At 39.7% G+C, this 72,089-nt stretch overlaps 1 protein-coding gene across 1 annotated transcript; it reads right to left on the bottom strand.

Moving 5' to 3' along the window:
* Window positions 1-23,803: 23,803 nt before the first annotated feature.
* LOC131069377 (pentatricopeptide repeat-containing protein At5g27270) lies at window positions 23,804-65,695 on the bottom strand (the record flags this gene model as incomplete). Its single annotated transcript, XM_058004759.2, has 7 exons — window positions 23,804-25,536; window positions 52,425-52,489; window positions 55,942-56,063; window positions 56,399-56,486; window positions 56,642-56,746; window positions 63,820-64,134; window positions 64,276-65,695. Coding segments are annotated over 7 exons (2,640 nt in total), but the record flags the coding sequence as incomplete, so codon positions are not given.
* Window positions 65,696-72,089: the final 6,394 nt, after the last annotated feature.

Genomic DNA, 72,089 nt, shown 5'->3' with positions numbered 1-72,089 from the left:
ATGAAGGCAATTAAATGTGACCAAGACTGGTTGACTAAAAATGATGAAGCCCTATAGGAAATGCCTCAAAAGATCTTTAAATCTTAAAACTTAAGCCCGTTTTCTCTTTTTAAATTTAGCAAAATGTTGTTCTGAAATGGAAACACGAAACTATCCTACAAAGAAGTGTTTTTTGATCACAGACGCAGTTTCAACTATTAAACTGACAATGTTTTCCTTTTTGACAAAAACATGGTTCTACTCTATGAAGACACAATTACTGGATGTAGACATGGTTTCAAGGAACAAAGATGCGGTTTCTGATCTGTTGAATTGTCTGTTTTGTTTTCTGACAAAGACAAGATTTTTCTTTGTGCAGACACGATTTCTGAACAAGGATGTGGTTTAATCTGTCATAGACGTGATTGATAAAATATCTGATTCTGTTCAAATGTGAAGTTGTTAAATGTGACCAAATATAATTGTTTTGACTTTTAGTGACAAGAAAACACAATAAACAATGAAGACACAATGTCTGAAGGTGTTTGTCTCATGCAAGCACAAACCCTAAGGCTGACCGAGCAATAATTGTAGGATCTCACTTGGTTTCCCAACTACGCTTATTCAAAGCGGATACTTAGATGATTGACCCCACTGGCTCCACTCCACGACACTCACTTCTTTGGGGCAGCCAAGCACCATTCCCCATGAAAACTCCCCATGGCGAACTTTGTATCTCTACTAAGAATCATAAGAATGTGAAATGACATCAGAGGTCCAACCTCCTGTACCAACAACTAGAAGGTTTTTGGCTTCTAAAACAAGGGGTTTTAAGTAATGACATCCGTTCGAGTGACCATAATCAAAAACTTGTCACGCTCTGTTAAGGAAGGCCTCCCAGTCTTGTAGAGGTTACACTCCACAAGGTTTTACGTGTCATGTGGGCATTGAGGGAGTCATAATGTTGTTATGGCATCATGTAATACTCATTGCTTGCAACTTTCATCACAAACAATTTTATTTATAATGGTTCGCAAGAGCTTGGATTTAGCCTGTTACCACTTGGGTCATTCTCTCTGACTTGGTCTTATGGGCTACTTGGGAGGCAGGCCCTCCTACCTAAATAGAAGAAGATAACAATTTATCTTACACCCAAGGTCCAATGGAAGGCGAGGGGAGATGATACTTTTTTTTATCAACTCTAGGGTTATAAACATAAAATGTGCAAAGAGCACCAAGCACTTCAAACTAGTTTTTTCCCCAAATGAAAAAGAGATGTGACTCTAATTATACTAATAATCCAAAGACACACACCTATATTACCCCTACAAAAAATGATTAGTAGTTTTGATAATTACCCCCACCTGCAAGCACACTAATTAGGTAAATTTTAAAAATCCGAATGTGAGCCTTCGACAATACGATATTTGCTCTTTTTAATAGCTGCCCCACTTCGTTAGTCCAATGCAAGGGGTTAGGCCATAACAAAATTGAAAAACCCTACAAATGAAAAAGACGCCAAAAACTGAAAAACAAAGACACGATTATACCAAACTAAGACCTGATTTCTAAACACAGACACAAAAATGTGAGATGCAGACGCGAAATCAAAGATCTGAAACCTACAAAAACAGACGAACAACAAAAATGTGAAAACTGTTAGGATAACCGGTTAACAATTGATAGGGGGGGTGAATCAGTTGTTAAAAGATTATGAAACTTTAAGCACAAAAAACCTTTTACTGGAATGCATAAACCAAATACCGGAATAGAAGATATATCAATTAAGCACAAACATAAATCATAAACCAAATACCATACATCCACAACACATAACATGAAGATTTGTATGTGGAAAACCTGGTAAAGGGAAAAACCACGGTGGAAAGCCCACCCACAATCAGATGATACTTCTACAGTAAGTATGTGATTACAATAAGGGGCCTGCACATGCAGAAAGGCCAATAGCCTAGAGTGCATTGCTCATTACAAAGGAGCCTCACTGAATACAAAAGATATCCAGACTACAATTCAGAAATAAGAATGAACTGCAAGAATAACATCTCCTATGCCTGAGTATAGTTTCGGTTAAGCTCAATGCCATAGGTCTTAAACTTCTTACACAAACCCATTCGATCACCTATGATCGACCAAAACCTCTGCATATGATTACAACTTTATTCGCACACAGATAATCCCATAACCACGACCGATGATCTACAAAGAGATCTTACATCATATTTATATCAACCTGGGACCTAAATAATTAGGTCGGCCACCTAAAAGATTATACAATAAATCCATTACATAAACCCTCAAACCAATGATAATCCAAATCGGCCTAAGATTGAAACAACATTAACCAAACAATAAATCCAACTGGTAATGCATTGGGAACATCCACCAACACGTTACACAAACCGGTCCATAACCTAACAGAATAAGACCGAACCAAAAATAGGTCGCCATAAGCCAAATGAAATACCACCAATCAACTAGAACACGAACACGATAACCATCAGCATCCCGAAAACCTTCTATAAGCCGCACCAACACCACTTAGCGAATCCATCAAAAGATCTTCAATAAAGCTATTCCGCTAGAACCCTTATTGGCAACCAAAAGGCTTACTAGAACATATGATAGCTTCCGGATCACCAAATCTCAGACCAAATGAATGTGACACGCATTTGAATAACATGAATGACTGAACCAAAACAATTCCACTAATCGGAATATACCGGATACAAATCTCCTGATCATCATCAAAGTCCACCCACTCTACCGGAACCCAATAGATAACCAAAGAAGCTAGTGTTGACATCAATGACAAACATCAACACAACACATAATCAATTCCTCCAAATTCCCAACAATCTCCCCCTTTGGCATTGATAACAACACACTATGTGAAAAACATCCAAGTGCTGAGAATTGCCGAACAAGTCTCCTCTAATGGAAGACATCCAACAAATGATATAACAATGAAGTTCTGAAGCAAATAACCAAGCCATAGACCAAGCTCCCCCTGTGACTGATATCTCTGTTAATCTCTGTTTTTCACATGTATACCTCTCCCCCTTTGACATCAATGCCAAAAATATTACATAAACATCAAAGAAAAATCATAGAACCTTTGAACCACACAGTTGACTACTCCCTCTAAGTAGTAGCACCAACTCATCAATCCAGAATGAATAATAGTTCTGATAATGCATATCCGACAACATCACTCAAGTCTCAACTGGAGGGGCGAAGACCCCCAATCTATCTCTAAAGTACTCAAATGATTCCTTGGCAAAGGTTTAGTGAAGATATCTGCAATTTGCTCTTTAGTGTTCACATAAACCAATATGACTTCATTTGCTTCCACCTTTTCCTTCAGAAAGTTATACTTGATTGATATGTGCTTTGTCTTAGAATGAAATGCTGAATTATTTGATATGTCAATAGCAATAGAGTTATCATAGTGAATAACTATCGGTTCATTACAATCTACCCTTATATCCTTTAGCATTTGCTTCATCCATAGAACTTGTGTACAACTAGTAGCAGCAACAACATACTCATCTTCAGCAGTAGGTAAAGATGTACATGACTATTTCTTGCTGATCCATGAAACAAGTTTCTTTCCAAGAAAGAAAGCTCCATTGGATGTGCTTTCCTGCTCATCTATATCGCCAGCCCAATCTGCATCTGTATATGCACATAATGTAAAGTCATCATCTTTAGGATACCACAAACCATATTCAGTTGTTCCTTGTAAATATCTAAAAAATCATTTTCACTGCATTCTCATGATTCTCTCTAGGATCACTCTTATATCTTGATACAATACAAAATGCATTCATTATATCCGGTCTAGTCTGAGTTAAATATAATAGACCTCCAATCATAGATTTATACCTTGTAGGATTTATCGGAGCTGATACATCTTTCTTTGTCAATTTCTCACTTGTAACCATAGGAGTACCAACTGGTTTAGAATTTTCCATACCAAATTTCTTCAACAACTCTCTAGCATACTTAGTTTGACAAATGAAAATACCTTTATCAGTTTGATTAATCTGCAAACCTAAGAAAAATCTCATTTCTCCAATCATAGACATCTCAAATTCATTCTTCATATTATGAGAGAATTTCATACATAACTTTTGTGTGCAGGGCACCTAACACTCCAAGTATGACATTTTTGTTTTCTTTTAATTTTGTGAGTTATCTTTGTGATGTAATAATGGACCAACCATTTAGGACTCAATAGAGCCATGGTTGAGGTGTCCAATTTTTGGTTTGAGTCAATTGTGTTCAGGATGCTGACAACCTGAGAAGTGAGATGCTTAGGTAGTTCACAGGTAAAGTACTCCAGATGAATGTATTAATGTATTAGGGATCGATTGTGTTGTGTTTAGGTCTTCTAGGGTGTTTGAGGACCTTCAAGAGTCTTAAAATGCATTAGAATGCAAAATTGCATCTTGGAGCCAAAAGATGTAAAAAGTTGCTGAGCAACATTTTGCAATTTCTTGCAAAAGTTGCATTTTTGGTTGAAGGCATTAAAAGTTGGTTGAACCAACTGAAACAAGAGCATAAAATCCAAAATTCACTTCATTGTATGGGTTAGAGGATTGGAAATACAAGAGCAAGTTTTTGGATTGTGAAACAAATTAGTGTTCACCGATTTTTGACAATTTTTCACTTGTTTTCATTGTGTGTACGGTCCATTACGGACTATATGGTGTAAAATCATTGCAGTTCATGAGTGTTCATTGTATTTATCTTCATTAAGTTTGAATTGCAGGTTTGATTGATCCAGGTTGTAGAGATTTCCTCCATTCTTTGCAACTAGGTGCAAAACCCTTGCAAGTAGGGTTTAAGAGCAAGAAAATGGCTCTAACCTAGGCATTCTTTGATAGCACTTGTTGAAATCATTAAGAATGTTGGGTTAGGGTCTGTACATAGCTTTAGGATAGGATTTGTGGTTTTTTAGGTCCTTGAGGAGGAGAAACAATGAAGCCCTAGGCTCACCGCTAGGAGTAGGTGAGTTAGGACAACAAGGAAAGTGTGATTTATGAGCACATGGGGATTGGTGCAGGAACAAGTGACACATGAATGGAAAGCCCTCTGAGTGCCCTTGAAGATTCCCAAATTTTTTTGAGAAGGAGTCTTGACTGGTGAATATTTTTAGACCCATCTAGCCAAGTCACCTGGTGAGGCCTAAACCCTTCAAAATAGTGCAGCATTGGAAACCCCACTTGTACGGATAACCCAAATGCACTTTTCTAGTACTATCTGTAACTTCCAAAAGGGTACTCGAATTCATGATTTATTTCTAGTCTTGTTTGAGAAACTAAGACCCTAAAACCACTAAGGGAGGGCTAATACAATTAGGCCTATTTTGGAACCGATAGAGACCTAGGAAGGGTAGGAAGCCCAAGCGATGGGTTTGATGACCCAAAATACTCAAAATTATTTAAAGACACCTGGTAGGAGCATTAGGAACCCATTGGAAGTGGTAGTGTGTTGAGATCCTTGCAGGAGTGGTTGGAGCCCTGGAGTGAAGTGTGTGAGATTGAGGTGGCAACCTCAGGGGGGTGGAGTTGATTGTCCAAAAACCATTGGCTATACCTAGGAGGCAAGCCAAAGAGGTTTAAACCTTGGAGGTCTCATTAGCATAACCTTTAATAAGTGCCAATGGATGGCCTTGAGTAGTTGAAGGGTTAGGTAGGACAAGTCAATCAAGAAGGTGTGTTGAACCAAGCTCCAAGACTCTCTACATCAGAGTGGTATCAGAGCCATTCTTTGAAAGATTTGGTGTATGTCAAATTGTAAAGAATCGGAAGCAATTTCAATGCCTCCAAAGGAAATGACTCCAGAAGCTATCCGACAGTTGGTGGTAGAGATGATAGAAGGATTGAATGATGCAGAAGGAAGTAGAGGAACTAGAGAGGTTAAGAAGGAGAAGGGGAATGTTAAGACAAAATGGGGTGATGAGACTGATGAAGAAGTGGAAGATGGAGAGGAACCAATAGTAGTAGCCATGCCTCAAGACCAAAAACTATTCTTGGATGCAGTCAAATACATTTCCAAAGACAACTTGGATGGATTACCCACCTATGGAGGAAACCTCAATGGAGAAGAATTGCTAGATTGGATAGAGGCTCTCAATAATCATTTTGATTACAAAGAAGTAGCAGAAGAGAAAAGAGTAAATGTGTCCAAATCAAGATTGAGAGGATCAACATTAGTTTGGTGGAATACGATGCAAGAAGAAAGGATACAAGAAGGCAAGAAGAAGATAACCTCATGGGAGCATATGAAGATCAAACTTAAGGCACAATTCCTTCCAAGGGATTTTGAGGTTCAAATCCATAAGATATTGCAAAATTTGAAACAAAGGGAGTTAGATGTCAATGCATACACTAAGGAATTCCACAAACTTAGTTTGAGGGATAGGAAGCATGAGAATGAAGTGGAGAAGTTGGCCAGGTACATGAATGGCCTTAGACAGAACATACAACATGAGATAAGTATCCTCACACCAAACACTGTCCATAAGTGTTTTCAGTTGGCCCTAAGGGCAAAAGAAAAGATCAAAAGGAGGAGTGAACAAAATTAGAGACATAGCGGAGGTAAGAATTTCAGAGGCAGAGGAAGTTTTGGTAGAGGGCAACAATCACCAAGAAATGAAGAGCAGCAAGGCCAAGAAGGCAGTGGGGACTCTCAGAGAGGAGCATTTAGAGGATCCTATAGAGGAAGGAGCAATTTTAGGGGTAGGTTTGGAAACTTAGGAAGGAGAAACACAGTCTTCAACGGTAGGTGTTATCATTGCAATCAAGTTGGGCATACCACGAGTAAGTGTTCGGGAAAAGCCTCAAGCTCAACAAGCTCATATATGGGGGAAAGAAGAACTCAATTGTTGCAAGAGGAGGATACTCAAAGTGTAACTTGTTCAATCAACAATGCAGGGCTAGTGACAGATGGAGAAAACTTGATGATGAGGAGAACAATGCTCAAGATACCCCAAGCTCAAGAGCCACCACAGAGGAAAAGTTTGTTTAGGACCACTTTTAGGTCACACGGGAAGATTTGTACGGTGATTGTAGATTCTGATTCCACTAAGAATATTGTCTTAGTTGAAATGGTGGACAAACTCAAATTGAAAAGATTACCTCATCTCACTCCTTACAAGGTATCATGGCTCAACCAGGGTCAACATGCCTTGGTTGATGAACAAACATGAGTGGATTTTGAAATTAGTGAGTATAAAGACAGATTACTATGTGACATATTGCCTATGGATGCTTGCCATTTATTGTTGGGCCATCCATGGCAATATGATGTGAGAGCTACTCATCATGGAGAAAACAACAACTATCTTATCACCAAGAATGGGAAGAAGTACCAAATGGATCCACTACCTGATCCAAAGGAAGAAAAGAAAATAGGCTCAAGTGTGATGTCGATGAGAGGTAAAGAGTTTCTCAAAGTGTTGAAACAAGAAGGTCATCAAGGCCATGCTATAGTGTTGAATCCTAGAGATGAAGCTAAGGCAGATCCAATGAGTGAAGTGCCTCAAGAGGTGCAAGGTCTACTCAAAAAATATGCAGAAGTGATAGGGGATGACATGCATGATTCTTTGCCTCCCATGAGAGATGTGAATAATCAAATAATAGCAGGGGCCAATCTGCCAAACAAAGCTGCCTATAAAATGGCACCTAGTCAAAATGAAGAGATTGCCAAACAAGTGCAAGAACTCTTGGACAAAGGGTTTATCAAGAAGAGTTTGAGTCCATGTGTTGTTCCTTCTATGTTAGTGCCTAAAAAGGGAGGCAAATGGAGAATGTGCACGGACTCTATAGAAATCAATAAGATTACTATAAGGTATCAGTTTCCCATGCCAAGGATTGAGGACCTATTGGACAATCTAGGAGGTGCAAGCTACTTTACAAAGGTGGACTTGAAGTCTGGTTATCATCAAATCAGAATCAGACCTAGAGATGAATGGAAGACAACCTTTAGAACCAATGCAGGCCTATATGAGTGGTTGGTGATGCCATTTGGCCTCACCAATGCACCTAGTACCTTCCAAAGACATGAATGAAGTCTTAGTTGAGTTTATTGGTAGATTTGTTATTGTGTATCTTGATGACATTTTGATCTTCAATGGGTCCAAGGAGGAACACCTCAAGCATATGGAGATGGTCTTGAAGAAGTTGAAGGAGGCTCAACTCAAGATTAACCTTGAAAAATGTGAGTTTTTGAAAACAGAGCTTGTATACCTTGGTTTTGTTATTTCTCATGGATGTTTAAAGATGGATCCAAGTAAGGTAGAAGAAATGCTTAATTGGCCTATCCCTAGGGGCATAAGTGAAGTTAGAAGCTTTCATGGAATGACATCTTTTTATAGAAAGTTTGTGAGAAACTTTAGCCATGTTTGTGCTCCTATTCTCAATACCATTAAAGGAGGGATTAAGTGTCACTTTAAGTGGAAAAAGGAAGCCAATAAGGGGTTTGAAATGTTGAAAACCAAGATAGCAGAGCTTCCAACCCTTAGATTGCCTAATTTCAATCAGTTGTTTACAATAGAATGTGATGCAAGCCAAAGGGCAATAGGGGCATTTTTGAGCCAAGAGGGAAATCCTATAACTTTCTTCTCAGAAAAGTTAAATGAAGCTAAGAAAAGGTATTCCACCTATGACTTGGAGTTGTATGCAATGGTTCAAGCATTGAAAAAATGATGTCATTACCTGCTGCCCAAAGAATTTGTAGTCTTCACTGACAATCATGCCCTTAGTTTCCTCAATGGGCAAGAGAAGTTGAACCAAAGACACCTAAAGTGGGTTGAGTACTTACAATCCTATACATTCACTATCAAACACAAGAAAGGGACAACCAACAAAGTGGTTGATGCACTAAGTAGGAGAGTCATGACTATGCAGGAGATACAATTGCAAAGAGCTCTACAAGGATGATAAGGAATTTGCAGAAATATATAATGTTTGTTCTGATTTCTCTAACACCTCACATATCTCTTATTTAGAATACATGATACAAGAGGGTTTGTTGTTCAAAGGACATCTTCTTTGCATACCTCAATGTTTTATGAGGCAAAATATTATCCAAGAGAAACATCAAGGAGGTATAGGAGGTCATTTTGCCATTGATAAGACTTTGGAGCAGGTTGGTAGGTTTTATTATTGGCCCAAGTTGCAATCAGAAGTGAGAAGGTTTGTAGAGCAATGTACCATCTACCAAAGAGAAAAGGGAACATCAAGTAGTGCAGGCTTATATCAACCCTTGGTCATACCTCAGAGGCCTTGGGAATGTTTGAGCATGGATAGTGTATATGTGGTTGTAGATAGGTTCAGCAAAATGGCACATTTCATACCTTGCAAGAGCACCAATGATGCCACCTATATTGCAGGCCTCTTCTTCAAGGAGATAGTCAAAATTCATGGTCTTCCAATCAACATTGTTAGTGATAGAGATGTGAAGTTTTTGAGCAACTTTTGGAGGACACTTTGGAGGAACTTGGGCACCAAGTTATCTTTTTCATCTGCCTATCATCCTCAATTAGATGGTCAAACAAAGGTAGTCAACCAGTCATTGGGTAACTTGCTAAGATGTCTTACAAAACAACATGGGTAGACTTGGGATCTAGTACTCAAACAGGTAGAATATGTATATAATGACTCAGTAAATCATAGCACAGGTAAAAGTCCTTTTGAGATAGTGTATGGATTCCATCCTAAGGGAATATTAGAGCTCAAAGATCTTAGTTCAATGGCACCCAAGAGTGCACAAGGGGAGAACTTTGCAGAAGGTATTAAAGAAGTGCATGATAAGGTAAGGCGGTCCTTACAATAAAAATCCAAGCAGTACAAGGTTCAAGCTAATAAAACAAGGAGGAAAGTACAATTTAAAGTGGGAGACTTAGTGCTAGCATACCTTAGGAAGGAGAGACTTCCAAAAGGGCAACCTATCAAGCTCATGATGAAGAAAATTGGGCCTCTCAAGGTGGTGCACAAGTATGGACATAATGCATATGAGGTTGAACTTCCTCCTACGTTGGGGATATCTCCTATTTTTAATGTATGTGATCTCTATCCATACAAGAGAGAGTCACCAACAAATCAGATAGACATGCCAACACCGGTTCATGAAGATTGGATAAAGGATTTGCCACCTAGTCAGTCGGTTATGATGGAGAGTATCTTGGCTACCAAGATAGTAAAGAAGACAAGGAAAGGAGTCTACAAGAACTATCTTGTAAAGTGGGAAGGGTTACCTTATTCAGATGCCATGTAGATGTCAGAGGCAGATATACTTCAACATGGAGTGGAGATTGCAGACCTTATAACTCAAGAGACTTGAGTTCTTTGTCCCATGGGAGTATGGTGCAGGGCACCTAACACTCCAAGTATGAAATTTTTGTTTTCTTTCAAGTTTGTGAATTATTTTTGTGATGTAATAATGGACCAACCATTTAGGACTCAGTAGAGCCATGGTTGAGGTGTCCAATTTTTGGTTTGAGTCAATTGCGTTTAGGATGTTGACAGCTTGAGAAATGAGATGCTTAGGTAGTTCACAGGTAAAGTACTCCAGATGAATGTATTCATGTATTAGGGGTCAATTGTGTTGTGTTTAGGTCTTCTAGGGTGTTTTAGGACCTTCAGGAGTCTTAAAATGCATTAGAATGCAAAATTGCATCTTGGAGCCAAAAGATGTTAAAGGTTGTTGAGCAACATTTTGCAATTTCTTGCAAAAGTTGCATTTTTTGGTTGAAGGTGTTAAAAGTTGGTTGAACCAACTGAAATAAGAGCATAAAAGCCAAAATTAACTTCATTGTACGGGTTGGAGGATTGGAAATGCAAGAGAAAGTTTTTGGATTGTGAAGCAAACTAGTGTTCACCAGTTTTTGACAATTTTTCACTTGTTTTCATTGCTTGTACGGTCTAGTACGGACTAGACGGTGTAAACTCATTGCAGTTCATGAGTGTTCATTGTATTTTTCTTCATTAAGTTTGAATTGCAGGTTTGACTGTTCTAGGTTGCAAAGATTTCCTCCATTCTTTGCAACTAGGTGCAAAACCCTTGCAAGTAGGGTTTAAGAGCAAGAAAATGGCTCTAACCTAGACATTCTTTGATGAAACCCATTGAAATAATTAAAAATGATGGGTTAGAGTCTATACATAGCTTTAGGATAATATTTGTGGTTTTGTAGGTCCTTGAGGAGGAGAAACAATGAAGCCCTAGGCTCACTGCTAGGAGTAGGTGAGTTAGGACAGCAAGGAAAGTGTGATTTATGAGCACATGGGGATTGGTGTAGGAACAAGTGACACATGAATGGAAAGCCCTCTGAGTGCCCTTAAGATTCCCAAATTGTTTTGAGTAGGAGTCTTGACCGGTGAAGAGTTTTAGACCCATCTTGCCAAGTCACCCGGTGAGGCCTAAACCCTTCAAAATAGTGCGGCATTGGAAACCCCACTTGTACGGATATCCCAGATGCACTTTTCCAGTATTGTCTGTAACTTCCAAAAGGGTACTTGAATTCATGATTATTTCTAGCCTTGTTTGATAATTTTACAAACTAAGACCCTAAAACCGCTAAGGGAGGGCTAATGCAATTAGGCCTATTTTGGAACCGATAGAGACCTAGGAAGGGTAGGAAGCCCAAGTGATGGGTTTGATGACCCAAAAGACTCAAAATGATTTAAAGACACCTGGTAGAAGCATTGGGAACCCATTGGAAGTGGTAGTGTGTTGAGATCCTTGCAGGAGTGGTTGGAGCCCTAGAGTGAAGTGTGTGAGATTGAGGTGGCAACCTCAGGGGGTGGAGTTGATTGTCCAAAAACCATTGGCTATACCTAGGAGGAAAGCCAAAGAGGTTCAGACCTTGGAGGTCTCATTAGAATAACCCCTACTAAGTGCCAATGGATGACCTTGAGTAGTTGAAGGGTTGAGTAGGACAAGTCACTCAAGAAGGTGTATTGAACCAAGCTCCAAGACTCTCTACATCAGTACTTTTCCTCACCTCCAAAAATGATATCATCCATAAAGACTTCAACAATCAATATGTCATCATTACTAATCTTATAATACAAGTTGATGTCAGTATTACCTTTAGTGAAACTAAGCTTTAAAAGATGTTTGTCCAATCTAGCATACCAAGCTCTAGGTGCTTGCTTCAATCCATATAAAGCTTTCCTCAATCTACAAACCATGTTATTGTCATCTGAAAGTGAAAATCCATTAGGTTTCTCAATGTAGACTTCCTCTTCAAGATATCCATTTAGAAATGCACACTTAACATCCATCTGATAAACCTTGTATTTCTTATGGGCAGCATAAGCAAGAATTAATCTCACATCTTCAATCTTAGCTACCAGAGAAAAAATTTCATCATGATCAATTCCTTCCTTCTGAGAAAATCCTTTACATACCAATCTAGCCTTGTTCCTCACAACTTGTCCATCTTCATTCAATTTATTCCTAAAAACCCATTTAGTTCTAATAACATTCTTATTTTTAGATCGGGGAACTAAAGTCCGTGTGTTGTTATTTTCTATCTGATCCAATTCCTCTTCTATAGCTTTCATCCAACATTCATCCTTACATGCTTCATCTACTGATGCCAGTTCAATTTGAGAAATTAAACATACCTCTTCAGCTGCCAACCTTCTCCTTGTCATCACTCCTTTGCTTTTGTCTCCAATGATCTAATTTTCTGAATGATTCAACCTTACATACCTAGGAGTCTCTTGACTTTCTTTTTCTCTGCTCTGATCTTCAGTTACTGCTGATTTTTCTGATACTACCGGGGTAACTGGTTCAACATTCTATTCTAGTACCGGTGTTACCAGTTCTCTCTCATAAGTTCTAATTTGACCTCTGTATTGCTCATCCAACTTGACATTAGCTCTTTCCACAATTCTCTGCAATCTCTTGTTATAACATCTATATGCTTTGCTTTCATTTGAATAACCAAGAAATATTCCTTCATCACATCTAGGATCAAACTTTCCAATGGAATAATCTCTTTTGATATAGCATTTACTACCAAAGATTTTGAAATACTTAACTGTAGGTGTATGACCAAACCATAACTCATAAGATGTCTTACCGATGTCTCCTTTGATATGAACTCTGTTGAATGTGTACATCATTGTGTTGACAACTTCTCTCCAATAGATATGTGGCAAATTAGCTTCCATCATCATAGATTTAGCTGCATCCAGGATAGTTATGTTCTTTCTTTCCACAACACCATTATGTTGAGGTGTCTGGGGTGCAGACAACTGTCTCTTTATCTCATGTTTCTCACAATAATTGTCAAATTCACCAGATGTGAATTCACCACCCTGATCGGATCTTAAGCATTTTATCTTCAATCCTGTCTCTGTCTCAACCATAGCTTTAAAGTTCTTGAATTTTTCAAAGGCTTCAAATTTCTCCCTTAGAAATATCTATCACATCATTCTAGCAAGACCACATAAATCAGTATGAACAAGATCAAGAACATCATTGCATTTGTCTTGTATACTCTTAAAAGAAGTTCTGACTTGCTTTCCCATTTGACATTCCTTACATACCGGATTATGAGGCTTCACACTCTTAGGTATATCTCTAACTGCCTTAGTTGAACTGATCTTTATAGTGCAATCAAAATTCACATGACACAACCTCTTATGTCATAGCCAACTTTCATCAATATGTGCAATCAAACATATCTTTTCACTGGAGTTCAAATGAAATATGTTACCTCTAGTCTGAGTATCGGTTGCAATCTCCAATCCAGATCTGTTGATGATTTTGTATTTTCAATCCTTGAACTATAATTGAACTCCCTTATCCACCAATTGACCTACACTTAAAAGATTATGCCTTAAACCTTCAACATAGTAAACATTATCAATGTTATACTTACCATCCGATGATATAGTTCATCTTCCTCTAATCATGCATGCTTTGTCATCTTCAAATCTGACCAGACCACCATCAAATTCTTGCAAAGATAAAAACTTCCTTTTATCTCCAGTCATACGATGTGAAAATCCACTATCTATTACCCATTCATCCTTCTCTTCAACTTTAGCAGCAAGAGCCTTCTCTTCATTTTGAATGACAGGTTCTGAAGCATCTTCCTTGATAGCTAAGTGATGCTCTGCAAAATGAACAACGTTAGACTAAAACTTGTGGTCATATAACACACAAAAACACAAGAAACAAAGATAGATGTTAGTGTCAATCAACCAAAAACTAGTCTAAGAAGGCATATCAAAAGAGACACTAAAAACATGATGAAATATTTAACTATGGAAGCAAATACAACAAGGCATCTCCAAATGCCTTCTAACACGCTCTTAGCTCCTTCTCCCTTGTTCCTCTCCTCTCCAAGTTCCAAATTAGTGTAGCTCTCAACATCTTTTTGCACTATGGATGCCTTATGAAGATTCAAGATTGAAATGATGATTAATCTAAAAATGTTATGCAAATGTGAACAAGAGCTAAAACAAGAGATTATCTAATTAGCTAGTGTTGATTTTAAAACAAAAGAGTGAATATGATTGATTATCTAATGCTCTCTAAAAATGGCTATAATGTAAATGCATACAAGTTTTCAAGATCTAGATTATGAAGAAATAGGTTCTATTTATAGGAAAAATGGAGCAATGGATGGTTGAGATTGAGTAATCTCAACAAGGGTCAGGATTGAATGATATTCAATCCATGTGAGGGCTTTCAACCCAATCCTAGGATGACAAGTGTCAATATGAGATAGGTTGAGAGGAGAGGGAAGAAACATTAAATGTTTGACATGACCTGTGAGTTAACTTGGGAGTTAAGGTCAAGGTTGGGTTGAGTGAATAAATTCATTATTCAAAGAATAATACTTTTATCCAATGGATAAACTCTTGTGCAAAGGTTAAAGGGATAACCATGGTCAAAACAATAAATATTTGAGAAGACACATGGGTCACATGAGGGTTGAGTTAGGGGTTAACCATAAATGGTCATGTAAGAGCCATTAGTGGTTTGGAAGACTTTAGAGGTTAGCTTGTTGAACACATAAAACATTAAATGTTTTTCAAAGACTTTAGAGTCTTTGAGAAGTGACTTCAAGTTGCTTAGGAATGTGACAATAATTAGGGGATGGATTAGGCTAATTAGGAAGGGGTTAGAAGAATCTAGAAGGGGGTTTAGGAGTGCAAGTGGATTTGGTGGGTGAGGGAAAATAGGATTTTTATTAAAATAAAATTCATTTATTTCAACAAATAGGTGCAAGTTGCATTTTTAAGAGAATGCAAGTGGGGGGGATTTAATGATTTAAATAAATGTTTTATTTAATGATTTAAATAAATGTTTTATTTAATTTACTTAAAAGAAGAAAAGGATATTTAATGAAATAAATAAGATTTATTCATTTAATTAATTGTGAATTTAGTTTAATGAATTAATTAAAATAAATTGAATAATTTATTTGATTAATGGGAGAATGTTTGAAGATGAATTAATTAAATGTTAGTTTAATTAACTGATGGCTAGTGGGTTTTTAATCAAATAAATAGCAAATATTTATTTAATTAAATGGACAGATTTATGTGACTACACTAAGAATAACCATTCATTTCCATTGTCGGATCCACTAGCTAAATCTTTTGCCGGTTCATTATCAGAATCATCAGTTACACCTTCCTCATCAACATAGTAGCATGATTTGTCTTTGTTTCTCCTATACTTATGCTTGTTCTGATATTCATGGTTAGGCTTAAAAGATCTTCTAGCTTTCTCTTCAAATCTTGAATTCCTCTCAAGACATCTAGATGCAAAATGACCTATCTTATTACATGCAAAACATTTGAAAGGTGATTTCCTTTCATACTTACTTCCTGTCGAACCTTTAAGTACTCTTATAGCAAATAGGGCTTCAAGTTTCTCAAGCTCTTTATTTTGTTTCCTCATATCCTCCAGTTCCTTCGCATATAATGCTTTCCAATCACTCTTGCCGGTTGATGATGTAGATGTCTTGAATGCAGAATCTGTCTTTGCAGCTCCTTGAGGACCAAATTCTTCAAGCTCAAAAGGAGATAACTTTCCAACCAAAGTATCCTATTAACAAAAGTGTTAGACATTGTTCTCAGCTCATTAATTGCAGTACCCTTCATCTTGTAAGCCGATGGAAAAGCTCTCAATACTTTAGAAACAATCTCATCTTCGCTCAGAGATCCACCACAATATTGAATTCCCAAGACAATTTCATTGACTTTTTCCATAAAAACAATAATTCTTTCATTTTCCTCCATTCTTAGGTTTTCATACCTTACCTGGTAACCATCAAGTTTAGCAATTTTAACAGTAGGGTCACCTTTATCCAGAGTCTCCAACTTATCCCATATAACTTTTGCAGATGATTTGTCTGTTAATCTCATTACTTGTTGATCTAAAAAGGCGCTCAAAAGGGCTTCTCTCGCTCTACAGTCATTTTTAATGTTCTTATCCAAGTTTGCCGGAGGAGGGTTGCCAAATGTCGGATCATAAGGGGTATAGCCTTTCTCAGTGATCTCCCAAATCTCCTTGATAAGACATCTCAAATGAGTCTCCATCCAAAGCTTCCATACTCTATAATTTATTCCTTCAAGCCTAAAGATGTCCTTCTAGTAAGCAATTGAAGTTGAATGATTACTCGCCATAGGATCTTCCTCAAGCAGTTAAGCTTCTGCATAAGGACCAAGCTCTGATACCAATTGCTAGGATAACCGGTGAACAATTGAGAGGAGGAGGGGTGAATAAGTTGTTAACAGATTATGAAACTTTAAGCCCACAAAACCTTTTACCGGAATAGCAGATATATCAATTAAGCACAAACATAAAACATAAACCAAATACCATGCATCCACAACACATAACACCAAGATTTGTACGTGGAAAACACGGTAAAGGGAAAAACCACGATGGGAAGCCTATCCACAGTCAGATGATACTTCTGCAGTAAGTATGTGATTACAATAAGGGGCCTGCACATGCAGGAAGACCAACAGCCTAGAGCGCACTGCTCATTACAAAGGAGCCTCACTGAATACAAAAGATATCTAGACTACAATCCCAAAATAAGAATGAACTGCAAGAATAACATCTCCTATGCCTGAGTACAGTTTTGGTTAAGTTCAATGTCGAAGGTCTTAAATCTCTTACACAAACCCAATTCGATCACCTATGATCGACCAAAACCTCTGCATATGATTACAACTTTATTCACACACAGATAATCCCATAACCATGACCAGTGATCTATAAAGAGATCTTACATCATATTTATATCAACACGAGACCTAAACAATTAGGTCGACCACCTAAAAGATAATACAATAAATCCATTACATAAACCCGCAAACCAATGATAATCCAAGTCGGCCTAAGACCGAAACAACATTAACCAAACAATAAATCCAACCGGTAACACAATGGGAGCATCCACCAACACGTTACATAAACCAGTCCATAACCTAACAAAATAAGACTAGACCTAAAATAGGTCGCCATAAGCCAAATGAAATACCACCAATCAACTAGAACACGAACATGATAACCATCAGCATCGTGAAAACCTTCTAAAAGCCACACCAACACCACTTAGCGAATCCATCAAAAAATCTTCAATAAAGCTCTGTTGGTAGAACCCTTACCGACAACCAAAAGGCTTACTAGAACATATGATAGCTTCTAGATCACCAAATCTCAGACCAACTGAATGTGACACACATGTGAATAACATGAATGACTGAGCCAAACCAATTCCACCAATCAGAATATACCAAAGACAAATCTCTTGATCATCATCAAAGTCCAACCACTCTACCGGAACCCGGTAGATAACCAAAGAAGCTTGTGTTGACATCAATGCAACACATAATCAATTCCTCCAATTTGCCAACAAAAACAACCGACAAAACGCGGAAATATGAATCACATACGCTATTTATTGAAACTTGCACCTGCAATCAAACAAAAACTATAGAAACTCAAAATATACCTCGCAGATGCGATTTAAAATCGTAGACGTAGAAATATGAAGCACATATGTTGTTTCGGGATTTGGAACCTGCAAAACCGAAACACGAAAACAAAAAGCACAGACGCGGAAAAACCAATTGCAAACATGGAATAAATCAGAATCATTGCAAATCCAGCCTGCAACTTCACTAAAAAGCTAGATCTGCAAATAAAATGTTAGAAATAAAAGGACAAGAGTCCAAAATGTATACAATGAAAAATATGATGATGAAAACCTATTGTAAAACCATAAAGTTCCAACCACAAACAATCTAAGTCCTACAATGAAACATCCACCATACACCAATAAAGATATGTAAGATCATGCAAATCAACAAAATAAAACAATATTACCATTCACATGTCAATTAGGGTTTCAATCTCCATTGATCTTGTTTGATATGTTTGCTCTTAGATTTTATGTGTGCACAAGAGCTCAACAAAGAATAGATTGTGGTTGATAACTTGATTGCAAGAAGGCTTGATTGACGCAGTCGTTAAGTGATTAGGGTTGATAATGAAGGAGAGTATCTTCTTATATAGAAGACACTTTAAGAAATGAAGGGATAAGATTAATAGGTGAGGAAGATAAATGGTCGGCTAAGATTAAAGGGTAGGTAGAAGAAATAATAAAATAGTGAAGGGGGTAGGTAAGAGAGGATTAAGAGATAAGTGACGTGTCATAGAAGAAAATGCTAATGAATTAATTAAATAAATAAAGATTTATTTAATTATTAGAGGAAGTGGGATCAATTAAATAAATAAAGGTATTTATTTAATTTGAGAAAGAGATAATTTAAATAAATAAAAGTATCTATTTAAATTGGAAAAGGCTTATAAGAAGATAAATGAATTAATTAAATAAATAAAGATTTATTTAATTAATAGAAGGCTTAGGATAAAATAATTAAATAAAGAAAAATATTTATTTAATTAAAGAGGACAATTTTAAGTGTCTACACTAGGAACATTGAAAACAGTAGCAATAGTACCATAAGCAACATCATGTGTATCAGCAATTTCCTCATTGTTGCCCTTAAAATCTGTATCCTGAATATGCTCATCATCCACATTTGAATGAACCTCAATGAGATGTGTCTTACCTTTCCCAAGGCATCTATGTCCATGCTCCCAAGGCTCCTTACACGAGAAGCATAGCTTCTTCCTCCTCAACTCATTACTCCTCAACTCTTTGTAGCTTTTCTTGTAGCCTTAGGAACTACAATGCTCATTTTTACTTTCTCCTTCACCTCTTCATAGGTTCCATACCTTAGTTCATTTGCATGCCTTGGCAATGATAGATAGGCATCAATTTGTTGCTGTGTGATATCATAATCAATCTCATAACCCATTGGTTGCAATGATTGAGTCCTCGGTTCAACAACATTTACAAAGCAATAATCAGTGTCGACTTCAAAACATATATTGTCCTTGTATTTTTCAACCAGCTGTGGTGGGATCCTGTACCTATTGTGCACTCTGGTGTTGTGTGGAAGACCTATGAAAAGGTTGGGAACTATCAAAAGATTTATTATCCTACTGATGAGAAGTGGGTGGTGGTGTAGTCCAAGGTCTAGGATAGTCTGAATAGCCTCATGTAGGGTCCTAGGCTTAAGAACCTTGACCAATCCCCATAACTTGTCATGTAGTCCCTCTATGATTAACATCACCACTCGTCTATTCGACGTCTTAGGAACCATAACAACGACACATTGAAACTCATTGATGTAAGTTTCAACATGCTCAATTTGTCTCAATAATGCAAGGTCTCTGTAATACAAGTCCACATCCTTCCTCTCAAATCTAGCAATCAACCGCTCGGTGAACTCAGTCTAGGAGTGTATAAGACCATGATTCTGAGTGACCAAACTATGGTGCTACCAATCATACACCACAACCTCCAAGTGTAGCACTGCATATTGTATGGCCTCATTCTTTGACATCGACTTAAGTGACAAATAAAATCCAGTTTGTGCACCCATACACGTGCACTAATCTTCCCACTAACATCGAAGGGAGATACGATAATCTTACTAGTAGCCCACTTAAGATCATTATTTTGTTGCATTCTAGGCCACCTGTCATTACAATTCCTTGTATTATCCGTGTTGCATACAATACTGGTGCAAAGGGAAGGCATCTCTGACATGATCTGGTAAACATGCCCACTCCTCACTAGCTGCCATGACCATATCCTGAAACTAAACGCCCTCTTGTGGGTCTGCTGGTAGTGGCTCATCTTTCAGAATGAAACAGGGCTGCATAGGCTTCTCAGCGGTATGAGCCCTATCACTCCTAGGAGAAATAGATGCACTGCCTAATGATGAAGGTGCCTTGCTACTGCCATGACTCCCAACCACAGAAACAGACCCACCATGGCTGCCACACATATATCTGCGACGAGTCAAGTCCAACCTGCCCAATGTATCCTGAAGTCTATCTAGTGCCTGGACAATCCTAGGCTGACCATTAGCCAAAGTTCTCATCACTTCATCTGGAACAAGAGGGTTATGTCTCTCCTCCTGTCAAGGACTCCTATTATCCCCAAGTCTATCACCCATTTCAAAGTCCAAATGACCTTGTGCTCTTTTGCATGTATAGCATCTGTAAGGTTTGGTTCTTCCCGAATGCATAGAGGGCCCTTAGGCTAGTAGGATCATCTTTTGATACCATTTAAAGATCCCTATCTAATCTGAACCGAATTTCTTTTGATTCTAAACTGTTGTAATGATGTTTTATGACTGTTTTGTTGAAGGTTTTTGCTTGTGTTTGTTTTCAGTACTTTGCATAGTGTTTATTCATGATCAAATGCTAATAAAGCAAGACTTGGAAAGACAAATGCAAGAATACAGTTAACTGATTTCTAATTTCAGAATTCAGATTTTATGACAACATTATAATAACTTCAAAAAAATTAAGAAATCTATTCCATCAAAGCATAATGAGCATACCAAGAATCCAATGCCCAACCAGAAGAGGGGTTTTATTGAATAATCTTGAATAAGCCACAATGGATGAGCGTTGAAAGATGTACAATGTCTCCAATGAAGTTTATTCGCATCAACAATAATTAAAACAAATTTATCGAAACTGCTAAGAAATGTGCCTGGCCTACAGGCAAGATTATTGAATTGCCTAAGTTTTCCTCAAAGAATCACTGATCTAGACCCCATTAATCATCTATAGCCTATAGAATGCATCAAACCCCTATAGGAAAGTGATGATAACGAAGATTACAACAATTCCTAGCCTTCTACTGAGATGTATGACCCAAATGGTGAAGTCAAAGGCTTGCAAGTGGTACGACATGTAAGGAGAAGGTATGGTTGGCCCAAGAAATGGTATGACTACCTTTAGGGGTCTCTAATCCCTCCTAAATCTGCAATGTAAAGTCTGAATTTGCTAATAAAGGTCTAAATTAGTTGATAAAGGTCTATATTTGCTAATAAAACTCTCAACTGAAGCACAAACAAGAATTCTGTATGAATTCCCCACAATTATGAATTGGGTTGGCGTCCAATTCATTGATCCCCAAGGAGTTTTCATTCCATGAAGGCTTGTCTGCTCCTGAAATCCATTTGCAGAGCTCAATTCCAAGATAGTCGATGTAAAGATGAATGAATGATACCAAAAAGAAGACCCCTTTTGTTTCTTTATTGCTCTCCAACCCTAATCTTATCATTTAGGTATTCTCATGCTTATTTTAATAAAAATTATTTAAATAAAATGCTTCCCTAAGTAATTCACCCAACTTGAGGGTCAAATCCACCATTGAGGGTGGCCACATTTTAAAATCAACTTATGCCTAGTGGAGCGTGCCATGGGGTTACTTTAATGTTTTAATATTACTTTGTAACTTAAGCCCCATAAAGTCACTTTAATTAACTCTTTTTTCTATATTTAGAAAATGCGACTTTATATTAAAATAACTTTATATTATCAAATAATAATGCTTCCAATCGCCCAAGTGTCAAGAAGAGACCTCCTTTATCAGCACTACCTCAAGTAAGTTAACCAAATCCAAGTTCATAAAAAAATCTCACCTAGTGCAAAAGCTAAGAGCAATGGAGCCCATTGCTTCTAAGGAGGTTTGAATGATTAGAAAAACATCTTAGATCATTGAGTAGCAAATTTGAACAACATTTAAAAGAATTTTTAGATCTATTTTTCAAGAAAAAATTCTATTCATTTAGAGTGGAATTTGACAACTTAATAGTTAGACCTTTTCCATTGTTACAATCCAACCTAAATTGATTATTTTGTTACCTATATCTCTATATGGGAGCTTGAGAGGTATGAGTTGAAGCTTGAGGAGAATGGATTATTTATCGACACATACAAGCCTCAAATTTTGAGTAACAAATTAGGAGTTTCATCCTAACAATGAAAGGTACCAAAATTAAACAATTTCAACAATTTTGATTGGTTTTCTAATAAGTTTCTCAATATTTGTTGTTCATTTCAACTTCCAAGAAACACACAACTTACTACTAAGTGTGATGACTTTTCAATTCTCACCAATAAATTTAATTTATTATTTTTAATATATTATAATATTTTATACCAAAAGATTATATAATAACTATATTTAAAGCATGTAATCAAAATAAAAGACAAACCTCTCATGAAGTTTCTTTATTTTATATAAGATCCATTTGAGATAAAATTCTTTATTACATAGCTATTCAATAATTAGCAATTTTATTTGTTTGAGTTTTATTCAATGATTATGAGCCGACTGTTAATCAAGTTCTCAGCAACTAGCCTATGCCCCCTATCTTTGATCTGTAAAATCAAACAAATGACATCAACAATAATTGTGTTCTCAAGAATAACTGATACATTAAGACAACATAAACAGTATTGCTATCCGTAGAAAAAAGTGTACTAAAAACATTTTGCATCTGTTCATGATTATTCGGAAAAACTCAATATATAATTATTGAATAATTCTTTCACTAATAATTGCTAAAAGCACAAAATTGTTGTTTCGCTGCAGCATTACGAAATAATACGTAGGTTCAAACTTTGGATTACCATGCCAAAGTCCAAAATCTAGAATCAAAATTATCATTGTCATCTGGATATGACAGACTCATTCAATTAATGTCATTGTCATCTGGAAATTAATATTCAATTTATCATCTAAGAATTTAATTGCACTAACAAGATAGGAAAAAAATTGATGATTTCAAAATTCAGTACAGGATGGACACCCATGCAGAATGAGGAGATTTCATGTGTTACTTTGAAGAATAAGGAAAAAGCTTTGCAAAATATGGTCCTTTTGTTTCTTCCAAACATTACAATATCACCTCTCCCAAACCTTCTATCATATCTGGAAATATTAGCCTGTTGACTACAATGTATAGGCCGCTCACAGAAATATCAAGTCTGCGTCCCAGATAAGCATACGGATCGTGACAATTAAAATCAGAATGTATAGTAGAAAAATCCCACTTATATATGCCTACAACTCGAAAGCGATTCTATGCACGAGTTTTTGATACCTGTAAAATAGTTATTTAAAATATCTTCCCACGAGATCGACATTAGATTAATGGAAAAATGCTTTTGAGAGAATTAAGTCTCAACTTTCTGATATTTAGAAGTGTGAATATACTGAAATTAATATGAAGAACTGATAGTAACTTATAATCTGGTAAACAGCAAAAATAGTTGTTGCCCACTGCTAATTAGAAATAGGTTCCTAATTCCCAACTTGAAAATTAAAACCAATCTCCATGAAACGTAACCAATATTCATCATGATATAATAAAATTTAAAACTGGAATAATACTTGATATTGAATGACCACCAAGGAAAGTGTTTGCCAAATTACCAATAGAGGTTGGCAACCGCACTCATCATAATGCTCTGACTAGTAAACGTGAGGAATCTGGACATTTCGTCAGCCAGGCTAACTTTATTAGCTATTTATCTGTTTTATTTATTAGAGCATCTTAGAATTATAACATTAAAATTTGAATTGAAGTCATTGGATTCATGTCATTTACACCACAATAATGTATCCACAAACGATCACCTGCTGTCAACTGTCATGGCAGACAAGAAAGCTCTGCACCCTCAGATATGCTGATTAACAGATACGTTTGGATTGTTGACATAAAATCTGAAATATTGTACAATAAACATAGAACCAAGTTACATTATCTCAAACTCTGCACTTGAAGCCGTTACCAGGGAGTGGTCTTCAAGACCAAATGGTCTTGATAATTAAATTTAAATTGATTCCTTGTACAATTCCCGGTTGACTGATATTATATTATAATATCTTTCTAACTAAATCAGTGAATAATTTTTAAAGCTCTAACTCATTTCTCTTGATATGTTACCCCTCAATGATCTAGCAACAACCAGGTAGTGCACGACTAAATACCAGTGTTACTTAAGAGACGGGCTGCTTTTCCAATATTTTGCCCTCAAACCCTCCCTAACGCTAAGATTTCCTCTTTGACCAGGTAGGCATATCAACTGGTAGAAATGCCACGTTATATTTGGTGGTCTTCATATCAGAGACCATTAAAATGATGCTCCTATCTGAGCTTCTGTTGACAAAGGCACCGATAGATCAAGGATGCAGGCATTTTGCATAATATCCATCAGGTTACAGATCTATTAGTCGAATTCACACTTATTTTCTAGCACCCATCCAATGTAGAGAAGAAGTCATTCAGGAGAATGTTCTGAATCTAAACTCCTTAGGAGTGAAAACCCCACTGCAACTTTTGAATATTTGTATACATAAGTTACAAGTAAATGGCACGAGGTTCCATGCATCAGTTTCCAATGTAGCCTATTGCAGCATATATTCATTGATGGTAAGCCTTTGTAAACATGAATATTATTGTCTATTTGAAATAATCCTTTTTACTGCATCGCCTTTGCCATAAGCATGATGGTTTTAGATGGCAGGATCTTCATGGAAATGCTTGTGTTTCTACATTTTCTCACTAGTTTCTATTAGATTCCATCCTTCAATTTGAGTGATATCATCAACTGCAGAATATCTCTTGCATTTCCAATCTTCCCTGCAGATTCATATAGATCAATAGCTATAGCAAGTATATTGGCATCTGCTTCTATGTTATTCTGAAGCTTTTCAAACAAAGCAATCCCTTCACTCTTGTATCCATGGTCAAGGTATATCTTCAACATTGTACGGTGACAAGCCAACTCACCCCTAATTCCTGCCTTTTCCATCTCCATGTACAATCTGGCAGCATCGTCTACCAAGCCAGCATTTCCAAATGCAAAAATCAACTGATTAAAGTGGACGGGTCCTGGGTGGAAACCCTTTCTTTTCATTCTCTCAAGAAGGCCTTCTGCTTCTAAAATTCTTTGACCATTTGTGTAAGCACAAATAAGTGCAAGGTAAGTATAGGAATCTGGATAGTAACCTTCATCCTGCATTTCATGAAAAATCTCCTCTACTTTGGTATACAGTGCTGATCTAGCATACGCATCCATCAAAGTGTTGTATGCTACCTGAAATTACAACAATACCTAGGATTTAGAGCTCATGAACTGAACTATATAGAAGCTTTACAAAGAGTCACACCAATTTGCTCATGCCCACGGTGAAAATCTTATGCCCGTGAAAAGTTCAAATGCACTAGCTTTGGAAAAGAATTTAATTTGTACAATCTTCTGACTAGGCCTATGATTTGCTTGATTTTTACCTTAAAAGTAAGCACACCATGCCATTCCAGAAGTTACTGGTGCCACCCACCATATTAACATTTGTAATTATCATATGCATAATTATCGCAAGATGAATATTTAACCCCTAATGGAATATTCAAATATTGTCATCAAGCGGAAGCTAATAAATGTAGCAAATAGATAGTTCTTGTGCTGGATAGAACATTAAGTAATGGATAATAAATCAGGTAAACTTTGTTTTTCTGGCAAATTAGAGATATATATTAAAACCAAAGTTAAAATGTACAGCCAATCCTCAAAAGTAAGCAGGTGGAATAAAATCATGCCCCAAAAACCTAATTACTTGGCTCCTTCACAAAAACTGAATCAATTGAAATGAAATGAAGCTACATATGCAGTGGCTGTAAAAATCTGTTGCAACAAAATGGAAGATGAGGAGGCAATCCTTCACCTCGCTGACACATAAAAATTTACAATATTCTAGTTAAATCAAAATTCAAAGAGTTGCAATCAAGCTTCTATCATCACTGATACCAAAGCTGGTCAATGCATCCAGATAATCAGCATCTAATTGTGCAGAGATTGAATCAGATATGAAGTAGTTTTCTCCATAGCAGGATGTAGCTTACAGATCCAAGGGTTATTTTTTATACTACAACTTTTCTATTGTTAACTCTTTTGTACTTATGGCCCACCTACATTGATCACCTATGGATATCAATATAATTTCTTTCTTTCTTTCCTCTATCCACTAGATTCCACGCTCAGTGATTCCAGAAAATTTAGAGAACATTTAAGATAGACAGACTTAATGCAGTTACAGAAACAAATGGAGAAAAAAAAATTCTGAAGTAAAGAAGAATAAAATTATATCAATGTCTGTAAATGATGAAAGTACGTCAAAGGAACTCAGAAGTACAGCCACTAACAACAGCAAAGAGGAATCAAAAGTGAGCTCTAATATCTAAAAGAAATAAGAGGCTATAAGCTAACATGCAATAACCAATACCAAAAACAGTAGAAACCAGCATATTACATGTGTTGAAGCTAATATCAATAAATTATATTAGCATACCAAATCATAGCAAACGTGATTATGGCCTTACTACTCAAAATCATTTCCCAGCCCAATGAGGATCTGTGAAATGTATGCAAGTTCTGGACAATATTATTTGGCTCATGAAATTCTGCATTATGTGTCACCCCCCTTTTCAATTTTGTAATCAAACATACAATTTTTTTTGATGTTTACAATTCATGTGTAATAGAGCATAAACGAAAATATCAAATAGCAATATCATTAAATTAAATGATGAAACCCTTAGATCTGATTTTTCATTAATTATAACTGCAGTAAAAATTACAATAATTTGATATACTGAACTAGAAAGCAATTATCAGAATTTATAATGACAAAAGCTCACTAAAAGGCTGTCATAATGCTGAATGGACTCAAAATTAGGAAATGGCAGTCAATCAGACTATTTTGACTGTAAAGATTGCAATATGGATCAAATGATGACAGTTGGAGTAGTAGATAGCAAATGGCTAGGTGTTGAATGTGTACAACATGGCATAAAGGGTGCAATAACAACAGATGTAGGGTGTCAAAACAACAATCTCTGATTTTGTGATTTTTCCTGTGAATTTGACAATTTAGTAATTTACCCTTGCAATCATATCTACAATGGAACCTCCAACAAAATACTTGAAAATCAGCAATTTTTTCTTGTAATCAGATTTGAAACTTGGCAGCTATTTCCAGCGCCCCCCCCCCCCCCCTTATTCATCCCAAATTTTGGAATAAAACTTGCAATATTTAGCACCAAAGTGACCTTTGGATGGAATCACCTTAAATGAACAATGAGGTTTTCTTCCTCCAATCCTAATTGAAAACCAGAAGGGTTTTCATCCTCCAAATTTTCACACACCAGGGATTTTCATCTTTGGATGGGAAGATGAACACAAGTGCTCAAACTTTGAAAATGGATTATATTGCAGTAAAAAAAATGAATGATACATTTGATCAATTTGTCCTTCTATAAATTCCTTTTGGGCCCTCAATTTGAATTTCTTTCCCTCCAAAGTGTTTAAAAATACTTTTAAAAAATAAAATAATAAGAATAGTCAAGTTACTCTTTTTAAAGATAAAGTGACTAGGCCCACCTTAAAATATTATTAATCATTTCCCTCATTTTATCCCTTAACCGATGGGAAATGAAGAAACTGTTATCGGGAAAAAGTGTATAGTTAGTAATGTTAATTATCAATAGTTAGTTAGCCGACGGGTAGGTAGTTGGAGTCGCGACGGTTGGGTCGCACCCCTTCGGCAATCATATATTGTATCACCTCCGGGTGTTGTGGTATGTAATGTTAGTCGTGTGACATGTATTGTTAACGACGGATATAATATGAACATCCTTTGACATTAATGGAAAGCTTAATCTGTTACTTCTTTTATATTTGCATTGTACATTGCTGTTCAGTTTCTGTATTCTTCCTGTTTACCCAGTGAGGTAAACATTTGGCGCCGTTGCCTACACGAACTCAGGAACGGAAGACACGGATGGCGCACAGACACAAGGGGCCTACCCGTTGGTGAAGTAAACCCGGAGAATCGACAAAAACAAATTTTACGAGAATTTCATGAGCGCCAGGATGACGGACGTAGGGAAGACCGACGAAGGACAACTAATCCTTAAATTGTGAAAGGAGAGAAATAAAGAACACTGTTAGAAGCAGAAGAATTATGTTGATTGTATACAAAAGAGTGAATTAATAAAGACGTGTTGTGTTTTGATTTATGTGTTGAGAAACATGAAATTGTACCACAATTAATGCCCAATTTACTGAATAAAGACAGAAATAAGAAATTAGAAACCGACGAGTGGGAGGCTGCGCAGAAGGCTTTGATTCTGGAACAACGTGTAGAATGTAGACGGAGGCTGAGGCAACTTGCCGAAGGACGACCTGCCGAAGGGTTGCCCGAAGGGAACCAAGGAGGTGTCACGGAAGGTGCAGAAGCCGAGGGGAATTTCTACGTGTCGCCAGACTATGGTAGAGCGAGAAGCCTTGAAGAGTTTCTGGAGGAAACTAGGTTACGGAGAGAACTAGTTGAAGAGACTCGAGATCGGTTCAAAAACTTATCTCTCACGCCACAAAGGGAGGATCACTGAAGGGAACCGGGCACGGGTGACGACGAAGTGCCACAAAGGGAGGATCACCGAAGGGAGCCTGGCACGGGTGACGACGAAGGGGAAGTTAACCGCACGGTAGGTATAAGGCAGAACACTGTACCTTCGATCACCACCACAGGAGACATCAACGGCATCGGAGGAAGTAACCACACGGTAGGTACAAGGCAGAACACCGTACCTTTGGTCACCACCACAGGAGGCATTAGCGGCATCGGAGGGAGCAGCACCGGAGGGCAGACACAGCCACAACCACCTCCAAGTAGACGATTTCCATCAATGGCGACCAAACAGAAGTTACCCAAATTCAACGGGGATAGCAAAGATGATCCCGCACGGCATTGCCGTACATGCGAAACCATCTGGACAGCCAACGGGGTGACTGACCAGGATGAATGGATGAAGCAGTTCCCCGCCACACTGAGAGGAGTGGCTATTGACTGGTATGCAGACTTGGATAAAACCAGTGTAACTACGTGGGATGAATTGAAGAAGGCATTCGAGAAGGAATTCCGGCTTCTCCGAGATGATAACGAGATAGTTTCCGAAATCTACGGAACAAAGCAAGGAAAGAAGGAGACCGTACGGGCGTACGGGCGCCGACTAAAAGAGTTAGTCGGGAAAATGGAAAGCCAACCGGCCGATGGCTTGAAGAAGAGGTGGTTTGTCGAGGGTTTGAACCCTAAGCTACGACGGAAGATGAAAATTGTGCCTCCAACATCCTACGACGACGCATACAACCGGGCCATGGACCTGGAAAGTGAAAATAAGACGGCCAAAAAGAAGAAGAATAGACCTTCATCATCATCTGAAGATGATGACACATCGGAAGAAGAGAGTAGTAGTGACGAGAAGCCGAGGAAGAAAGTCACAGCCCTTCAAAAAGATATGGAAAGGATGTTAAAAGAATTTAAGACAATGAAGGGGACTACAAGTAAGGACGATGAACTATGGTGCACGGAGTGTAAGGAGAGCGGCCACACGAAAGGTGCCTGTCCCAAGAAGGCATTTTGTGACATCTGCCAGATTATGGGTCATTCTACGAAGGAATGCCCATACAATCTGAAGGCACGTAACCAGCAAGTGCTCTTTGCGCAGGAGCAGCCATCCACATCGGAGGCAAACAATAATGCATCATCTGGAGGATACCGGGACAACAGACGCGGCGGTGGAAGGAATAGCAACAATACCAATAACGGAAGCCGTATCCAGTATGACGTCAAGGGCCGGCCAATTATCCAATGTAGGGCCTGTAATCAGTGGGGGCACTTCGCCCGTGATTGCACGAAGGAAGCCACCCCTCAGCACCTCTGCCGTTGGTGTGGGCCAGGCGACCATGAGGACGCAAATTGCCCGCAGGCAGGGGTGAATCTCCTCAACATTGAGAAGGCTGAGAAGACTGGTGAGAAAGAAGTATTGGCGATCACCCGCGCCCAGACGAAAAAAGCCACTTATCCCGACCCCCGTACGGAGAAGGAGAGATTACGGGAGGCAAAGGCCAATATTGAACGTGAGATGACAACCGAACGACGGGACAACGAGGTGGCGAGTACATCATTCCGTACGGAAGTGGAAAATAACATCATTGGGCAAATATTGCAGATGGAGGTGCCGATAAAGGTAAAAGACCTTCTAGACTATATGCCACAATTGAGGACTGCCATCCTCACCAATGTGCGAAGCACCGCATCGTCGAGTGCACCACAGGTAGGGGTTCCCGCCACCGCTACGAAGAGTACACCACAGGAGGAGGTTTCCGTCAGCCCTTCGACTGACCCGATGTTACTAGCCTTGAGCAGTGGTAGACACCCAGCTGTGGTAGAAATGGGTATCTGTGGGACCATTCTGAAGGACACCATTGTGGACGGTGGATCTGGGGTGAATGTACTACCAGAAGAAACATGGAAGCGGCTGGGGAAGCCCACCCTGTGGCCACCCACATTCAACCTGGTGGGAGCGGACCAACACGGCATTAAGCCACTCGGCCTGTTGATGGCCCAGCAAGTGACAATTGGTACGCAACCATTCTTGTTAGATTTCGTGGTCATTCCCTCGAAGAAGAAAGGCTATGACGCCATCCTGGGGAGAGTGTGGTTGATCAACGCAAGGGTAAACCACAACTGGAAGAAAAATACACTTTCCATGGAGAAGGGAGGGCGAAAATATACCATTGACCTACACACCCAAAATGTCGGCGAAGAGCTCGCCTCTTCCGACTCGGAGGACTCTAATAAAGGGGAAGGGGGTCCCGATGAAAGTAAGGGCAAGAACGCGATGGAGCCGAACAGTGAAGGGGTGCTAGAATTGGAGGGATGCTCTGAAGATGAGAGATGCTCACTTAACGGGCTCTTCCATTGGCAGATGGAAGATTACGAAATGTTCCAAAGCTACAGGCTCGAAGTAGAGGAACCAGAGCAACCAACAGAGGTGTACCTGCCGGAATACAAAGAATATTGGAAGGGAGACGCCCCAAACCCTGGCGACGTAAATAATCCGAAGAGTGTCGGCACCGATTGGAACCCTGTGTGGAAGGCCGCAGCCTTCAAAATCTTTATTATCCTTCTTCTTCTTATGTACGGGAAGGAGGTCGTGGTCCCTGTAGAATTTGTGGTTCCAGGTCTTTCAATGACCAGTGAAAATAGATTGGCCACCAACGGGTACAAATTGAAACCTTACCACGCGAAGCGCGCAGGGGACCCGAGAGGCCAGACAGACACTCGAGAGTCCGAAGGGGGACCCGAGAGGATGGAAGGAGACTCGAGAGGCCGGGCAGGCGACTCGCCAGGTATAGGACCAAAACAGGAGACTGTCGAGCGAGGAAAACCGAGAAGGATGAAGGGCAATCCCAGAGACAGGGGACCCGAACAGACGACTTTCTAAGACATCTAAATTAGGAGAGGAGGGAAAAAAAAAACAAAAAAACCGTACGGTCGTGTGACAGGCGACCGTACGGTCAAAAAAAAAAAAGAAAGAAGAAGAAATAAGAAAGAAAGAAAAACGAAGGAAAAGAGACCACCGTACGGTGGCACCACCAACGATGGACACCACCGTGCGGTGGAACCCACCGTGCGGTGGAAGCCACCGATGGTGGAACCCACCGTGCGGTGGACACCACCGAAGGTGGCACCACCGTGCGGTGGAAGCCACCGTGCGGTGGAAGCCACCGTGCGGTGGAGCCCATCGTGCGGTGGAAGCCGCGAAGGGCCGCGTGGGCATAAAGCCGCCTACCGAAGGGAAAACCGCCGAAGGAGATAAAAAGCTACCGAAGGGAAAGCCGCACATGCCGAAGGAGATAAAAAGCTACCGAAGGGAAAGCCGCACATGCCGAAGGAAGAAAAGCAACGGAAGGGAAGACAATCACCGCACAAATGCAGAAAGAACCAATTACACCGCACGAAGTAGGGAAGTCACCGCACGATTGGAGGTGGTATGGCGCTGCCCCAGGACCCCGCGAGGGGCGCTGCCCCTCGACCCCGCGGGGGCGCTGCCCCTCGACCCCGCGGGGGGCGTTGCCCCCAGACCCCCAGTTTATTTTGGAGCTACAGAATACCACGGGAAGTATTGTGCTTGCTTGTCCGTACTGTGAGAAAGAAGCCTGCAGCTAAGCATTGGCGGGGAAGAAATAAGCCGTAGAGGGAGACGGATTTGGAGGTTGCGAACAAACAGAGTTTGAGGGAAGGCATTGCAGGTCCGCACAGTTGTATGACACCAGGGAGTTATTCAGTTCAGTTTTTAGCCTTTGGGGAGTGTGATGGAGGATTTGAGGTGTCTCCTAGCATTTGTGCCAGCGGATTGTGGTCACCTCCAGGCATGACTGGTACGCTTTGAGGAACTCGGAGGATGTCTCGGCGGGACGTGAGGTTGCCGTGGTGGATGCATAGAGGGCTCGGGAGGAGCTGACCACCAGGTTGGAGGCAATAGTCGCGTGAGACTTAGTTCAGCGTACCCAAGAGTTGGATGCCGGGAGAGCAGCACGGGTGGCTATCGAGGACAAATTGGCTAGGGAGACCATATCAATTGAGTAGCAGTGGGTGGAAGCTGAGACTGAAAAACGTGTTTTGCAGACAAGTTTGGGTTAGGCACAGGAGGATTGTGATGGCCAAGGAAGCCATATTGGTGAAATCCGCACTTGAGCATTGGCTGGTAGCAGAAAAGGTTTTCAGGCGAGGACGCAGCAAGTGTATAAGATCTGGGCCCGACTAGCGTCAGTAGTTCCTGCCATTCATCTCTATTTTGTATTAAGTCGTCGGAGTCGACTTCTTTTCTTGGGGGGGATGATGTTATCGGGAAAAAGTGTATAGTTAGTAATGTTAATTATCAATAGTTAGTTAGCCGACGGGTAGGTAGTTGGAGTCGCGACGGTTGGGTCGCACCCCTTCGGCAATCATATATTGTATCACCTCCGGGTGTTGTGGTATGTAATGTTAGTCGTGTGACATGTATTGTTAACGACGGATATAATATGAACATCCTTTGACATTAATGGAAAGCTTAATCTGTTACTTCTTTTATATTTGCATTGTACATTGCTGTTCAGTTTCTGTATTCTTCCTGTTTACCCAGTGAGGTAAACAGAAACAAGCTAGGGGTTCTCCAAATGAGTTTAATTTTGAAAAGAGGAAATGATATTATAAGACAACGCATATGAGAGTTAGATTATTTGTTAAATTGGTTTAAGTTTCGTTAATGTGTTTTTTATGCACATACGAACACAAAATAAAATACCAAGGTATCTTATCCTCTCTTGAACAAAGTCTCTCAAATACTATGCTTCACGATCAAATGAGACAACTCCAAGGTTACAAAATGTCAGGTCTTGACGTGTGGATAAGCTCAATAGTTGATGTGATAATGCTGGAATCACAAGGGGACTTACATTTTACATGAATGCTTGAATACTTGGACATTGTTGGAACTCGAGACTAACTCATCTAACAAAGAAAGATCAAAAGGAAAGGGTTTTAGAGAGTCTAATCTAATCCTAGGAATTTAGGATTTAGTGAATGACTTGGTGATACTCTACTAGACTTTGTTTCGACATCAATGAACAACTACACAAAGCTAGTGCAATCTTCTAAGGTAAAGTTATAGATGTTCAAATTACTACCATCAGCATCAATACCATTAAGACAATGCATACCAATGGACAAGCAATAATTGAAGTTAAGCAATAATTGAAGTTAAGTTAGATTCATATTCCAGTTGACCACACAAGGAAAACTTACAATCAGCAAGAAGCTAGTGGTATGGATTAAACGAATTTCACCACTAATCATCCACAAAATCTTCCATTCATCTAATCAACATAAAAGCAAATGCGAATTCGAAACCATGCAACTTTTTGAACAACACATTTCACCATATCTTCAATGAAAAGAGTATATTCATTTACAAGCCTTGGCAACAATTTCTTCTTCTCCTACTCTACTCTACTCTACTCTAACCTCTAATGATCTAACTACTATCTTCTATTGCTAACTATTAACTTTTACAAATGAGAGAGCTAAACCTTATATAGATAGCTCATTACAATGAATGGCTTGGATTGATTCACAATCAATGGCCAAGATCGACAAATAGAAACCTAATTAGGGTTTGTTATAGTTGACATGGCTAAAATCGCATTGTTACGACTCCATCCGGCCAACGCAGAATAGAATGATCTCGCCAAGTATCCTATCCTCTCTTGAGATAACGAAATCCCTAATGCTGTGTTAAATTGATCAATGGGGATGACCTCAAGGTTTCGATTGTCAGGTCTTGACTGCAGGATTGCTCAGTGATTGATGTGATTTGCTGGGAGCACAAGGTGGCTTACGATTTTGCAACTCGCTGGTCTGCTGCGATTCTCGGACTGCGAAATAAAATTAAAAGGGATGGGATAGATCTAAAACTAACAAGACTGGTATGCGGGTAGACGGATTCAACATAACCAATCCCTGCTTGGCTAGAATAGCTCACAACATTGCAGGAACAGTGCAATCTTCAAAGGGACTTCGAAGATTTTCAGACTGCAAATGCACGGCTAAGCACCCAATTCTGGCGCAGCTTAGACAGACACCTGCAATTGAACTAAGCACAATTCAAAGCCTCAGATTAACCATACGAAAGGATACACAATCAGTATATCCTCAATGGTATGACCCTGAATCTATCAAATACCTGAACACCCAAAACAGAAAAATCTATCTAAAATGCTGAAAGAAACCATGCAAACAGGATGAAAACAAGACAATAAACACCAAATCAATGTCTATATATTGATTTCAGCTACCTATTACAACAATTTCTGCAACATCTCTATGCTACTGCTCTAATCTAACCTATTCTAACTTCTAAAATCTAACTCTCTAACAATCTAACCACCAAAATTCTAACCCTTTACAAAAGAAAGGCCTCTGCCTTTTATAGATTTTACAATATTGAATTGAAGGCTAGGATAGATTGCATCTAAGGGTCTTGATCTGCCTCCCAGAAGCTGGCAGCTTTAACCCATGCCCATTAAACTCTTAGTCATCTATCCAACCACTGATTCCCAACTACCTGCAACTATCTGGCTTTAATTTGAGTCCATCCGGTAGTTGGACATAACTGTCCACAACTGACTTGTTTCCCCTTTCTTTCAAAATATCTGAGTGGGGCCCACAGGCAATTTTACAATAAAATAGTTTCAGTTTTCAGAAATTGAACTTCTGGAATTAAATCCAGCTGTGTATTTCTCGAGAATGCATAGACTTGCTGCATTCAGTGTTCTTCGGTCTTTGGTCCCGGTGGTGGACTTTAGCTTTGTGGTCTGGTGGCACAGCGACACACTTCCCAATGCTCGGTTCAAATCTTGCGCTTCTGCAGCGCGTTCCTGCATCTTCTTCTTCGGCTTTCAGCATCTGACTCCTTGACATTTCAGACCTTCTCTTGGTTCTTCAGGACGATGCCTTCGACCTGCGAACAATCAATCTCACTTTAATAAATCAATTTGAGAAATTAAAATTAATTTGACAAACTTTAAATTCTAAATGTTTGGCTTCGTCTCGGTGGAGTTCGGGCTTGAGAAGCTCTTGCGAGGATTTATGTCTTACCTCGTCATGCGACACTTCAGATTTCGGCCTGTGAGGAAGTTTTGCAAATTTCAAATAATGCCTTCTCCTTTCACGTTTTCGCGATTTCGGCCTGAGTGGCAATTTTGCGGATTTTCAGGCTGGAATTCTCCTTTGCGAGTTTTATGATTAACGCCTTTCTTTATTTTCGGCATTAGGGACCGATTTGGGTGCTCAGGTTTTATATTTCGGGCTCTTAGGCCGATTTGAGAGCTTGATGTTTTCGGGTTGTGAGGGCTTTTGAAGATATAGAGGAGAACTGGCTTGGCCGAACCTTGCATCACCACACGCCCTATCTAAAGTTATCGGGTAGGCAGACACAACATGGGCGGTCCCCTGTCAACTGACGGGGTGAGGTGTGCAAGTACAACAAATGGTGACTCAACTGGGAAATGTTCCCGAACATTTCAAGGATGACTATCCGGATCGAACCCTAGAATCTCCGATATATACCCCACCAAACAACCCAAAATGACAAAAGACAGATTCAAGGTAAAAATGAGGTCGCAAACTAAATCAAGTCACCAACCTTGAGAATCAAGTGTGTGTAGTGAAATTCACTCTAGCTTAGAGAAAGTTGAGATATCATCGCTCGATCAAGGCAAGCTACCTTGTTGCCTCATACTTCAAAAGCAACCTGGATATTGCCTCGCTGCCAGCGAGCATCCATAGCCCCGACGAGGTTATCCCCTGTAAGCTCACAGAGATTGCTCTATTTCCGATAGATTTTCTTGTTGAAAATCGGCAGAGGTGTCTGCATTCCCATAGCCAAGCAATTTGATATTTCTTTTCTTTTCAATTTCTTTTCTTTTGATTTTTCTTTTACTTTCACTTTTTACATTGGCTCGTAAGCAGCGAAGCCTACGTGGGATTGAGCGTTACAGTGGTCGTTGAAGCACAGCTTCAGATTTTTCACTTGCAATGAGCTCCCTTTGATAAAACGAACGACGGACTTAAGCGTTTTAAGCATTTAAAAGTGCAGTGATCACAACATTGGCGACAAGGCGCAACAGGAAACTAAATTTTTAGAATGACTAAGCATTAAAACCAAATGAGCTGACTACGGGGCAACCGTCAATTAGGCGCTCTACCAAAGTCGGCATCCAAGAAACAGACAAAAAAACTTCCTGACTTCACACACCAATGCTAGGAAAAGAAAACAAATACCTACAAAAATTGACAAGGGGACAACCCCTTCCGAAAGGACACCTACACTAGGGCAAGGCAAACTAAACTAAAGCAGCAAAACAGGGAAAGTAAACTAAAAACAGAAAACGAACTAAAAACAGAAAACAAAAACCTAAACTAACTATGTACAAGAAGAAACCGACTGTACAAAATGCGGACTATATGCATGCGTTCCCGACCCGGGGTGATTTTTCAGTATGTGCAACAGTAACAGGGCAGCGGGAATAGTTCTTAGTTTGGCTGGTTTGTCTTTATACTCTAAAAAGAAAATTTTCAGTTGGCCAATCTCAGGTTTATCCAGGAGATCGGGCAAAATTATCAATTGAGGGACTTCATTAGGTCGTGGTTAATCCATTTACAGGTTGCTTTCCCAGAATATCCAAAATCAAACTGAAAATTTTTAGAAGTAACAACAAGAGGGAAAGAAACAACCTGGCAAGTTTCTGAGTCATGCGGGGTGTCGTGCGCCGGAAAAGATTCAACAACTTCCTCAGGAGGTTACAATTGGTGGTGCAACATCTCGATAGCATCCGGTGTGTGCAAATCAACATCAAATTCCACATTAGGTTGCACAGGCTGAAAATCAGTCTTGAAACCGAACTCGAACTCAGGAAAGGGGTGCATCATCTATTGGTGTATCTTTGGATTGAATGAACCATGCAACCCTATCCACTTCTGTCAACACGTCTTCAAACATCAGGGACTCTTTGATTGATTGATCCTCAAAAACGTCCTCAACGGACTCTTGGACCGCATCGTCTAGTGGCAGGGCTGCTGCAAACTGCTCCTCAATGTCGGGTTGATCTATGGAGCTCACTCGATCATTCTCAAATACATCCTCTTCAGCCCTGTCTTTATTAAGTGTACAAACAACACAATGACCTAGTGTCACATCCTCTTTCGGTGCAAGGACAGCATAATCATTTGCTGCCACAATTTGACTAATTGGTTCACCCTGCTCAACACTTGGCAACTCCATCTTTTCATCATCAAGTTCATCATCGGGGAGTGCGACGCTGTATTGATTTTGCGATCTTCTGTACTCGTCTGTAGCAAGGTAGGCACTCCATTCTTTGTTGGTGATGGGCTCCTCTGGTTCTTCCGACAGTCCATATTGGGCTTTGACTTGACTAACTGCCTCCATGCATAGCAAGCAGATAAATTCAGAATGTGGGGTGCGGTGAATTCTGCACCACCAAGGTGACAATACGCTCTCTAAGCATAATTCCTCATCAAGAACAAACTGGTTCTCAATCCGATCCTTAAATCTTGTAAAATCCTCAATGCTTGACGGAGGACTGGGGATATCCGACTGTATGATCTCCTCTGGTTCGGGGATATCCCAAAAAAATATCTGCCCCTGTAATGCGAGCTCGACTCTTGACAAAAATGTCAAGCAATTTAGTTCTTCGTGTGCCGTGGTGCCATGAATTCGGCAATGAGCTGTAGATGCAAATTCGGACAGTTGCCTTGGATATAGCTGCAAACTTAGCCCTTGCTAGATCTGGAAAATTTCAGACTACGGACAATCCTCATGAAATGGCTGACCCGACATACTAACTCAGAAATATATTTTTTTGTATTTTCAGATTTTTTGGCTTTTCTGGTTTAACAGGGATCTTGCATATCTCGAATATAGCATTGGAACGGTCGATTAGACTCAACTTGCTGCAAGGTACCTGATAGGAGCCCTCCTTCTAGCGCCAATTCTGTAGACATGGCTAAAATCACATTGCTACGACTCCATCCAGCCAACGTAGAATAGAATGATCTCATCGAGTATCTGTTGACGTGTCTGAAATCGCATTGCTATGACTCCATCCAGCCAACGCAGAATAGAATGTACTCACTGAGTATCCTATCCTCTCTTGAGATAAGGAAATCCCTAATGCTGTTTTTTGGGTTTTCAAAGGGGATGACCTCAAGGTTTTGATTGTCAGGTCTTGACTATGGGATTACTAAGTGTTTGATGTGTTTTGCTGGAAACACAAAGGGGACTTACGGTGAGATGGACAATTGTTGGATGAGTTCCCTAAAATTCTAACAGTCTCGCTATCGTTTGATTTCAGTTGGATTGATACTAATTCAGCTGGACTGTGGATTCTTCTTGGTAAAAAAAAGGAAAAAAGGAAGGATAGGGAAAACAGATACAGAAAATCTAACTAATTAACCAAGATAGCATATTCAACAAAAACAGACAGACACCTCCAAATAACCAAATTAAACACTATCAACTATTTAAGCACAACATTTGTAAGAATCTAGAGCGATCTTCAAGGGAAAATAAGATTTTCATGCTATTAAACATAGATTCAGAATTTTTATATTCATTCACTACTTGTTTAATAACCGAACTAAGCATATGAGAAGGTTCAGATTGACCATGCACAGGGGATGACAGTCAGTCAATCCTTAATGGTATGAACAACGAGGATTCTATCAGATGTTTATCTGGAAAATGCTATAGAAAAATGAAAGACATAACAGAATAATTTAAATGGTGAAGAAGGAGACCATGCACTCTCAATGAAAAGAAAACAGCCTTAACTTTGCATTAATCCTGTGTAAATTTCGCCAAAGCTTCAGCAACAATCCATGAACTTCTTACAAAAATGAGGGAAAACCAGTCCCTTTAAATAGATTTCCAAAAATAGATGAATGGCCAAGATCTAAACTAAACAAGTGGCCCTGATTCATCTTTACAAAAGTACCCATACCCATAAATGGAGGGTAAATATCAACAACCACCCAAAGGGGAGCAATAACTACCTAAAAAAGGTAATTAAAATTATCCATAACAATTCAAAAATGGGCACATGCACAAAATTTAAAGTTTACAGCTGACTTGGCAGTCAAACATGGACTTTGGCCAAAAAGTGTTTTTTTCAAATTTAAAAGAAAAATGCATTTTAAGAAAGCACTTTCTCTTTTCCAGCTTCATATCCTCTTTCTAAAAATTCATCCTCGCCATGCAAATATTCTTTCCAAAGGCCCCGACCTGCTGCACGTTCTTCGCGAGCAAACTGAACTGAGGCATAGGGGGATGACGAATTTTATACTGCATGCCCTCTAGATAACAGTCTACGTGCTTCAAACCATCCTGCCAGCTGGACCGATTACGCTCAAAACACAACATGTCTAAATGTAGTTGACCGGCAAAACCAAGGTCCTTGGTTGAGTAGGCGATCTTGTCTATTCTCAATCTTTTCTCCCAATCTGGTTGCACTACGTCATCAGAGAGGTCATTTTTCCAACCCAAAACCATTGATCGGAGGATTTTCTTACCAAGTTCCTGCATGTTCTTCAGAATTCCCTCGCATGCATCTTGCTCTTTGTCAATGATCTCTCTTGTCTCATTCTTCATAGTGATAGTCCAGTACCATTCTTTAAAAATGTTGATGTCGTGGGGGTCCAGGATGGCGGAGAGTGTAGGGATCTGTGCTTGGGTCCAAAAAAGAGCTCTTACGAGAGGAAGAGTTGTAGCAACTACCTCATGGATCCTGAGGCATTCCTGTTTTACCTCAAGCAGCTTGACCAAAATGGTCTCTCGATGGTGAGCCATTTCCTTTACCTCTTCAATGATTTGCTCTCCTCTTTCTTTAAGGCCTTGCATCCATTCCTTGACGGCCTTGGCGGTATCTCGTACTCCTTCAAATTCTGTGGTGGTCCTTTGTGCCAATGCTGTCGAGGGAATGTGGGATTCGGAGGCATTATGCAATGGTCTCAGGAGTTGATCAATGTACCCCTCGGCCTGCTCAGCACAAACTCGATACATGTCCTTTTCAGCAGTTATCTCTTCGAGTTGTCTGAGCATGTTTTGCACAGAGTCTTTCAATTCCTCCCTTTCCTATTCCTTAGTGGCTCGTCCGATGGGGACAATTGTGATGCTATAATCAGCCAGTGTAACTTGATCTACTGGCTTATCGACAGGCAAGGTGGCAATATGGAGGGTACGGTTCCTTTGCTCATCTTTGGTTATCCGGGAATATGCCTTAGGCTTTTTCTTCCCCTTGGACTTGGCTTCGTCTATGCGCGAGAAAATGTCCTCCGAGTCAATGGGTGGCTTGGTGGCTGCCTTTCGCTGGGCTCGAGCAACTAACCAATCTTGAGGTATGGTCTGGGCTGATGCTATAGTTAAATTTGCACTCTGCTCTTTAATGTTTTCAGCCAGCTCATTGCATATTTGCAGCTGCTCTGTTACAGGAGGAGTGGAGGAAGTGTCAAGTCCCTTGCTCACAGCTGAATTCTCTCCTACTTCACTGAACAACTGTCTGGTATCTTCATGTGATGGTTGTTCTTCAGTCCTTTCAGGCTCGCGGGTCTCATTTGTCCTTTGCTCTCCTTCAACAGTGGAGTCATCCTTGGCAGTACTATGCAGCTGCAATTCATGGCGGCTCTGCTGGGTGGGTTCATGCATCTCCAGCCCTTGAATGGATGGAATCTCTCCTTCCTCCACTTGATTCTTAGGTTCGGCAGATTCAATGGCTCTTACCTCTGTATCTAGCCTGTCTTGTTCAAGAGGATCATCAACTCCGAATGCGTCAATATCGCTCTGGGAAGGCGGAGCAGGTACATAATCCAGTTCAATTACATCATCAGATGAACTGGGGTCTTTTGATGATAAAGTGACCTCCGGTCTCCTAATAGGGATCTTCTCCCTTCTTGTTCTCTTAGATGTCCGAGTCCCTCTGCTGGCTTTAGCCTTCTTCCTTTTCTCGGGATTTTCAGCCTCTTCCTTTGGTGCACTAGAGGTTCCCTCATCTTTAGAGGACTAAGAATCAAAGCTACCCATCATTTGGTAGGTGAATTGGACTCCCTCATGAATCTGTCGCTCAATTTGCTGGTGCAACCACCGGTCAGTGTATCTTCCTGGGGCTGCCATAACCGCCTCAAAATCAGTGATTGGATCTTGTGACCAATCAATGCCTGGCAAAAGATGTCTTACCGCCTTGAATTCCGGGACTTGTAGGCAATTTCCTGAATCTGTTATCTGATCCGGGACCCAACGGTATTCATAGAGTCGCATTTGCTGCACACTCAGCCTTGAATATTCGCGCCGTTAGACTTCATAGTCATCAGAGCGGTTCTTCCAATAATCTTCAACTGACTCCTTTTCTCTGTATCACCTGTAGTAGGCTCTCTTTGCTAGATTGTCGTGATCAAAGCATTTCCTTGGGAAATGTTCTTGTAGGCCGTAGGAGGCTAGTTCTGCAAGGGATTCCTCTACATGAGCTGGGCTCTTCAGATGGACATCAAGGTTACCTATGATCATAGGGAAGGCAAATCCAGACTGCTTCTTGTCTCTGAGTAAACTGTTCGTCGGACGTGACTGCCTTGCGACTTCTAGAAGAACTATTTTGTTGGTCAAGTATCGCGGAAGTCTGAAAGGAGCGCCCTCAAAGCCGACTATTCGGATGTAGGAGAATCTTGGGAACTGGATGAACCAGGCACCATACCTCTGTACCAAAATAGTAGCTTGCTCTGAAAGCCTTATGTGTAGCCCTCCTTGCATCAGCCTGACCAGGCGCATTGTGAAAGTGTCATTAACACGCTCATACTAGCCAACCGCATAGGCAGGGTTGTTCTTTTCCCTTTGAGCTATGTCCTGATAGTGTAGCTATGGATAACAATCATATACCTTCAACTAATTGGGCCCATTCCCAATTTCACCCTTCATGATTAACCCTGGCAGTGGCTGGTTTCTGGCGAACATGTAGACTAGATAGGATGTCATAGTAAAGTACTTTTTTGCCTCAAGTTCGATCAATTTGGTATGGACGTTGTCACTTATGATCTGGGCCCAATCGAGCTTGGATTTCCGAGCGAAAACTTGTTCTATAAAGTAGAACATCCACTCTTCAAAGTAGTTGGATTGGGGGAGTCCCATAATCCTACTGAGCAATGTGACCATGTCTCCATGCTCATTGTGAAAGTCGCTCCTAGGGGTCTTTTTCCCAATTCTGATGCTGGGAGGTCTTCTCTCCTTGTACCACTCCTCATTTATTAGTGTTTTGCATTTGGTGGGGTTCATATCATATGCCACCTGCGCTTCATCTATAGTTGTTGCTATGGGGTTGTTCGGGAAGGGAATATCAAATGAGTCGCCAATGGCTTCATGAGTGAAGTCAGCGAGGACCATATTCTCGAGGAGCACCAATCTGGTGTTTGGTTGGTAATGTCGGGTAGCCTCTACTACTAGCTCATAATTTTGCACTGACGGGGGAAATCCTGCTGCCTGAGCGATGCCACTTTCCATCATCCACCTAGGCTTGTCATAGGCATTAGGGGAGAAAACTCAGTCTCTGAAATCTTGAATATCAATGTGCCCCAGGTCAGTATCACCTACATTTTCCCACACTTTTTGAACTTTTGATTCCCTCAGTCCTCCTCACTAATACTGATATTTCATCTTTTCGACTCTGCGAGGGATATCTGACTTGGATGCTCGTGACGTTTGGGCTGCACCAGGCGTCTTTGATGATTCTACTGTCGATTTAGGCATTTATCCTGCACAGCCGGACGAGGATTACGAGACGATATAAAGGAAACAAAGTGGGTTAGATAAAAGGGATAGGTTAGCACACAAGGATTAATTTGAAAACCGAATTTAAAGAAAGCATGATACTTCAGCTAAAGAGCTTGATTGATTTAGACATGAATATTATGAAGCTCTTTGACTACGAATTTACTTATTCGGCTGCGGTTCAAGGACTTAGACAATTTCGACTGCTGAATTTACACTTAGACATTTTAGGATTGATTTTCAAAATCGACGAAGTTTAAAATTTTCCATAAGTTTGAAAATGCATTTTCTAGGTTGACTCCTAGGAATAGACTTCTAATTTCAATTGCTTTGCCTGACGCCTTATAAATGGGAAAAGATGCGGTTTTAAGATTTAATCGTTTTAATCAACTTTGCACAAACACATCTATCCCATTTTGCATATACTTCAAACGATTTCAAGAGGGACAAGGCAAACTTACCTGGCGAAATGAATGGTTTCCCTTGGATTTTGAAAAATGTCTGTCTTATGCCCTACGTTCTGAAAAGATAAATTCACAACTTGTAAATTTGGAATGGGAGAGCTCTGCAATTTCAAATTTCAACGGTTAACTCCCTATTCCTAATTTTCGTACCTAAGATTTGGAGAAGACTACCGTTTTTAAGACTTAGACTTAGCAATTTACCTTGGACGGAATTTTAGTGCTTTTAACCGCTACGAGCTCTTACTTTGCGGTTCTCTAATGCTGCAACCTTCGGAAGTACAATGCTTTCAAACTATAAACTTCTGCGTGATTTTACCTTTGGCATCTTGGGCGTTTTGAATGGGTTTACGGCATTTTCTGCACTTCACAAGGCTTTGCCCTATGGCGATTTTCGGAGAATGAGTTTGGAAAGCTTTGCAAGGATTAATAGACTTCGCACGAACTTAACCCTATGCAAACTTCGGCAATTTGAGAGAGTTTGATAACCTTTCACTGCGCGATTTACAGGTGGAATGCAAATTTCGGATTTTGGAAAGTCTTTTCAAATTTTGGCGTTGTGAATGCCATTTGCGAACAATGTCAAAAACCGCGATTTTACCCTATACTACGATTTTCGGCACATTCTGTGCTTTTGCAAGCCTTTATACTTTATCGCGATTTTTTTCTATAATGCGAACTTCAGGCTTTTAGATGCTTTCGCAAGTTTTCACTTTAACTTATCCCTTATATCGCAATTTTCGGTGAATGGGAGGAGTTTTCAAACTTTTTAAACTTTTTATTTATCTCTCATAAGGCGATTTTCGGCATTTTCGGGGGTTTTGCCAACTTTGCAAACTTTCTAACTTACCCTTTATATGCGATTTTCGGCATTTTCGAGGGTTTTGCAAACTTTCACCACTTACACAAACAAAATCGCGATTTTGGGGTTTTTTCCAAATTTCGGCGTTTGGAGGCTATTTGCAAGTTTATACTTTTATCACTTACACAAACAAAATCGTTTTTTCGGCGAATGGGAGGTTTTTAAAACTTCGGCATTTTAGTGTGCTTTTCAAACTTTTCAACTCTCGGCACTTATCTCTTAGAATGCTAATTTCGGCATTTTAGGGTGTTTTGAAAACTTTGGCACTTGGAGAGCTTTTGCAAGTTTGTAGCTTTTTTAAAACTTTACTTTTCGCACTTTTACCCTCTAAATTGCGATTTTCGGGATTTTGTGTGCTTTTGCCAACTTTATTTAAAAAATTGCGATTTTCTTCAACTTCGGGCTTTGGAGGCACTTTGCAAACTTTTTACATCCATCACTTACCCCTTATAATGCGATTTTGGCATTTGGAGACAATTTGCCAAGTTTTACTTCTTGCATTTTATCCAATACTGGCGAATTTAGGGATTTTCGCCCATTTTGCAAACTCTTAGAAACTCGTGTAATTTTCCCCCTCAGTGCGAATTTCAGGATTTTGAGAGGTTTTGTCGACTTTTGACACTTTGCATTTTTATCTCCTCTATATCCTTTGGCGAAAATCAGCACTTTGGGTCCTTATGCGACCTTCAGACGCTTTATTTTTTACTTGGGGAATTTTGCAAGTTTCTACCATTCCTCGCCTATCTCAGGCAATTTCGCAAGTTTAAACGATCTCTTGGAATTTTAATGCCCAAAGGTTAAACTAATCTTCCGAATTCACAGGCTTCCGCACATGACACTATCATCTCATGGACTGATTACGGGCACGCTCAAAAGGACGCGAGACACCTTGCCCAGAACTTAACAGGGCGGAGGCAAAAAGACCAAAAAAAAGGAAAGGGGGATGGACCTTGTCAGCGACAGGGAGCGTGTGCAACGCACAACAAATGGCGACTTTGCTGGAGAAATGCTTCCAGTCATTTCGGGGACGCAAGTCTAGATCAAACCCAGAATCTCGGTTAACCACCACAATTTAGACGAAAAAAAAGAGAAAAGGCCTTTCAAAACGAGATAATGTTAAGAGTCAAATCGAATCACATGAAAAATCGGATTAGCTAGTGTGTGCAAGTGAAGTTCATTCCAGCTTAGAAAGAGTTGAGGCATCAATGTTTCACTATGTCAAGTTGTCCAGCGAGCTGATACTTCAAAAGTAACCTGGATAGAGCCCCGCTGCCAGCAAGCATTCATAGCCCCAACGGAGTTATCGCCTGTTAGCTCACAGAGATTGCTCTGTTTCCGGTAAGAAAGTTTTACTTTTTGTTCAGTACCGGCAGAGATGCCTGCATTCCTATCTGCCAATTTTATGCTTGATATCAAGTTGATTTCAAAGCGTCTTTACTCTTGATTCTTTTTTCTCTTTTTTTTTTGGCATAGTAGGCAGTGAAGCCTACGTAGGATTGAGCGTAACAGTGGTCGTTGAAGCAAAGTTTCGGAGCTTATCATTGACGTAGTGTCCCTTTGACTAACAACTAATTGTATGCGATTTTAAAATGTGTTTGCACAGTAATCACGATGTTGGAGATAGGTTTTGACAAAAACAAGATCTTGCAAAGAAAGGCTATCTAGATCAATCCGACCTCATCATGGGGCACTCCAACAATCAAGAGTCCTTCCTGAACTTAGATTCTAGAAGTAAGAGGTTACAAAATTCTAGCATTACACCAATGTTGTACATAGCACACAAGCTTCCTTTTCAAAATTGACAGGGGTCCCAAAACAAAACAGGAAATAAACTAAACTAAAACAGGAAAACGGTAAAACTACCCTATTATTTACAGGGGGAAGGTTTCAAAGAAACCTAAGGCTGGAAGTAATGTTTGAGGAATTGACCGTTTACAAGCAAGGGGACGTCCTCACCTTTTAGGGTCCTAAGTCGGAATGCATTTTCTCCCAAAATTTCAGAAATTTAGAAAGAACCGAGCCACAGATTATCAAACTTGTCGTGCTCTCCTTTCCGCTCATGTGCTTTGTCCCAGCAGAGGACAAGGTCAGAAATGTGGAAGGCTTTTACCTTTGCCCTTCTGTCAAACCAACACTTGACCACTTCTTAGTGTTTAGCAAAATTATCTATAGCGTTGTCTCTTTTTTCTTCCAAATACAGCAGTTGGGTCAACCTGGCCTCTACAGTGTCATCGATTCCCAAATATTCCTTCATGAATTGCAGGGTTGGTATTCTCAATTGTATGGGAAAAATAGGGTCGAGGCCATATACCAAATGGTATGGTGAAGTTTCGATGGCTGTGATATACCAAATGGTAGTAGGCTGTGATATGTGTTAGAGAGAGGGGAGGCCGCTGAAAAGGGATTTCATGCCCCTCAACCCTTCGCAGGCTCAAGAATTATTCGAGTGTTGGGGGCTGGATTTTATTAGGCCACTCAAGGCCAACCACGCTAGGAGGTGTCGCTACATTGTGGTAGCCACGGAATATCTAACCAAGTGGGTTGAAGCACGAGCCCTACCTAACGACTCGGCCGTAAGTACAACAAGATTCATCTATGAGCAAGTTATTACACGGTATGGGATCCCTATGCAGTTGACCAGTGACAGGGGTGGACACTTTGTGAACCACGTTATCAAACTCCTCACTACTGAATTAAAGATTTTCCATTCAATGTCTAGCCCTTATTACCCGCGAGCCAATGGGCAGGCTGAGGCTACCAACAAGATTCTCCTGGGGGTAATCTATAAGTCTTGCGGTGTCGATGGGGAAGACTGGGAAGAAAAATTACCTTCGGTCTTATGGTCCTACCGCACAACCTACAAGGTGACCACCGGCCAGACTCCGTTCCAACTCATGTACAGACAGGAAGCTGTCGTGCCAGCGGAATTCATGGTGCCAAGCCTCCGCATTGCAGTAGAGAACAGACTCGGGGATATGGAGAGCCTAAGGGAGAGATTGTATGCCTTGAGCAAGCTGGACGAAAAAAGAACGATGGCACAATGGGCCACAGAGGCAGCCCAGCAAAGACGGAAGGTCTGGCACGACAAGCATCTTAGGCGAATGAAGTTTACTCCGGGCCAATTAGTGTTTAAATTCAATGGGAGGAACCAAATCAAACCCGAAAAATTTAAAGTACGATGGCTAGGCCCCTTCAAGGTACACGAGGCCAATGCCAACGGGGCGATTAAGTTGTGGACGCTTGATGGGAAGGAGGTGCCAGACGCCGTCAATGGGTCAAAATTAAAACAGTATCATGAACAGAGGCGGGCAACCGATCCCGAATCAGCCGGAAGAAATAATCATTAGAGAAAAAAAAAAAAAAAAACTGAAGTACGAGTCCGTACGATAGGTAACCGTACGGGCAAAAAAAAAAACACGAAAAAGTGTGCCGTATGGTGGAGAGTTGTGGGCACCATATGGTGGCACTCACCGAACGGTGGGGCCCACACGTCCACCGTGCGGTGGAGCCCGCGTGCCCACCGTGCGGTGGAGCCCGCGTGCCCACCGTGCGGTGGAGCCCGCGTGCTCACTATGTGGTGGAGCACGGCGTGCCCACCATACGGTGGAGCCCGCCTGCCCACCATGCGGTGGAGCACGTGCCCCCGTGCACACAAACCTACCGCGCAACCCACAAGTCGTACAGACGGAGGAAGGAAATCACAGGAGAGCAGAACAGCAGGCCGTACACTGTACATCGTACACCCACAGCCATACACCGTACGCTGACATTTGGAAGGAAGGAAGTGGCACGTGTGAGAGGGTTAAAAAAAAAACTATAAAAGACGATTAAGGGAATTAATCGGGGATCAATGGACACAAACAGGAAAAAGGCGGATTGGAGAAAACAATTGCAGCCGTTAGAAGACAAGTTACAGGGAGGGCAAAGAACATCGAAATCCAGTAAGGACACAAGCAAGCGAGTTTTGCCATCTAGTGTGCGTATTGCAGGCAGCCTTGGGATGAGCAACACTCAGAAAAGCAAGAAGCATCGTCCGAAAACCCAATCGGCAAAGGACAAGGAAGAGGTAACAGTGGACAACATTGTGTTTGAGGGTCTTAATGGAATAGACTGCAGGAATTGGTGGGCGAAGACACCTCACGACGACCCAATAAAGAAAAATCTTCGCCAGGCACAAGTATATTGGGCTGTCCAAATGCCAGTTTTTTGCATAAAAGATTTTGAGGTAGTTTTGCGTGCCATGATTGGCACCTATGACAAACACCGCCACCAGTTTGTATTTGACTACCAGCACCAGCAAATAACTGTTTCCTTCACGGCAAGCGAGTTCAGCAAGGTGTTTGGCATATCTGGGATGAAAGAAAAAAAAATTGATACTTCGCAGAAAATCACTCCAGACAACCGTGCCACCTTGCTACAGTTGATGTTGCGGGATAACCTCACACAAGCAGAAAAAGATAGCCTCAAAAGTGCTGGTAAGTGTAGGGGGGTCGAGAAAACATTTTTGGCGAAGGGAGTATGTAGATGCTTGTTGTCCGTAGTAAAGAGTCGCCTTATAGGTGCCAGTCACGCGTCTGATATAGCTATCGCACAAATTGTGTTGATGAATGGACTGCACAATGGAGTGGTGCATGATTGGGCATCACTGCTGGCGGATAGGATGGACGAATTCATGACCCTCCAGTATAAGAAATTTACATGCCATATTACGCCATTGGGTTATTTCTTAATGCAGTCCGCACACAGATTGCCCCAGGCTCACAGCCATTAGAGCCACAGGGTCGTGTTGCACCAGACTAGCCGCCTATATTTTACTGGTCGCATTTGGATGTCTTGGCACATGGCGCTAAAGCACGGTTGGGCAAGAAAAGGAAGAAGCCCGCCATGTTAGAGACGGAGTCCGAGACAGAAGAGTCTGATGCAGAGGAGGATGTTGATAGCGGTAGGGAGGAATCCGCTGACACCTCCCAGGTGAGCGGAGGGAGTTTCCAGTTGGCAGGTAAAGGGGGTGACGAGTTGCCCAAAGAGGAGGTAATGGAATCGGTAGGCACAGAAGGGTCCGCACTAGCCAGTACTGCTCCAGCACCAGCACGCCTACCGGAGACTTGTTAGTTGGCGGTGCCACGGTCATTCGGGACAGTCAGTATAGTCACCACGGTGCCAATACCTGGTTTTGGGCAGCCTCGAGTGACGATCGCTATGACACCACCGAGGGTCGAGACCACAGCAGAGATCAACTCTATTACTATTGCAGTTCCTGTGGTGGCCTCCATACAGCAAGATGTGCTGGGTGTGCCAGGTTATATGCAGGAGGTAATGATGGAAGCAGGCGCCCTCCAGGATGACCTCAGTGCTTGGTTGAGCCTCTACCAGCTCACACCCGTGGCACCTGCAGGCGAGGCCGCTCTATCTCTTGGCAGGGAGATGCATTCCCTGGATATCATTGATCTCGATGAAGGGAGTTCTCCCAGTAGCAGGGCGCTTCAAAGGGCTGCTTCACCCTCGACGGATGTAGTAACCAATCCTTACAGAGAGGAGGGGGTGACTGTGGGAGTGCAGCAGGGTGTGGGAGAGTTTGAGTAGTTCATTGCCGAGATGACTCTAGGAGCGCAGCAGCTTGTGACCTCTGCGAGACTCCAAGAGGATGTCGTCGTGGTCGAGCGGATGGAGAGGTTGTTGACTTTTGTCCACACCAGATGCAGAGAAGAGTTTGTGAGGTGTTTTGAGTCTGCCGGGTGGCCTGAGACAGAAAACCTAGGGATGTTGGAGGCTTGGCGCCTCACTGAGGGGGTTGGCGAGACCCAGATGCAGTCCTTATTGAGAGAGGTGGAGCAGGCCTTCTAAGAAGGCTATCTTGAGCTCCGGAGGACACAACATATGGCATCCACAACTGAGGCCTTGTGTGTAGCAGCAACAACAGCTCGGGAGGAGCTGGCTGCCAAGTTTTAGGAGGTTGAGGCTACAGTGGCACAAACTCGGACAACAATGGACATTCTGGTAGCAGATAAGTCTACCTTGGTTATGCAACTGGAAGAGGAAAGGGCATCCAGAGCTCTGTTAGAGACTCGATTGGTCAGTGCACTGGAGAGCATCGACAAGAAGGATAAGGAGGCGTTGGAGGCAAACTATATGGTTAAGACTGCAATGGAGAGGCAGATGGTGGCAAAACGAGATCTGAAGAGGAGGACTGAACAGGTGTACGAGCTGCGTGGGCGATTGGCTTCCACCACTGACGCCTTCTTCATCAGGGACGCCCTCTGCACTCCCTTAGTTTTTGATTTTGGGTTCTGTTGTAGCAATGTATTCCCCATTTTGTTGTAAGTTGTCTGGAGACGACCTTTCTTTTTTGGGGGGGGATGATGTTGGCGGTCATATTGTACGAGAATAAAACTAGTTAATTAAGTTGTATTTGTCCTTGTTAGTTCGGTAACCGAGGGATGGTAGTTACGGGTGCAACAGTTGCCCCTCACACCCCCTCGGTACCTTTATATACCTTGGAAGGTAACTTGTAAAGACACACATGATTATGAATGGAATAATATCTCTTATATTTGCGTGAACTTATCTAGTTTTTATGGCATTGTTGCTTTGCATTGAGTATTTCATCTGTATGTTCTAAACCGTTCACCCAGAGGGTAAACAGCAACCTCTTGTGAAAATTATGCAAACTCCTTACACCTGTCTAACTTAGTTGTTAATTTTGTTCATAAAATTCCAAGCTTAACCAGTAGCTGCCTTATATCAAAAATGAGATCACTGCCATGATTTTGCTACAAAACTCTGATACAACTAGGATCTGAAAATTCCGCACCAAAAGATACTTCTACAAAAATGCTTACCAATGAACTTACCTCCTACTGCTTTAGATGTTTCTAGGAGATTTGCATTAACAAAATTATTTCCGTGTCTCACTAAAGCATTCTTTCCAACTAAATATCTATCAACATGATTGTTCTATCATGAAAACTTATTAAAAGTCAATAAAATATATTTTTTTGTTAAAGGATTCTTACCTTTAAATTGCATGGCAGATCTCTTCTATTCCTGCTCAATGGTCTATTCTTTAACAATGTCTTGTGGCTCTGGTTTTGACTGTTCTTTTGCTTCCTGATTTTTTTCTTAGCAACCTTTTGTGACTTTAGTTTTTGACCTTTTTCTTCTTTCTTCTTAAACAATGAAAGATAAGCCATGAAGGAAGAGCATTTAATTCTAGAACAATGAAAGAATACAACTGCAACCATTTTCCATCAGAACTCACGTGCTTTTAGAAAAACTTTTTAGTTTGATTGGGCTCCTGAAAATCTATTATTATAATATAAAAATTAAAATATATAAAAGTTGCAAACATGTAAATTCCAACAAGTACAGGAGAACTTTCTATCCAGTCACCTTTCCAGGCCTTATACCCTCTTGTTGCATCCTGCTAAACAGCTTTTCAGCATCTTGAAAATACCCTGCAAAAGTATGAAGAAACTCAGTATTGCAATGATAAATTGTGTCATACAAGCAGATAGAAGATGGGTAGCAACAAATAAATCTATAGTACAATAAATATCAAATTCATAAAACAAACTTGGAACATAAAAGTAAATGCTCTTGATTGCAAACTATACACAGAGTAGGAAATGGCTGTTCCAGAAAACAACACATGTTAACAATGCATGTTCTTGCATATTTATATTTAACTACATTTTTGCTACACCTTTAAAAGTTCTAAATGATTTTTTTCTTCCTTTCTTAAAATGCATCTTATATAACTTCAAGGAAGAAAACACACACATCAGTCCAACAACAAGGTTAGAAGGAAAATTTTCCTAAAATGAGCAGCAAAGCAAATATTTGTAGAGTGTGCCCAAAGATTCATTCAATCAACATCTTTATGGAAGTTTAACTTTGACAAGCAAGCGCAAGTCCTTGAGTTACATCAACCAGATTACTCTAATACATTTACGGTTTACCTGTCAGATTTGTCAGATTTATCAGATTTCCTTGTATACAAATCAATATTACAAGACTTGGACTCACCTCAGACTTGGCAAGTTGATTTTGGACTCGGACTCAGACTCAGCACTGAGACTTGGTGCAAAATCAGAAAAGACTTTGAAAATTGAAAAATCCAAGAAATTCAAAGACTTTGAGGATTTAAAATTTATTTCATGCACCCTTTAATAAATAAACCCGATACAATAACTTTATCAAATAGAAGCTAATTTGATCACATACACAATTATACATTGATCACATAAGTATAACACAAATTTTAGTTTAAGGAAATAACAAATTTAGATATATAAATAATTTGAAATGTATACAAAACTCATGGAATATGAATCCATGGCATCAAAAGTTCCAAACAAATATCAAAACAAAAGCTAGAAGTCTATGGCTCTAAGGAGCCTGCAACCCTCCTACGTGGGTGTCTAAGACAGGTCCTAGATGATGTTGCAGCCATGATATTTTCCTTTGTCTCGATGACACCCACACCAACATCCAAAGTGTCTACTCGTGCTCTATCCTCTACCATGGCTACTGCCTTAGATTCTCTATCCACCTGGTCAACCCAATCAAGGTCCACATCATTAAAGATAGGATCCCCAGCCTTAGTGATTCAATCAAATTGTGAATCGATCTCCTCTAGCGTGATGGCGGACAAGTGACTGCCCAAAATCTATCTGTGGCAAAGACGAAGGTTGTAATGAACATTGACTAGATCATTCAACCTCTACACAGACAGTCTATTGCACTTCTTGGAGTGTATGTTCTCAAACATACGTCGATTGCGCTCACAACTTAAAGCACAACATGGTTGGCTCAATATTTGAACTGTGATCCTTTGAAATTCAGCTACCTTAGCACTAAATCTTTCCCACCATGCATCTGAGATGAGAAAAAGACAAAAAAAACAATCTCATTATCCAGCTTTAAGTTTCAATATTTAATAATAATATAAAAGGAGGAAAAAAATTATTTTTAAACTTAAATTATACGCTTGATAGATTTTTCCTGGTTGCAATGATGACTGAGCTGCCTTGCATATATCATGGGAAAAGAGATCTTGTGCAAGTCTAAAAATCTCAATCTCATGGACTATCTATATGCTCAAACACCTAAACCAGGAATCATCTGTTCTATGACTGTGTAGAGCCCACTCAGAATCTCCTCATCTGCCTTGAAATCAAGGCGGAATTGGAATGTCGGATTGAGGAAATAAGCAGCTACAAGTAGGGGCTTGTAAAGTTGGAGGTGCCATCGCCTATCAATGATTTCCCAAATGGGACAATACTTAGCCTCACTCCTACATAAATGGATCTAATAGCCTCCTTGGCCCTATCCATGCCCCCATATATGTAGCCCATTGTGGGTTTCTCTTAATCAACAATTTGTAGAACTACCAAAGGTTCTGTGAATTGCAATTATTGTGAAACATCAACTTAAGTGTGAACAAAAATAAGCAAATAAAAGAAAAATATGAATAAAAACATAATGAAGAATTAGATTTACCTTTATGATCTATGTAGCAAGTACCCAAAAGCCTTTCTTATCAAACATCCAATTTGCCTCATCAACCCCTGCATTGGTCTTAGCATACAATGCGGAAGTCCACTACTCACTAACTAGCATGCACTTCAAAGCTCCCTTTGCTTGAAGTAAGGATTGTAATGTGATGAAATTCGTTGCCAATTGGGTTATTCCAAGACAAACCAACTCCTTTTGCTCAGTGAATTGCCTCATTAGGTTGAGGACCCATGTGTGATTGTCTATGAATTTACAAATATCTTCTGCCATCTCCACACATGTTTTGATCCATGGAATCTTGCCAAGATCCTCCAATATGAGGTCAAGGCAATGAGTATCACATGGAGTCCAAAACAACGATGGGTGCCTGTCCATCAGTAGTCTACCTATAGCAACATAATTTTTTGCACTATCTGTAACCACTTGCACCACATTCTCCTCACCCACCTCACCTAGGACTTCCTCCAAAGCTTCACAAAGGAATATGACATTTTTGGTGTGTCCCAAAGCATCAATAGATTTGATGAATATAGTGCCACTTGAGAGAAATAAAATCAATGATTCAATAAAGCAATGTTAACAGACTTAGGGAGTACTTGCCGAGTCTATGAAAACTTGTCTCCCTAGAACCCTAGCAAGTGGCTTGCGAGCCTGCATTGATGAGAAAACTATTCGAAAAAACACATGCAACTCACCGGAAACTCACCATACACTCACCAAAAACTTGAGCAAATGTCGTACACAGGAAAAAGCGCGAATTTGGATGCAATTTTCAACATTAAAACCTAGGCCAACTCAAACAAACTTCACTCTGATTTTTGGCAATTCAAGAGGAACAATTTCTATCCAGGTAAGTTAGAAAAAAAATACATTTTTCTCCTACGTTTTCATTGCATTTTTTCTTGTTTTGTTTAACATCACTAGTAATCTCCAGTTTTCACATTTGTTTATTGCATTTTCCCTTTCTCTCGAATTGTAGATTTGCAGAGATTTTTTATACAGTTTTTAAATATAGATTTTTTAATATAGTTTTTAGTATAGTTTTTTAATATAGTTTTTAATATAATTTTCATCAACTAAAATGTCAATGTCTGTATAGAATTGGATAGCCATGCCATATTGTATAGTTCTCCAAAATTTCCAAAGGCACTAGGAATACGAACAAGTATTTAAATGTGTAGAAACAAAGTAAGAACTCTTATAATGACACATGCGAGTTAGAAATCCATTACCATGGGAACAAAGCCTCCAAAAACATGCGGTATCCTATTTTCTGATAATCTTCTGAAGATTCTATCCACAATATACAACAGTTTGTAACACTCAATCAATCTCTATGTTCATTACTACATTCAAATGAAAGCAAAAAGCTCACAGCCATGTTGTGTACCAGCTTTCCCATAACAGCTTATCATGTTGCTATATGCCTTTTCATCAACTATAATTCCAGATGTCAATAGAGAATTGAATATCCGAATGGCATTCTGCAGTTCACCAGCCTTTCCAAAGACACTGCAAATGTGAAGCCAAAAGGCAGTAACTCGGTATTTTCTACAAGAGAATATTTAAATATAAAATTACTCAAAAAATCTTATTTCAACTAAAGACTAAAAGAAAAAGATATTATGTAAGGAAAAGGGCAATTAAGAAATTTTATCTATAAAATTTGGCCTTCAGTTATCTTAAGACCTTAAGGTCCATAGCTAATTTGAATTTTTTATGTTGATGTTACTTGTTATAAACCCAGTCATCCAAAACATTTTTATCTTTTTTTTAAGAAGGATATTTCTGTCGCTTCACAAACAAAAGAAAACTGATGCCAAAAACATTGGTTCAGATCTCTGTACCTAATCATTGTGTCGTATGTCTGAAGTGAGGGAACAACACCAGCAGCCTGCATATCGGTATATAAATTGATAGCATCTTCAATTTTTCCTGCAATTATATTGAACTCAAAAAGATCATTAGAAAAAAACAATTTTCTAATGAAAGTATACAAATCAATGCCAGTTTAAGCTAAACATTATTAGAAAGATACCAGATCTGAACATATTTAGTATCAAGTATAGAAAATTGAAGTTCCCACATACCTGCATCTAGCTTCGCTTTAATAAAGGTGTTATAAGCAATGGTGTCAAGCACAATGTCATTCTGATGAGTCTTCTGAATAAGTTCCTCGGCTTCCCTAAATTTACCTGATCAAACAAAAAGTTTTAGAAAAGTATTAGAATTTGTGTTGCCTTAATGCAAATCAACATTCATTCAGTGTGGCCAAACAGATTATATTATCATCAACAATCCGTATTGGTTTTAAACTTTTGCCTTAGCTTTTGTAGGATAATATGTAATAAGAACAAAAGAATACTGAATAACTAGCATCAAATCAAAAAATGTAGGCTAACCTTTGGCATCATTATACCAAAATTCTTCATATACTTTGAAATATGGTCAATTTTCATGCAGAAATTATACATTGTGTGTTAAAATTGTAGACCTTTTTTTTGACCTTTTGCTTTTTCATCTTCTCTGCTGATGAAGTATACTTGTGTTAAATTGCCTTTCAACACTTTTCTATCTGTAAATTGCCTTTCGATGCCCTGCCCACTTCTCTGTCTTGCCTAATTCGCTAGAAAAACATGCCCCTTCAGTCTTACAAATGCTCAATTTGGACAGCTAACTGCCTATATAACTAGCTGGCATCTAGAATTTTGATCTTTACTGGTCCATTATGCTAAAACTCACAAATCCTAAAAAGAATTATCTGCCTCATCAATTTTGAGACGAACTGTTCACAGATTAACTGTTATCATGTTTGGAAGGATGTGACCATCAGCACAAGGTCCCAATCATATCTGGCATAGATAATCTGAAGAGAATTTTCCATGTGGAGATTTAAGCTCACCAATGATGGCCCACGTGCTTTATACTTTCTGTATTTGAAAACAAATCATTGATGACGTCAATGGTCTTGGAATCCATGAAGTTGATTTAGGTGTGATGTGGACATTTTTGACCCTAGACAAAGCACTGATCAAAACCTTCATAATGTGGACAAGTTTGATACGACGTCTCTTTTTTGGAATTAAAAGAATTAATTGAAGACCCATAGCCTATTTTATTTCTCATAGTCTCTTTTTGGAATTAAAAGAATTAATTGAAGACTCATATGCTATTATTAGTCAATTATGATAGATTCTCTTACAACTATAAGTGATGTCAGTTATGACAGATTCTATGACAGTGGTAAGGTGTGTAAGAGCATCTATCATACCTATTTTTGGCAAGAAATAGGCACCCAAGTTTGGAGGCATGTCAGAGGGGCTAGAGAATCTTGTACACATGTCATTTGCATGCTTGGAGATGTTAAAAAAATTGGCATATGGATTTGGATGCTGTTGACGTGTATTTTGTACACTATCAAACACAGAATAAAATACCTAAAGGTACCTTATCCTCTCTTGAGTAAAGCCTCCGAATGCTGAAGATGTCGCGAAAAGGATCAATCGGGATGACTTCAAGGTTCTTGTATGTAGGGTCTCTATGTGTGGATAAGCTCTCTGTGTTATGATGTGATTTGCTAGAATCACAAGGGGACTTACACTTGATGCCTGAACTTCTGATTTGCTTTGAATTTTGCTGGAACACAGGATTTCACTAGCTTTGATTTGAAAAAAAGGAAAAAAGACGAGGGCAAGGAGAGAATCTAATCCTAATACTAACGAATGTAGGAGCAATGATTGATCTTTGATGAAATTCTAACTAGGTCTTGTTTTGACATCGCAGGACCATCTCCACAAGGCTAGTGCGATCTTCGAAGGAAAGCTTTATGATGTTCAAATCATCACTGCAGGCATAGACACCATCACGCTGATGCATATCAATGAAGAAGCAATAATTGAAGTTAGGCTTAAGCTGAATGATTCCAGTTGACTACACAAGGCAAGTCTGCAATCAACAAACTGCTAGTAGTATGGATATACGAATTCCACCATCAATCAAGCACATTTCTTCCACTCATCTAATCATCAAATCAAACATGAGAAGTATAAAGACCATGCAAATTGTCGAATCGACCCATAAATTTCACCATTTCTTCAATGAAGTTACAAGTCTTTTACAACAACATCTTGGCAACAATCTTCGCCTTCTCTCTCTACTCTACTCTAATTGCTATTCTATCAACTAGCTAATCACCTTCTAACTACTCTCTATCTGTCTTCTAACTGCTTTCAACTATATTCTAACTATTTCTAAATTGCCTTTACAAAATGAAATGCTAGGGCTTATATAGTGCCCTCAATACAATTCGATGGCTTAGATCAATTCGAGATCAACGGCCAAGATTCAACAATGAAAACCCTAATTAGGGTTTGTTACAACCATTACATAACATTTAATGCTTGACCAATGATAAAATTGTATTGCTTGGACACATGTCCTCTCTAGAAAATTCCACCAATGGATAGCCGGGGTAGGTACATCGGAGTTTGTGCCACCTTCCATGAGTTAGGTACATTGAATCTGAACATGCTGAGGTGGACCACACTGACTGGAGGAGTGATGACTGGGATGCCACCTCATCTGACACTTGTAACTTGGTAGATATTCAACTTGATGTTGTTGAGAAGCTATCTTTAATTAACTCTTCTGAAATTATCTGCTTCTTCAACGAACCCTTTGCTCTGACTTCTTGTGTCCTTGATTTGCAAGATGATGATGTACCTCGCCTTGGAATGCTGGATTGGAAGAGGTCGCCCTTATCTTGATGATGCTGGATCGAAGAAGGTTGTCCTTGTCGATGCTAGACTGGAGGAAGTCGCCCTTCTCCTTGCTTGATCGTCTTGGAGGAGACCGTCCTTGATCTGGCTTGATTTTCCAACTCCGGGATCTCCATTTGATGCCTACACAATATTTCAAAATTAGTAATATATCTTGAAATCTAAAAAATTAAACTTTAAAAGGAAGATTCAAGATTTTAATTAGGAAATTTCATGATAAATCTTGAGTTATCATTTCCTAATTAACCATGTAATACTTAGATTTTTCCAAAAAATGTCTAAAAAATCAAACCTTGAACAAGGGTGTCAAGATGATTTTGCCATACCTCCTCTTGAGAATTAACTCTAAGAAATGATGTAAAAATAGATGAATTTTGCTAGGCAAAATGTAGATCAAAGCTCTCCCTTGGATAAAATGCACCTCCTTTAGCTTGGAAAAGAACTCCACCTTCCTCTTCAAAAATCTGGAAATTCGCCTTCAAATGTCTTCAAAAATCTGGAAATTATCCGCCAAACTAGCAAGAAATACGCCTTTCTAATAGCCTTCAAGATGAATTTCGCCCTCCACTAGCTTCTCCACACTTAGTAGAAATTCGCTCCACTCCTCTGGATTTCGCTCCTCAAATTGCTCGCCAATTTCGCACTTGAAAGGATGATTGAATGATTTGAATTGTGAAACAACACCTCCAATATATAGAGCGCTCACCTTCTACATCTCTCCATAGGCCGACTTGGTGGAAAAAATAAACAAAGATTAATAAAAGGAGAAGGCCGACTTAATTAAGCAATAAAAAAATGATACCTCAAGCGCTCTTCTTTTTAAATTTTAATTTAATAATAATTAATTTCGAAATGCCTCAATTAATAAAAAAAACGATTTTCCAAGGCTAAAAATTAATTATTAAATGCTATGCGCTTTTCATTAAATGCCAATTTAATTAAAAAAATTTAAAATATTTCGAAGTTTTGGGCGAACTTGGCATCTAGTGCGATTTGCTAAAATAAGGCAAAAAAATAATGAATTTTGATAACTTCGCTCTGGTCCCTTGGAGAGGGACAGGAGCGCTTTGCCTTGGTCCCTTGGAGAGGGACAGGAGCGATTTTGCAAATCCAAGCTTATCTGTCCTTTGTTAGCCTTCCAAATTATATTCAATGGATAAATCATGTTTTCCTTGGTCTCTTCAAATCATAAAATTGTCTTGATCCTGCAAGAACAGTGCAAATTTGAAATTCAAGCTCCGGTCCTTCAGTGAGGGACAGGAGCGAATTTTGTCCTCTAGGCCAAATCTTTTCACTTTTTATCTCAAAATTCCTTTGCTAGGGAAGATTTCACCTTACTTCATGCTATGAATAAAAGTTAATGTCTGAGAAAGGTCTTAAAAGGTGTGCATAAAGAAAATCGCTCTGGTCCTTCAGGGAGGGACAAGGGCGAATTTATCAAAAGCTTCATCATTTCCTTGTCTTTGATCAAGTCTGGATGCTCTATAATGTTCATTTCGTCCTTCACCATGCCTTTGATGTTTCAATCTGACCAAACAAGGCCAGGAATGACTCAAATAAGCCTTTTCGCCCTGAACCCTTGGTGAGGGACAGGAGCGCTTTGCCTTGGTCCATTGGAGAGGGACAGGAGCGAATTTCGCTCTCGATCCTCAGTGAAGGACAGGAGCGAAATTTGACTTTTTGAACTCCCTATCAAGATAATTTTTATGGAATATAACATTTAAGTATAAGTGAGAAGAAACACTTCTACTTTAAGTTATATTCCATATATACTTTCAGGATGTTTGAGAGTGGTTTCAGACCTCCAGGAGTTATATTGCAAAATCTAGTTTTTGGAGGTTTTTCAGTTTCCAGACTTAGTCAAATTTCAGGATCAGGACATTCCAGACTTAGCCAAATTTCAGGATCAGGACTTTCAGACTTAGCCAAATTTTCAAGATCAGGACTTCACTCCAGCAGGACCTGCTATCCTATTGATCTCTCCGACAGCACTCATAATGCAAAGGCCAACTAACAAAACCCTAAAAGACCTAAAAAGAACAAACCCTAAAAAAGCAAAAAAAACAGGGGTCCCCATTTGCAATGGGGCGATGTGTGAAAACGTCACAACAGATGCCAACGTCTTTTGTCTTCGTCTAAAAGCTTCCTCCTTGTAATGTTCCCATTCTGTCAGCTCAGAAGTCCAATTTTGTGAAGTCTCTAAAAAGAGACAATTGCAAAATGTATTCTTATAGACTGATTTACGATAATCAACCTTATGAAGGAAAGACATAAATGATTAAATAATCAACCCCAGAAGTACAATGAAGAAGGTGACAAGCGCAAAGACCAATCACATGGACCAAAAGTAGAGACTTGTAAGCAATTATTAATACTGCATCTCGATCATCATACCTCTAGATCACGATTCTAAATTGGGTTGAACACCAATAGGAAGGGCATGAGGATCATCGACCCATAATAGATTGACTATAGGAAAGACGTTATGGAAGATATCAATCATCACAAGATATTTGATCAAAACATATGCATTATGGTAAGGATCAAGAGATCAATGGAGAAGTCTGAACACAGATGGCATGCAAGTATCGATGATCAATAGCAACCCATAAACCATTGGTAGTAGTGGTATTTCAAGGGACTGAATATAATCGGCTAAGGGGTCAATGGTTGGTAGGGAGCAACAAGCATGGACCAATTAATGGACAGATTGATATCATGAAGAACATCACTCATGAGAATGGAGATCATTCTGAAGGCAACGACTAATGATCCAAGTAATCGATCGATCAATGACGTCTTCTTATGAAACAACAATCCGTATATCACTAAGAAGTCGAGGATGGTAGGAAAATTAGTATCGATTTACTTTATAATCGATTTGACACCCTTAGCACCATACATATTCAAGCAACTTCATCGATAAGAAGATCAACATTAAGTTGTTAACAGCAAAACATAAACTAATATCATTATGAGAAGATATGATGCTAATCCATTAATAATAATGAATGGGTGTGATCTGAAGACTAAGTGATTGCTTAATGAAAGGATACAATTATCATTAGACAAGATCGGTTAAAAATTGGTCACTACTACAGAAGATAGTGGGATCTTGCACGCTTTCCTCCTAAGTTGAGACTGTTGATCTCTATGTTAAGACTCAAAACCTATTTATATTGTAATTATTTTGGTACTAAAAATATGTTGGTTTCAATGCTTTAGTGGTTAAACTTTTCTTGAAAGCTTCTCAAGGTATATTAATGTCTCTTGTTTTTGTGCGGTTGTTGTTTCTTTAATTTTTGTTGTGTCTGTTTTACCATTCATGCCAGAATGCTACTATAATTTGTATAGATCAGATAAGTTGTAACATCTCTTTTCATAGCATTGATATTGGAAACTGTGCATATTTCCTTACAATAAATGTCAATAATATGTACTTATATTGTTTAAGTATACTGACTTAAATTAAAAAATGCACAAAATTTGGAACAGGATTGTGCTTTATAGAAGTTATTGATAAGGGAGGGTACGTTTAATTAATGGTGTGACAAAGGTTACTCGGATATCAATTGGTCATCTCTCATAGTCTATAGATTTAACCATTTCATTTTCTGTTTTAATTGAAAAATGCACAAAATTTGGAACAGGATTGTGCTTTATAGAAGTTAGTGATAAGGGAGGGTACGCTTAATTAATGGTGTGACAAAGGTTACTCGGATATCAATTGGTCATCTCTCATAGTCTAAAGATTTAACCATTTCATTTTCTGTTTTAATTGAAAAATAGCATAGGAATCCTTTCTCTTCATTTTCTGAGTTTGTCTCCTCTCTTTGTTAACTAAAGATTAGTTGCTTATCAGTTTTATCCTTTTCATGCAAACACTACAGAGACGATGCTTGGCAGGAAGAAGGCAGAGTATGAACACAGAGAAGCATGCAAACAACATATGCAAAAGGATCAAGGATGAGAGGGAAGCAAATTCAAACAGAGATACATGCAAACGACATAAGAAAAAAACCCAAATGGGAAGGTAGCAAATTTGAACAGAGATGCATGCAGAAAAGGTAGGAATAAAGCTCAGAGAGGGGAAGGACGAAATTGCAGAGATGCAGGCAAACAACCTAAGCAACATCTCAATGAGATATTTTGGTATAGTATTTAACACTATATTTATTAGTTATTGATTATAAGCCAATAGTAAAGTATGAAATGTTTTTCTCTGTTACTCAATATTATAATTTGTCCATACAAAAGTTGAATGAATTTGCAGTTCAAGGACTATGCCGGCACATTTGCCTTTACAAGTTAGAAGACCAGTTGAAGTAAAGGGCAAAAAAAAACGTGATGGAATACTTCATTGGATGTGCAAATTATAGATTTATGAAGTTCCTTTTTAAAAAGAGAATTCTACATAGCCACCTGCAGCTGCTGGACAACTGACATAACAAATTTAACTCCCTATTCATAATTGTAATTCTACCACATACCCTCTTTGGTAAAAGCATTCACCATTGAACTAATAACAATGCTATCATGACTATGTCCTTGTTCTTCCATCTCCTCAAAAAGATGAACTGCATCTTCTAGTTTACCACATTTGGCACAGGCATCTATGATGGAATTATAGACAAATCTTCCAGGAGGTGATCCTGAACTTGAAGTTGTATAAAATACATTTAACGCTTCTTCCAGTTGCTTTTTCCTTCCATAAAAGTTGATCAGAGAAGAAAGTGCCGAGTCATCAGGCTTGAAACCAAGGTCAACCATTTCATCATAGAGAGACTCTGCTCTACTTATCTCACCTGTAAAACAACATTACCAGAAATTTACTTACAAAATACTTTTGAGTTATCATCAAACAATTCATACCATACTGACATCAGTTTGCAAAGCATCCAAAATTTGACATACAAAAACAAGTTTATTCTTCAAGACCAACACACCTTCCTTTACAAATCGGACAATGAGTTGACTGGCTGTAGAAATACCATTTGACTTCTCAAGAAGGTTTTTATGTAGGACCTTTGCATCATCTTCATTATCGAAACTCCTATAAAAGTAAAGCATCAAACCCAGAACTGCAGAATCTGGATTTTTTATACCTCTAAACAAATTTTCAGCATCAGAAAGTCTTCCAGACTCTCCATAGGCTTGTATTAGTATTGTCTTTAGAATTTCATCTACAATCATTCCTTTGTCTTCAATCTCCTCAATTAATAACTCGGCATCCCTAATCATACCTGCTTTTTTGTAAACATTCATCATCACCCTATAAAGCCCCCCATCAATCTCCACAGAGCATTTCCTCAACTGGATAATTAATGATTTGGCCTTCTGTGTCAAACCTGCATCTGTATATAAATTCATCATGTCACTATATGCAACATTATCTAAGTATCCAGATGTAAGCATAACCTGAAATGTCTTTTCAGCAGACTCCACATTCCGTTGCATAGCATGACAGCGAAGCAAAGCTCTCCATGCAAATTTGGAAAATTTAACATTCTTATCCTTCATGTCCTCCAGAACCTTCAGTGCTTGATCATAAGCTCTTGCTTTCATATATACCTGTGACATTGAAAGATATGTTTTTTCATGAGTGAGAAGCCCAGTTTTCCTCATTTCTTTAAAAGTTATTTCAGCATCTTCATACAATCCCAACTTGCCATACAAAGTGATAAGAATGCTGCATGTAACTTCATCTGCATCTATTCTATTTCTCTCCATCTCAGACAAAATTAAAAGAGCACACTGCAGATCACCACGTTTGGAACAAAGATTAAGAATTGAAGTATACGTATACCTACTTGGCACAATAGCTTGTGATCTCATATCATCAAAAAATAATAATGCATCTTCCTGTTTACCTTGCCCCAAAAGCATATTGATGACACTGTTGTATGTTGTTTCATTCGGAACAAACCCCGACAATTTCATGTCTTCAAACATTGTTAAAGCTTCCTCTGTTTTACCCTCTTTGCTGTATAAATCAACTAACAGTGTATATGTGAAATGATTGGGCTTCACTCCTGCAATAGACATTTCTTCCCACAACTGGGTAGCAGCATCATACATGGATGCTTTATGCAAAGAAGAAATCATGAAATTATGAACTGTAAGAGATGGAACAAGTCCGCGTTCTCTTGCTGCATGATAAATTGACAACATGTTATCATGACGGCTCCATCTAGCATAAGCACATATCATTGTGCCAAAAGCTACTTCATCTGGCTCACACCCTAACTCAATCATCTCCATAAAAGCTTCCTCTGCAAGATTAAGCTTACCAGCATTGTCATAAATGCTTAAAACAATCGTGTATGCAATGACACTTGGCGTATAACAAAGCTGCACAACACCAAATTAAAAACAACTGCAAAGTCAAGAACTGCATTCATTTTCTGCTAAAAGTTAATCCATCTCCCAATATCTTTTTTAGATAATTAATATAAATAGTTTAAATCACTTGACATGAGTTTCTTCTATTATTTTAAACATTTATCTATTTTAATTATGCTCCACAGTTGAAAGAGCAATTGAAAGCCAACTAGCTTCTTCTGTTGAGTACTCTGAAGGCTACTTATTTTTTGTCACTTCAATTTATTTTAAAATATTATATTTGTGTAGTTTACTTGCAAATTATTTTTATGAAGTTCACTTGAAATAATATATATGTTTAAAGGAAAACAGGCAAGTAATTGCAAAGATTTAATTTATTTTTTATCTCAGATAATTACGTTTCCATTTTAAGCATGCATTCAATGCATCCTTCAAAAGCATACATGCAATATCTGCAGTAGAAATAATACCTAATCTTTATACAACCATCTACTTGTACAATAGCATTCCTTGTAATTGTAAAAGAAAGATATTTTGCCATTTGGGGATAATAAAGAAAAAAGATTCAAGAATCAGTTTGGTAATATTTCTTTATTGCATCATAGAAGAATAACTTGGCATATCTAACCATCATAGTACAAAGTAGTTGGAAACAAATAGACTATAATGTTCCCAATCGGACAACTCTAAGAAATAGAAGATTTATCAAACATGTGCAAGTTCAAAAAATGATCAAATGAGCGATGTAGATGACAAATCCTAGCTGCCCAACACTAATATAATATTCCAAAATCCTTGTAAATCATATATGCAACTTCAAATAACGAATTCAAACCCTCAATCCTGATTTAAGCTCTTAAATACAACACAACAACCAGTGTGTTTGCTGGCTTATGCATGAACAGCAAAATCAAACCTTAAAACAACAATAGATCTCAGATATACTAGCTCATTTATGAATTGAACAGCAATGTGAAACCTTAGATTAGAAATTGATCTCAAATGAACAGCAATGTGACATCTAGGGCAGCTCAAGATGTCAATATTAATGTTGATCAACAACATAGGATAATTTGCAACCCTTGCCAACCATATATACCACTTCAAACAGTGAATGTAAGCTTCCTCAGGCTGATATATACTTTGGATAAGAGCATCAAATGCTAATTAATGACACTTAACAGCAGATCTGGATTTTCTAAGTTACTATCAAGAAGTACCAAAATCTGCAACAATATTATAGTGATCTCAAAAATAACCTACAGCTACAAACATGTCATTGGCTACTCCCAAACTAGAGTTAGAGGCAATAGTAAATGTGAACATTACTTGGATGTTGCACGATCTTCTCTTCTTGAAGCAGCAGCACCATAAATGCTGTGATCTCTATTGTATGGTGATTTCATCAAGGCCGTGATCTCCCTTTGTAGCCGGCATAACTGCCCGATTGTTAATAGATAAATGTTTGTAGCCAAAGTATTAATTATGTAACTATTAGTCGGCTAATGTGATGTTGTCAATTGTTCCCAAGTGCGTAGTTGTTGGCCGGCAATTGGCAATCTTAACCAACCACCAGACACTATTTATGTACTCATTTGTGTTTCGGGAACCAGTTATGATTTTGTAAACATTGAATACAATAACAAACGATGTATGTTTTTGAAACTCTTGTTTTGGCATTGTTACGTTTTGTTAATTTATATTGATTTCTTTGTTTATTCTGCCTATTAATTCGTAAGTTCCCTACAGGAGTAAACATTTTGGCAGCATTGCCGATATGAAGCCTAGAGATCTAAGCCACAAAGAGACAATGTGGCAACAGGCAATTTGGCGATGTAATGGGCCAATCGTTCGAACGAGTAGTATCGAAAATTGAAGAAGAAGAGGAAGACACAATTGAGGACAGATTGACGCAGGATCTAGTATACATGTGGGAAGCGTCCATCAATCAATACATTCAAAGGGAGGCTCTCCAGTGAGAGGTTCCTAAGAGCGTCATCCGTGACGACTTGATAGTGAACAACGCGGTTGACCACCTTCTCCAAAGACTACCAAGGTTGTTGGCAAGCAACTTCATTGACCTTCAAGATCTTCGAGAGAAAAGGGATCAAGAGGAACATCAACAACAAATACGATAGTACAAGGAAAGGAATTAGAGGGAGGAAGAATAGCGTGACACAAGCAAACGTTGTACCTCCAACAATTAATACACCACACGGACAAATAAAGAGAGAAGATGTACTAAAATAGCCGAGAGGAGGGAGAGGGATTGGTGAGGAGATCTCTCTAGCTTAAAGAGAAAAGTGACCGACAACGACGGTTATGGAGAATCGTCGAGGAATCACAAAGTCCAACAAGAAGTAAAAGAAGTGTTAGTCAAAGTCGTAGTTGAGAGAGACAAAAACCGTCTAGCGACGAGGACACAACACCTCGTATGTGGGGTGAGTGGGAGGAAGTTAACAAAAACCTACCACTCCTCGATGAAGTAGATGAAGATGTTGCCTACCAAGCAACCAACCAATCTGTACAATTAGTGTCGAACAACAAAGACTCTAGGAGCAAGTCCACAAAGAGTAGCCCATTCATACAATCCATATGTGACGAAGAGGACGAAGGATGGAATCTCGAGAATGAGGTTGCCAAAATATTTGTAAACTATCTGCACCATATTGAGAACCTATCTATAGCAGAGGAACCGAGAATAGGGGAGCTTGAGCCGAAGAATGTTTGCTGGTACAACTGGTAAATTAAATACAGGAACTAATAATGTACATGACAATGCATACCAGACACGGCAGAAAATATATCTTTATTCACACATTCCATTATTACAGAGAAGAGACCAAAGATGGTCGGCCAAGGATTACAATAGATCTGACAATACCATGCCCCTTCCTTGGCAGTACACGGCATATTTAAAGGACCCGACGGTTGCCGAGAGGTACACAACCGTCAACCAACCGACACATAACTACCCGAGACTGACAACCCACTCAATAACAATAATTAATACGTTGTCAGATAACAAATATTATAAAACATAACAACAAGAAATTTATGCCAACAACATCATCCCCCCCAAAAGAAAAGTCGTCTTCCAGATGACAAGCAAACATCAAGTGATATTCGGAAAGACTAACGATAGATAGTGACTTCAACTGGACACCTCCAACTTGTAGTGTACCTGCCAAATCAAATGGGATTTGGGGCAACGCCCCCAACGGGGTCAAGGGGCAGCACCCCTTGCAGGGGTCAAGGAGCAGAGCCCCTTGCGGGGTCGAGGAGCAGAGCCCCTTGCAGGGTCGAGGGGTAGCGCCCCTCGCAGGGTCCATGGCGTGCATCAATTTTCTGCTTCTTTAAGACGTCAAGAACGAGGCCAATGAAGTCAAAATTCTGATCAAGGTGCATTCTCCCGTACGGGTATTATGTTTTTTGACTTGTTCTCCTTCCATATGGGCTTATCCTCCTTGCGTATAGACTTGTTCTTTCGTACAGGCTTGTGCTTCTCTCTTGGTTGTACAATGCATAGGCGTGTGGCTTGAGACTCCCTTCATTCAACTCAAAGCCTTCGAGTTTTTTATATGCTACTTCCTTGACTGTACGGTATTCCTCATGTGGTCCGTACGGATTTCTCTTGGTTGGCGTATGGCCTCCGCCTTTGGTTGTCGTACCTATAGCGTGGTCAAACAACCTCTCCCTGATTGCTTCCATGTATACCGTACGATGCCTCATGTACGATGTCCGTATGGTTTCCCTGTATGTTGTACGATGCCCCCTGTGCGATATCCGTCATACAGTTTCACCGTACAACGTACCCTGTTCTCTATGCAGTTTATGTCGTATGCCATACAGGTCAAATGAATGGACTACGCCGTACGGAATAGGTGGATGAGCTACGTCGTACGGGTTGATTGAACGAGGTACGTCGTACGAGTGAGCTACGTCGTACAGAATGGTGCTCTGTCATACGTCGTATAGACTCCTCGCCTTGCTCTGCGCCTGTTTGTTGACCGTACATCTTCACTTGCACCGTACGGATCCGACTTCTCCTATGGCTGGATGGGAATGTTCCTTCCCTCTCTCAATTTTGTCCTGCTGTCAAGTCTGCTTCCTCGGCTCTCCCTTGACCGTACGGATCTCCAGCACTCAGCTTCTCTAGTTTGTACAGTGTAGCTGGGGCTCTTAGCTTCGTGTGGTAACCTCATCACGTCGACGCAACCTGGACTCTCAGGAGCCAACTTGCTCTTGTCAAACCATACGGTGTATGGTATGGACTTAGTCCATCGTTCGGCAACTTTACTCTCCATGTACGATGAAAATTCTTCAAAAACTTTACTCTTGGTGTACAGTGACAATCCTTCGGCAACTTCACTCTTGGTTCCTGTGGACCGTACGCTCCATGTAGTCTCAGCTCTTATGGGTTGTATGGTCAACTTGCTCTTAGCTGATTTGAACCATACGTTTGAATTACTTTCGACTGATGTGAACCGTTTAGCGTATAGTATTAACTTCTTCGGGGCATCTCCAATAGGCTCTACAACATCCAATTTCAAATCCTCACCCTGTGAATCTTCTTCGTACACCTTAGATACTTCCCCATTCCCACTCGGCGGCCTCTATTCATACGGTACAGGCTCACTTGGCAACTGTTCGTACAGCCTAGACACACCAACGTCGGATGTGCACAGATGAATATCGTACGACGGACTTTGTACTTCCTCAATTTGGCCAATTTGTAGCATGTTACAATCGGGGTGGAAGACTTCATAATCCTCCATCTGCTAGTGAAATAATCCATTAAGAGAACTCGTCTCATCCTCAGAGCAATCTTCTAGTTTGAGCACCCCTTCATCGTTGGGTTTCATGCCTTTCCTTCCTCCGTCCATACCTAACTCTCCACCCTCAGACTCAGAGTCTGAGGGTGCCAGTTCTTCACTCACCGCCTGGTTCCTCAAGTCAATGACGTGCTTCCTCCCATCACTCTCGATCGAGAGTGTGTTTCGCTCCCAATTATGATTCGTCGTGGCAGTAACCAACCATCCCCTCCCGAGGAGTGCATCGTACGCCTTCTTCTGTAACTGGATGACTACAAAGTCCAAGAAAAATTGTTGTGTCCCAATCATTACTTTTTGTGCCATCAATGTTCCCAACGGCTGGATGTCGTGCTGGTCGGCACCTACCAAGTGGAAAGTTGGCGGCCAAAGCTTCGGCTTCCCCAGACATTTCCATGTGTCTTCTAGCAATACATTTACTCCCGAGCCTCCATCGACAATGGTGTTTGTCAACTTCTTCCCCATTATTTCCATCTCGACGACCGTCGGCTTCCTCTCGATGCTCACCGTCAACAACATTGGATCACTGGACTCATTCCCTTCGGCTGATGGTTTTCTCGTCAGTTCCTCCTCGTGTGGCTTACATTGTTTCTAGAAGACTGTGTCGTCACTGACTGTGTTGGCAATTGCCATTCTTAGTTGTGGCATAGTTTGAAGAAGGTCTGCCACCTTGATGGGTACGGTTGGTTGTAGCACCTGTCGAACTATGTTCTTCTCTGACTCCCGCAATGACATACTTGCAATTCCATTGGAAGTTACTTGTTCCTTTGCCAACACTTGTTCTACTTCGGCTTGTTCCTTTTCCGTACCAGAGTTTGAATACATCGCCTTCTTTGTTTGTGCTCTTGTGATTGCCAAAACTACGTCCTCTTGTTCCTCCACATCCAACATATTAATACCCTTCTGATTCCGGCAGTTGGTGTCTTCATGGTCACCTGGTCCACACCATTTGCACAATAATTGTATGTTGTCTTTCTTGTTATGGCAGTCTCTCGCAAAGTGTCCCCATTCACTACATTGCCGGCACTATATGATAGGACGTCCTCTAGAATCGTACTGTATTTGGTTTCGCCCTCGTTGATTTCCATAACCACTTGGCGATACATTATGTGATTTCGATGGGCTGGACTCTCCCTGTGTGAAGAGTACTTGTGTACTTCTCAACTTCAAATTGTACGGGCACTCCTTGATTGAATGCCCCAACACTTGGCAAATTTCACAAAACATATTTCTAGGACAATTACCTTTCGTGTGCCCCTCCCTTTTGCACTCAATACGCCATAGTTCATTACCTTCTTTGTCGGTTCCTTTCTCAGCCTTCAATTCTTTCATCATTCTCAACATATCCCGTTGAAGGGCTCATACGGTTTTGGATTCTTTGTCACTGCTACCTTCGCTGATCTCATCATCATTGGTCTTCCTCTTCTCTCGGGAGGAGGTTTTATTTTCACTCTCGACGTCCATCGCTCGATTGTAGGCATCAACGTATGAGGACGGAGGCACTACTTTCATCTTCTTGCGTAGTGAGGGTATCAATCCCTCCGTGAACCACCTCTTCTTCAATCCATCGGCTGCCTGGTTCTCCA

Source organism: Cryptomeria japonica, chromosome 10 (genome assembly GCF_030272615.1).
Source record: "Cryptomeria japonica chromosome 10, Sugi_1.0, whole genome shotgun sequence".
NCBI classification, from domain to species: Eukaryota; Viridiplantae; Streptophyta; class Pinopsida; order Cupressales; family Cupressaceae; genus Cryptomeria; species Cryptomeria japonica.
The sequence above is the reverse complement of the archived record's forward strand: the minus strand, read 5'-3'. Positions and strand labels throughout refer to the sequence as shown.